Source organism: Struthio camelus, chromosome 13 (assembly GCF_040807025.1).
Source record: "Struthio camelus isolate bStrCam1 chromosome 13, bStrCam1.hap1, whole genome shotgun sequence".
Taxonomy (NCBI): domain Eukaryota; kingdom Metazoa; phylum Chordata; class Aves; order Struthioniformes; family Struthionidae; genus Struthio; species Struthio camelus.
The window spans coordinates 25,507,107-25,575,339 of NC_090954.1; positions in this window are offsets into that span (position 1 = coordinate 25,507,107).

A 68,233-nucleotide genomic window follows, 5' to 3' on the forward strand; every position below is an offset into this window, starting at 1 on the left:
CACTCGGAGGCAGCCCGACCGCCCTGAAAGGCACTCGGAGCCTCCCTGGCCGCCCCGAAAGGCACTCGGAGCCTCCCCGGACGCCCACAAAGGCACGCGGAGCCTCCCCGGCCGCCCCGAAAGGCACTCGGAGCCTCCCCGGCCGCCCCGAAAGGCACTCGGAGCCTCCCCGGCCGCCCCGAAAGGCACTCGAAGCATCCCCGGCCTCCCCGAAAGGCACTCGAAGCATCCCCGGCCACCCCGAAAGGCACTCGGAGCCTCCCCGGCCGCCCACGAAGGCACTCAGAGGCAGTCCGGCCACCCCAAAAGGCACTCGGAGACGGCCCGGCCATCCCGAAAGGCACTCGGAGCCTTCCCAGCCACCCCCGAAAGGCACTCGGAGCCTGCCCGGCCTCCCCGAAAGGCACTCGGAGCCAGACCAGTCAACCCGAAAGGCACTCGGAGCCTGCCCGGCCGCCCTGAAAGGCACTCGGAGGCGGCCCGGCCTCCCCGAAAGGCACTCGGAGGCTCACCGGCCGCCCACAAAGGCACTCGGAGCCTGCCCGGCCACCCTGAAAGGCATTCGGAGCTTCCCGGACGCCCCAAAAGGCACTCGGAGCCTTCCAGGCCGCACACAAAGGCACTCGGAGGTGGCCCGGCTGCCCCGAAAGGCACTCGGAGCCTGCCCGGTGGCCCTGAAAGGCACTCGGAGCCTCGCCGGCAGCCCCCAAAGGCACTCGGAGCCTCGCCAGCTGCCCACAAAGGCACTCGGAGGCGGCCCGGCCACCCTGAAAGGCATTCGGAGCCACCCCGGACGCCCCAACAGGCAACTCGGAGCCTCGCCGGCCGCCCCGAAAGGCACTCGGAGCCTCCCCGGCCGCCCAGAAAGGCACTCGGAGGTGGCCAGGCTGCCCCGAAAGGCACTCGGAGCCTCCCCGGCTGCCCCGAAAGGCACTCGGAGGCAGCCCGGCCGCCCTGAAAGGCACTCGGAGCCTCCCTGGCCGCCCACAAAGGCACTCGGAGCCTCGCCGGCCGCCCACAAAGGCACGCGGAGCCTCGCCGGCCGCCCCGAAAGCCACTCGGAGCCTCCACGGCCGCACCGAAAGGCACTCGAAGCATCCCCGGCCGCCCCGAAAGGCACTCGAAGCATCCCCGGCCACCCCGAAAGGCACTCGGAGCCTCCCCGGCCGCCCACAAAGGCAGTCAGAGGCGGTCCGGCCGCCCCGAAAGGCACTCGGAGCCTCCCCGGCCGCTCCGAAAGGCACTCGGAGCCTTCCCAGCCACCCCCGAAAGGCACTCGGAGCCTCCCCGGCCTCCCCGAAAGGCACTCGGAGGCAGCCCGGCCTCCCCGAAAGGCACTCGGAGCCGGACCAGTCAACCCGAAAGGCACTCGGAGCCTGCCCGGCCACCCTGAAAGGCACTCGGAGGCGGCCCGTCCTCCCCGAAAGGCACTCGGAGGCTCACCGGCCGCCCACAAAGGCACTCGGAGCCTGCCTGGCTGCCCCGAAAGACACTCAGAGGCGGCGCGGCCGCCCACAAAGGCACTCGGAGCCTCCCCGGCCGCCACAAAGGCACTCGGAGGCGGCCCGGCCACACCAAAAGGCACTCGGAGGCGGCCCGGCCACCCCGAAAGGCACTCGGAGCCGGCCTGGCTGCCCCGAAAGACACTCAGAGGCGGCGCGGCCGCCCCGAAAGGCACTCGGAGCCTCCCCGGCTGCACACAAAGCCACTCGGAGCCTCCCCAGATGCCCCGAAAGACACTCAGAGGCGGCCCGGCCGCCCCGAAAGGCACTCGGAGGCGGCCCAGCCGCCCCGAAAGGCACTCGGAGCCTCCCCGGCCGCCCCGAAAGGAACTCGGAGCCTCCCCGGCCGCCCCGAAAGGCACTCGGAGGTGGCCCGGACGCCCCGAAAGGCACTCGGAGCCTCCCTGGCCGCCCACAAAGGCACTCGGAGCCTCCCCGGCCGCCCCGAAAGGCACTCGGAGGCGGCCCCGACTCCCCGAAAGGCACTCGGAGCCTCCCAGTCCACCCCGAAAGGCACTCGGAGGTGGCCAGGCTGCCCCGAAAGGCACTCGGAGCCTCCCCGGCTGCCCCGAAAGGCACTCGGAGGCTCACCGGCCACCCCAAAAGGCACTCGGAGCCTCGCCAGCCGCCCACAAAGGCACTCGGAGGCAGCCCGGCCGCCCCGAAAGGCACTCGGAGCCTTCCCGGCCGCCACAAAGGCACTCGGAGCCTCCCCGGCCACCCCGAAAGGCACTCGAAGGTGTCCCAGCCTCCCCGAAAGGCACTCGGAGCCAGCCTGGTTGCCCCGAAAGACACTCAGAGGCGGCCCGGCCGCCCCGAAAGGCACTCGGAGGTGGCCCGGCCACCCCGAAAGGCACTCGGAGCCTCCCCGGCCACCCCGAAAGGCACTCGGAGCCTCGCCTCGCCGGCCGCCCCGAAAGGCACTCGGAGCCTCCCCGGCCGCCCCAAAGGTACTCGGAGCCGGACCAGTCAACCCGAAAGGCACTCGGAGCCTGCCCGGCCGCCCTGAAAGGCACTCGGAGGCGGCCCGTCCTCCCCGAAAGGCACTCGGAGGCTCACCGGCCGCCCACAAAGGCACTCAGAGCCTGCCCGGCCACCCTGAAAGGCATTCGGAGCTTCCCGGACGCCCCGACAGGCAACTCGGAGCCTCCCCGGCCGCCCCAAAAGGCACTCGAAGCCTACCCGGCCGCCCCGAAAGGCACTCGGAGCCTGCCCGGCCGCCCACAAAGGCACTCGGAGCCTGCCCGGCCGTCCCGAAAGGCACTCGGAGGCAGCCCAGACGCCCCGAAAGGCACTCAGAGCCTTCCAGGCAGCCCAGAAAGGCACTCGGAGCCTCCCCGGCTGCTCCGAAAGGCACTCGGAGCCTCCCCGGCCTCCCCAAATGGCATTTGGAGGGGGAAGGGCCGCCCCGAAAGGCACTCGGAGCCCGCCTGGCTGCCCCGAAAGACACTCAGAGGCAGCGCGGCCGCCCCGAAAGGCACTCGGAGGCAGCCCAGCCACCCCGAAAGGCACTCGGAGCCTCCCCAGATGCCCCGAAAGGCACTCGGAGGCGGCCCCGACTCCCCGAAAGGCACTCGGAGGTGGCCCGGACTCCCCGAAAGGCACTCGGAGGCTCCCCGGCCGCCCCGAAAGGCACTCGGAGCCTCCCCGCCGCCCACAAAGGCACTCGGAGGCAGCCCAGACGCCCCGAAAGGCACTCAGAGCCTTCCAGGCAGCCCAGAAAGGCACTCGGAGCCTCCCCAGATGCCCCGAAAGGCACTCGGAGGGGGCCCGGACGCCCCGAAAGGCACTCGGAGGTGGCCCGGACTCCCCGAAAGGCACTCGGAGCCTCCCCGGCCGTCCCGAAAGGCACTCGGAGCCTCCCCAGATGCCCCGAAAGGCACTCGGAGGCGGCCCGGCCGCCCCGAAAGCCACTCGGAGCCAGCCCGGCCACGCCGAAAGGCACTCAGATCCTCCCCGGCCTCCCCGAAAGGCACTCGGAGCCTGCCCGGCCGCCCAAAAAGGCACTCGGAGGCGGTCCGGCCGCCCCGAAAGGCACTCGGAGCCTCCTCGGCCGCCCCGAAAGGCACTCGGAGACGGCCCGGCCACCCCAAAAGGCACTAGGAGACGGCCCGGCCATCCCGAAAGGCACTCGGAGGGGGCCCGGCCGCCCACAAAGGCACTCGGAGTCGGCCCGGCCGCCCCGAAAGGCACTCGGAGGCGGCCCGTCCTCCCCGAAAGGCACTCGGAGGCAGCCCGGCCGCCCTGAAAGGCACTCGGAGCCTCCCTGGCCGCCCACAAAGGCACTCGGAGCCTCGCCGGCTGCCCACAAAGGCACTCGGAGCCTCACCGGCCGCCCCGAAAGGCACTCGGAGCCTCGCCGGCCGCCCCCAAAGGCACTCGGAGCCTCCCCGGCCGCCCCGAAAGGCACTCGAAGCATCCCCGGCCGCCCCGAAAGGCACTCGGAGCCTTCCCGGCCACCCCGAAAGGCACTCGGAGCCTCCCCGGCCGCCCACAAAGGCAGTCAGAGGCGGTCCGGCCGCCCCGAAAGGCACTCGGAGCCTCCCCGGCCGCCCCGAAAGGCACTCGGAGCCTTCCCAGCCACCCCCGAAAGGCACTCGGAGCCTCCCCGGCCTCCCCGAAAGGCACTCGGAGCCGGACCAGTCAACCCGAAAGGCACTCGGAGCCTGCCCGGCCGCCCTGAAAGGCACTCGGAGGCGGCCCGTCCTCCCCGAAAGGCACTCGGAGGCTCACCGGCCGCCCACAAAGGCACTCAGAGCCTGCCCGGCCACCCTGAAAGGCACTCGCAGGCGGCCTGGCCGCCCCGAAAGGCACTCGGAGCCGGACCAGTCAACCCGAAAGGCACTCGGAGCCTGCCCGGACACCCCCAAAGGCACTCGGAGGCGGCCCGTCCTCCCCGAAAGGCACTCGGAGGCTCACCGGCCGCCCCGAAAGGCACTCGGAGGCAGCCCGGCCGCCCTGAAAGACACTAGGAGCCTGCCCGGCCACCGCAAAAGGCACTTGGAGGGAGAACGGCCGCCCCAAAAGGCACTCGGAGCCTCCCCGGTCTCCCCGAAAGGCACTCGGAGCCTCCCCGGCCTCCCCGAAAGGCACTCGGAGGCGGCCCGGCCTCCCCGAAAGGCACTCGGAGCTGGACCAGTCAACCCGAAAGGCACTCGGAGCCTGCCCGGCCGCCCTGAAAGGCACTCGGAGGCGGCCCGTCCTCCCCGAAAGGCACTCGGAGGCTCACCGGCCGCCCACAAAGGCACTCAGAGCCTGCCCGGCCACCCTGAAAGGCACTCGCAGGCGGCCTGGCCGCCCCGAAAGGCACTCGGAGCCGGACCAGTCAACCCGAAAGGCACTCGGAGCCTGCCCGGACACCCCCAAAGGCACTCGGAGGCGGCCCGTCCTCCCCGAAAGGCACTCGGAGGCTCACCGGCCGCCCCGAAAGGCACTCGGAGCCTCCCCGGCCGCCCTGAAAGACACTAGGAGCCTGCCCGGCCACCGCAAAAGGCACTTGGAGGGAGAACGGCCGCCCCAAAAGGCACTCGGAGCCTCCCCGGTCTCCCCGAAAGGCACTCGGAGCCTCCCCGGCCGCCACAAAGGCACTCGGAGCCTCCCCGGCCACCCCGAAAGGCACTCGAAGGCGTCCCAGCCTTCCCGAAAGGCACTCGGAGCCAGCCTGGCTGCCCCGAAAGGCACTCAGAGGCGGCCCGGCCGCCCCGAAAGGCACTCGGAGCCTCCCCGGCCACCCCGAAAGGCACTCGGAGCCTTCCAGGCCGCACACAAAGGCACTCGGAGGTGGCCCGGCTGCCCCGAAAGGCACTCGGAGCCTGCCCGGTGGCCCTGAAAGGCACTCGGAGCCTCGCCGGCAGCCCCCAAAGGCACTCGGAGCCTCGCCAGCTGCCCACAAAGGCACTCGGAGGCGGCCCGGCCACCCTGAAAGGCATTCGGAGCCACCCCGGACGCCCCAACAGGCAACTCGGAGCCTCCCCGGCCGTCCCGAAAGGCACTCGGAGCCAGCCCGGCCACCCCAAAAGGTACTGAGATCCTCCCCGGCCTCCCCAAAAGGCACTCGGAGCCTCCCCGGCCGCCCCGAAAGGCACTCGGAGCCTGCCCGGCCGCCCCGAAAGGCACTCGGAGCCTCCCCGGCCGCCCACAAAGGCACTCGGAGCCTGCCCGGCCGCCCCCAAAGGCACTCGGAGGCGGCCCGTCCTCCCCGAAAGGCACTCGGAGGCTCACCGGCCGCCCCGAAAGGCACTCGGAGGCAGCCCGGCCGCCCTGAAAGACACTAGGAGCCTGCCCGGCCACCGCAAAAGGCACTTGGAGGGAGAACGGCCGCCCCAAAAGGCCCTCGGAGCCTCCCCGGTCTCCTCGAAAGGCACTTGGAGCCTCCCCGGCCGCCACAAAGGCCCTCGGAGCCTCCCCGGCCACCCCGAAAGGCACTCGAAGGCGTCCCAGCCTTCCCCAAAGGCACTCGGAGCTGGCCTGGCTGCCCTGAAAGGCACTCAGAGGCGGCCCGGCCGCCCCGAAAGGCACTCGGAGCCTGCCCGGCCGCCCCAAAAGGCACTCAGAGGTGGCCCGGCCGCCCCGAAAGGCACTCGGAGGTGGCCCGGACTCCCCGAAAGGCACTCGGAGCCTCCCCGGCCGCCCACAATAGCACTCGGAGCCTCCCCGGCCGCCCCGAAAGGCACTTGGAGCCTCCCGGGCCACCCCGAAAGGCACTTGAGGCCTTCCAGGCTGCCCACAAAGGCACTCGGAGGTGGCCCGGCTGCCCCAAAAGGCACTCGGAGCCTCCCCGGCCGCACCGAAAGGCACTCGGAGCCTCCCCGGTGGCCCTGAAAGGCACTCGGAGCCTCCCTGGCCGCCCCGAAAGGCACTCGAAGCATCCCCGGCCGCCCCGAAAAGCACTCGAAGCATCCCCGGCCACCCCGAAAGGCACTCGGAGCCTCCCCGGCCGCCCACAAAGGCAGTCAGAGGCGGTCCGGCCGCCCCGAAAGGCACTCGGAGCCTCCCCGGCCTCCCCGAAAGGCACTCGGAGGCGGCCCGGACGCCCCGAAAGGCACTCGGAGCCGGACCAGTCAACCCGAAAGGCACTCGGAGCCTGCCCGGCCGCCCTGAAAGGCACTCGGAGGCGGCCCGTCCTCCCCGAAAGGCACTCGGAGGCTCACCGGCCGCCCCGAAAGGCACTCGGAGCCTGCCCGGCCACCCTGAAAGGCATTCGGAGCCACCCCGGACGTCCCGAAAGGCAACTCGGAGCCTCCCCGGCCGTCCCGAAAGGCACTCGGAGCCTCCCTGGCCACCCCGAAAGGCACTCGGAGCCTCCCTGACCGCCCCAAATGACATTTGGAGGGGGAACGAACGCCCCGAAAGGCACTCGGAGCCTCCCCAGATGCCCCGAAAGGCACTCGGAGCCTCCCCAGTTGCCCCGAAAGGCACTCGGAGGCGGCCCGTCCTCCCCGAAAGGCACTCGGAGCCTCGCCAGCCGCCCCGAAAGGCACTCGGAGCCTCCCCGGCCGCCCCGAAAGGCACTCGGAGGCATCCTGGTCGCCCCGAAAGGCACTCGGAGCCTCCCCGGCCGCCCACAAAGGCACTTGGAGCCTCCCCGGCCGCCCCCAAAGGCACTCGGAGGCGGCCCGTCCTCCCCGAAAGGCACTCGGAGGCTCACCGGCCGCCCCGAAAGGCACTCGGAGGCAGCCCGGCCGCCCTGAAAGACACTAGGAGCCTGCCCGGCCACCGCGAAAGGCACTTGGAGGGAGAACGGCAGCCCCAAAAGGCACTCGGAGCCTCCCCGGTCTCCTCGAAAGGCACTTGGAGCCTCCCCGGCCGCCACAAAGGCCCTCGGAGCCTCCCCGGCCACCCCGAAAGGCACTCGAAGGCGTCCCAGCCTCCCCGAAAGGCACTCGGAGCCGGCCTGGCTGCCCTGAAAGGCACTCGGAGCCGGCCTGGCTGCCCCGAAAGGCACTCGGAGCCTCCCCGGACGCCCCAAAAGGCACTCAGAGGTGGCCCGGCCGCCCCAAAAGGCACTCGGAGGTGGCCCGGACTCCCCGAAAGGCACTCGGAGCCTCCCCGGCCGCCCACAAAAGCACTCGGAGCCTCCCCGGCCACCCCGAAAGGCACTCGGAGTCTCCCGGGCCACCCCGAAAGGCACTTGGAGCCTTCCAGGCCACTCACAAAGGCACTCGGAGGTGGCCCGGCTGCCCCGAAAGGCACTCGGAGCCTCCCCGGCCGCCCCGAAAGGCACTCGGAGCCTCCCCGGTGGCCCTGAAACGCATTCGGAGCCTCGCCGGCCGCCCACAAAGGCACTCGGAGCCTCCACGGCCGCCCCGAAAGGCACTCGAAGCATCCCCGGCCGCCCCGAAAGGCACTCAAAGCATCCCCGGCCACCCCGAAAGGCACTCGGAGCCTCCCCGGCCGCCCACAAAGGCACTCAGAGGCGGTCCGGCCTCCCCGAAAGGCACTCGGAGCCTGCCCGGCCGCCCTGAAAGGCACTCGGAGGCGGCCCGTCCTCCCCGAAAGGCACTCGGAGGCTCACCGGCCGCCCCGAAAGGCACTCGGAGCCTGCCGGGCCACCCTGAAAGGCATTCGGAGCCACCCCGGACGCCCCAACAGGCAACTCGGAGCCTCCCCGGCCGTCCCGAAAGGCACTCGGAGGCGGCCCGGCCACCCCGAAAGGCACTCGGAGCCTCCCCGGCTGCCCACAAAGCCACTCGGAGCCTCCCCAGATGCCCCGAAAGACACTCAGAGGCGGCCCGGCCGCCCAGAAAGGCACTCAGAGGCGGCCCAAACGCCCCGAAAGGCACTCGGAGCCTCCCCAGATGCCCCGAAAGGCACTCGGAGCCTCCCCGGACGCCCCGAAAGGCACTCGGAGATGGCCCAAATTCCCCGAAAGGCACTCGGAGCCTCCCCGGCCGCCCCGAAAGGCACTCGGAGGTGGCCAGGCTGCCCCGAAAGGCACTCGGAGCCTCCCCGGCTGCCCCGAAAGGCACTCGGAGCCTCCCTGGCCGCCCACAAAGGAAATCGGAGCCTCCCCGGCCACCCCGAAAGGCACTCGGAGCCTCGCCAGCCGCCCACAAAGGCACTCGGAGCCTGCCCGGCCACCCCGAAAGGCACTCGGAGGCGGCCTGGCCGCCCCGAAAGGCACTCGGAGCCGGACCAGTCAACCCGAAAAGCACTCGGAGCCTGCCCGGACACCCACAAAGGCACTCGGAGGCGGCCCGTCCTCCCCGAAAGGCACTCGGAGGCTCACCGGCCGCCCCGAAAGGCACTCGGAGGCAGCCCGGCCGCCCTGAAAGACACTAGGAGCCTGCCCGGCCACCGCGAAAGGCACTTGGAGGGAGAACGGCCGCCCCAAAAGGCACTCGGAGCCTCCCCGGTCTCCCCGAAAGGCACTCGGAGCCTCCCCAGCCGCCACAAAGGCCCTCGGAGCCTCCCCGGCCACCCCGAAAGGCACTCGAAGGCGTCCCAGCCTCCCCGAAAGGCACTCGGAGCCTGCCCGGCCACCCCGAAAGGCACTCGGAAGTGGCCCGGACTCCCCGAAAGGCACTAGGAGCCTCGCCTCGCCGGCCGCCCCGAAAGGCACTCGGAGGCGGCCCGGCTGCCCCGAAAGGCACTCAGAGGCGGCCCGGCCGCCCTGAAAGGCACTCTGAGCCTCGCCGGCCGGCCCAAAAGGTACTCAGATCCTCCACGGCCTCCCCAAAAGGCACTCGGAGCCTCGCCGGCCACCCACAAAGGCACTCGGAGGGGGCCCGGCCGCCCACAAAGGCAATCGGAACCTCCCCGACCGCTCCGAAAGGCACTCGGAGGCGGCCCATCCTCCCCGAAAGGCACTCAGAGGCTCACCGGCCGCCCACAAAGGCACTCGGAGGCAGCCCGACCGCCCTGAAAGGCACTCGGAGCCTCCCTGGCCGCCCACAAAGGCACTCAGAGCCTCCCCGGACGCCCACAAAGGCACGCGGAGCCTCGCCGGCCGCCCCGAAAGGCACTCGGAGCCTCCCCGGCCGCCCCGAAAGGCACTCGGAGCCTCCCCGGCCGCCCCGAAAGGCACTCGAAGCATCCCCGGCCTCCCCGAAAGGCACTCGAAGCATCCCCGGCCACCCCGAAAGGCACTCGGAGCCTCCCCGGCCGCCCACGAAGGCACTCAGAGGCAGTCCGGCCACCCCAAAAGGCACTCGGAGACGGCCCGGCCATCCCGAAAGGCACTCGGAGCCTTCCCAGCCACCCCCGAAAGGCACTCGGAGCCTGCCCGGCCTCCCCGAAAGGCACTCGGAGCCGGACCAGTCAACCCGAAAGGCACTCGGAGCCTGCCCGGCCGCCCTGAAAGGCACTCGGAGGCGGCCCGGCCTCCCCGAAAGGCACTCGGAGGCTCACCGGCCGCCCACAAAGGCACTCGGAGCCTGACCGGCCACCCTGAAAGGCATTCGGAGCTTCCCGGACGCCCCAAAAGGCACTCGGAGCCTTCCAGGCCGCACACAAAGGCACTCGGAGGTGGCCCGGCTGCCCCGAAAGGCACTCGGAGCCTGCCCGGTGGCCCTGAAAGGCACTCGGAGCCTCGCCGGCCGCCCCCAAAGGCACTCGGAGCCTCGCCAGCTGCCCACAAAGGCACTCGGAGGCGGCCCGGCCACCCTGAAAGGCATTCGGAGCCACCCCGGACGCCCCAACAGGCAACTCGGAGCCTCGCCGGCCGCCCCGAAAGGCACTCGGAGCCTCCCCGGCCACCCAGAAAGGCACTCGGAGGTGGCCAGGCTGCCCCGAAAGGCACTCGGAGCCTCCCCGGCTGCCCCGAAAGGCACTCGGAGCCTCACCGGCCGCCCCAAAAGGCACTCGGAGCCTCCCCGGCCACCCCAAAAGGCACTCGGAGCCTCGCCGGCCGCCCCAAAAGGCACTCGTAGGCGGCCTGGCCGCCCCGAAAGGCACTCGGAGCCGGACCAGTCAACCCGAAAGGCACTCGGAGCCTGCCCGGACGCCCACAAAGGCACTCGGAGGCGGCCCGTCCTCCCCGAAAGGCACTCGGAGGCTCACCGGCCGCCCCGAAAGGCACTCGGAGGCAGCCCGGCCGCCCTGAAAGACACTAGGAGCCTGCCCGGCCACCGCGAAAGGCACTTGGAGGGAGAACGGCCGCCCCAAAAGGCACTCGGAGCCTCCCCGGTCTCCCCGAAAGGCACTCGGAGCCTCCCCGGCCGCCACAAAGGCACTCGGAGCCTCCCCGGCCACCCCGAAAGGCACTCGAAGGCGTCCCAGCCTTCCCGAAAGGCACTCGGAGCCAGCCTGGCTGCCCCGAAAGACACTCAGAGGCGGCCCGGCCGCCCCCAAAGGCACTCGGAGGCTCACCGGCCACCCCGAAAGGCACTCGGAGGTGGCCCCGACTCCCCGAAAGGCACTCGAAGCCTCGCCTCGCCGGCCGCCCCGAAAGGCACTCGGAGCCTCCCCGGCCGCCCACAAAGGCACTCGGAGGTGGCCCGGCTGCCCCGAAAGGCACTCGGAGGCGGCCCGGCCGCCCACAAAGGCACTCGGAGCCTCGCCGGCCGCCCCCAAAGGCACTCGGAGCCTCGCCAGCCGCCCACAAAGGCACTCGGAGGCGGCCCGGCCGCCCCGAAAGGCACTCGAAGCATCCCCGGCCGCCCCGAAAGGCACTCAGAGCCAGCCCGGCCACCCCAAAAGGTACTCAGATCCTCCCCGGCCTCCCCGAAAGGCACTCGGAGCCTCGCCGGCCAACCACAAAGGCACTCGGAGGCGGTCCGGCCACGCCGAAAGGCACTCGGAGCCTGCCCGGCCGCCCCGAAAGGCACTCGGAGACGGCCCGGCCACCCCAAAAGGCACTCGGAGACGGCCCGGCCATCCCGAAAGGCACTCGGAGGGGGCCCAGCCGCTCACAAAGGCACTCGGAGGCTCCCCGACCGCTCCGAAAGGCACTCGGAGGCGGCCCATCCTCCCCGAAAGGCACTCGGAGGCTCACCGGCCGCCCCGAAAGGCACTCGGAGCCTGCCCGGCCGCCCTGAAAGGCACTCGGAGCCTCCCTGGCCGCCCACAAAGGCACTCGGAGCCTCGCCGGCCGCCCACAAAGGCACGCGGAGCCTCGCCGGCCGCCCCGAAAGCCACTCGGAGCATCCCCGGCCACCCCGAAAGGCACTCGGAGCCTCCCCGGCCGCCCCGAAAGGCACTCGGAGGCGGTCCGGCCGCCCCGAAAGGCACTCGGAGCCTCCCCGGCCGCTCCGAAAGGCACTCGGAGCCTTCCCAGCCACCCCCGAAAGGCACTCGGAGCCTCCCCGGCCTCCCCGAAAGGCACTCGGAGGCGGCCCGGCCTCCCCGAAAGGCACTCGGAGCCGGACCAGTCAACCCGAAAGGCACTCGGAGCCTGCCCGGCCGCCCTGAAAGGCACTCGGAGGCGGCCCGTCCTCCCCGAAAGGCACTCGGAGGCTCACCGGCCGCCCACAAAGGCACTCGGAGCCTGCCTGGCTGCCCCGAAAGACACTCAGAGGCGGCGCGGCCGCCCACAAAGGCACTCGGAGCCTCCCCGGCCGCCACAAAGGCACTCGGAGGCGGCCCGGCCACACCAAAAGGCACTCGGAGGCGGCCCGGCCACCCCGAAAGGCACTCGGAGCCGGCCTGGCTGCCCCGAAATACACTCAGAGGCGGCGCGGCCGCCCCGAAAGGCACTCGGAGCCTCCCCGGCTGCACACAAAGCCACTCGGAGCCTCCCCAGATGCCCCGAAAGACACTCAGAGGCGGCCCGGCCGCCCCGAAAGGCACTCGGAGGCGGCCCAGCCGCCCCGAAAGGCACTCGGAGCCTCCCCGGCCGCCCCGAAAGGCACTCGGAGCCTCCCCGGCCGCCCCGAAAGGCACTCGGAGGTGGCCCGGACGCCCCGAAAGGCACTCGGAGCCTCCCTGGCCGCCCACAAAGGCACTCGGAGCCTCCCCGGCCGCCCCGAAAGGCACTCGGAGGCGGCCCCGACTCCCCGAAAGGCACTCGGAGCCTCCCAGTCCACCCCGAAAGGCACTCGGAGGTGGCCAGGCTGCCCCGAAAGGCACTCGGAGCCTCCCCGGCTGCCCCGAAAGGCACTCGGAGGCTCACCGGCCACCCCAAAAGGCACTCGGAGCCTCGCCAGCCGCCCACAAAGGCACTCGGAGGCAGCCCGGCCGCCCCGAAAGGCACTCGGAGCCTTCCCGGCCGCCACAAAGGCACTCGGAGCCTCCCCGGCCACCCCGAAAGGCACTCGAAGGTGTCCCAGCCTCCCCGAAAGGCACTCGGAGCCAGCCTGGTTGCCCCGAAAGACACTCAGAGGCGGCCCGGCCGCCCCGAAAGGCACTCGGAGGTGGCCCGGCCACCCCGAAAGGCACTCGGAGCCTGCCCGGCCACCCCGAAAGGCACTCGGAGCCTCGCCTCGCCGGCCGCCCCGAAAGGCACTCGGAGCCTCCCCGGCCGCCCCAAAAGGCACTCGGAGCCGGACCAGTCAACCCGAAAGGCACTCGGAGCCTGCCCGGCCGCCCTGAAAGGCACTCGGAGGCGGCCCGTCCTCCCCGAAAGGCACTCGGAGGCTCACCGGCCGCCCACAAAGGCACTCAGAGCCTGCCCGGCCACCCTGAAAGGCATTCGGAGCTTCCCGGACGCCCCGACAGGCAACTCGGAGCCTCCCCGGCCGCCCCAAAAGGCACTCGAAGCCTACCCGGCCGCCCCGAAAGGCACTCGGAGCCTGCCCGGCCGCCCACAAAGGCACTCGGAGCCTGCCCGGCCGTCCCGAAAGGCACTCGGAGGCAGCCCAGACGCCCCGAAAGGCACTCAGAGCCTTCCAGGCAGCCCAGAAAGGCACTCGGAGCCTCCCCGGTCTCCCCGAAAGGCACTCGGAGCCTCCCCGGCCGCCACAAATGGCATTTGGAGGGGGAAGGGCCGCCCCGAAAGGCACTCGGAGCCCGCCTGGCTGCCCCGAAAGACACTCAGAGGCAGCGCGGCCGCCCCGAAAGGCACTCGGAGGCAGCCCAGCCACCCCGAAAGGCACTCGGAGCCTCCCCAGATGCCCCGAAAGGCACTCGGAGGCGGCCCCGACTCCCCGAAAGGCACTCGGAGGTGGCCCGGACTCCCCGAAAGGCACTCGGAGGCTCCCCGGCCGCCCCGAAAGGCACTCGGAGCCTCCCCGCCGCCCACAAAGGCACTCGGAGGCAGCCCAGACGCCCCGAAAGGCACTCAGAGCCTTCCAGGCAGCCCAGAAAGGCACTCGGAGCCTCCCCAGATGCCCCGAAAGGCACTCGGAGGGGGCCCGGACGCCCCGAAAGGCACTCGGAGGTGGCCCGGACTCCCCGAAAGGCACTCGGAGCCTCCCCGGCCGTCCCGAAAGGCACTCGGAGCCTCCCCAGATGCCCCAAAAGGCACTCGGAGGCGGCCCGGCCGCCCCGAAAGGCACTCGGAGCCAGCCCGGCCACGCCGAAAGGCACTCAGATCCTCCCCGGCCTCCCCGAAAGGCACTCGGAGCCTGCCCGGCCGCCCAAAAAGGCACTCGGAGGCGGTCCGGCCGCCCCGAAAGGCACTCGGAGCCTCCTCGGCCGCCCCGAAAGGCACTCGGAGACGGCCCGGCCACCCCAAAAGGCACTAGGAGACGGCCCGGCCATCCCGAAAGGCACTCGGAGGGGGCCCGGCCGCCCACAAAGGCACTCGGAGTCGGCCCGGCCGCCCCGAAAGGCACTCGGAGGCGGCCCGTCCTCCCCGAAAGGCACTCGGAGGCAGCCCGGCCGCCCTGAAAGGCACTCGGAGCCTCCCTGGCCGCCCACAAAGGCACTCGGAGCCTCGCCGGCTGCCCACAAAGGCACTCGGAGCCTCACCGGCCGCCCCGAAAGGCACTCGGAGCCTCGCCGGCCGCCCCCAAAGGCACTCGGAGCCTCCCCGGCCGCCCCGAAAGGCACTCGAAGCATCCCCGGCCGCCCCGAAAGGCACTCGGAGCCTTCCCAGCCACCCCGAAAGGCACTCGGAGCCTCCCCGGCCGCCCACAAAGGCAGTCAGAGGCGGTCCGGCCGCCCCGAAAGGCACTCGGAGCCTCCCCGGCCGCTCCGAAAGGCACTCGGAGCCTTCCCAGCCACCCCCGAAAGGCACTCGGAGCCTCCCCGGCCTCCCCGAAAGGCACTCGGAGGCGGCCCGGCCTCCCCGAAAGGCACTCGGAGCCGGACCAGTCAACCCGAAAGGCACTCGGAGCCTGCCCGGCCGCCCTGAAAGGCACTCGGAGGCGGCCCGTCCTCCCCGAAAGGCACTCGGAGGCTCACCGGCCGCCCACAAAGGCACTCAGAGCCTGCCCGGCCACCCTGAAAGGCACTCGCAGGCGGCCTGGCCGCCCCGAAAGGCACTCGGAGCCGGACCAGTCAACCCGAAAGGCACTCGGAGCCTGCCCGGACACCCCCAAAGGCACTCGGAGGCGGCCCGTCCTCCCCGAAAGGCACTCGGAGGCTCACCGGCCGCCCCGAAAGGCACTCGGAGGCAGCCCGGCCGCCCTGAAAGACACTAGGAGCCTGCCCGGCCACCGCAAAAGGCACTTGGAGGGAGAACGGCCGCCCCAAAAGGCACTCGGAGCCTCCCCGGTCTCCCCGAAAGGCACTCGGAGCCTCCCCGGCCTCCCCGAAAGGCACTCGGAGGCGGCCCGGCCTCCCCGAAAGGCACTCGGAGCCGGACCAGTCAACCCGAAAGGCACTCGGAGCCTGCCCGGCCGCCCTGAAAGGCACTCGGAGGCGGCCCGTCCTCCCCGAAAGGCACTCGGAGGCTCACCGGCCGCCCACAAAGGCACTCAGAGCCTGCCCGGCCACCCTGAAAGGCACTCGCAGGCGGCCTGGCCGCCCCGAAAGGCACTCGGAGCCGGACCAGTCAACCCGAAAGGCACTCGGAGCCTGCCCGGACACCCCCAAAGGCACTCGGAGGCGGCCCGTCCTCCCCGAAAGGCACTCGGAGGCTCACCGGCCGCCCCGAAAGGCACTCGGAGGCAGCCCGGCCGCCCTGAAAGACACTAGGAGCCTGCCCGGCCACCGCAAAAGGCACTTGGAGGGAGAACGGCCGCCCCAAAAGGCACTCGGAGCCTCCCCGGTCTCCCCGAAAGGCACTCGGAGCCTCCCCGGCCGCCACAAAGGCACTCGGAGCCTCCCCGGCCACCCCGAAAGGCACTCGAAGGCGTCCCAGCCTTCCCGAAAGGCACTCGGAGCCAGCCTGGCTGCCCCGAAAGACACTCAGAGGCGGCCCGGCCGCCCCGAAAGGCACTCGGAGCCTCCCCAGCCACCCCGAAAGGCACTCGGAGCCTTCCAGGCCGCACACAAAGGCACTCGGAGGTGGCCCGGCTGCCCCGAAAGGCACTCGGAGCCTGCCCGGTGGCCCTGAAAGGCACTCGGAGCCTCGCCGGCAGCCCCCAAAGGCACTCGGAGCCTCGCCAGCTGCCCACAAAGGCACTCGGAGGCGGCCCGGCCACCCTGAAAGGCATTCGGAGCCACCCCGGACGCCCCAACAGGCAACTCGGAGCCTCCCCGGCCGTCCCGAAAGGCACTCGGAGCCAGCCCGGCCACCCCAAAAGGTACTGAGATCCTCCCCGGCCTCCCCAAAAGGCACTCGGAGCCTCCCCGGCCGCCCCGAAAGGCACTCGGAGCCTGCCCGGCCGCCCCGAAAGGCACTCGGAGCCTCCCCGGCCGCCCACAAAGGCACTCGGAGCCTGCCCGGCCGCCCCCAAAGGCACTCGGAGGCGGCCCGTCCTCCCCGAAAGGCACTCGGAGGCTCACCGGCCGCCCCGAAAGGCACTCGGAGGCAGCCCGGCCGCCCTGAAAGACACTAGGAGCCTGCCCGGCCACCGCGAAAGGCACTTGGAGGGAGAACGGCCGCCCCAAAAGGCCCTCGGAGCCTCCCCGGTCTCCTCGAAAGGCACTTGGAGCCTCCCCGGCCGCCACAAAGGCCCTCGGAGCCTCCCCGGCCACCCCGAAAGGCACTCGAAGGCGTCCCAGCCTTCCCCAAAGGCACTCGGAGCTGGCCTGGCTGCCCTGAAAGGCACTCAGAGGCGGCCCGGCCGCCCCGAAAGGCACTCGGAGCCTGCCCGGCCGCCCCAAAAGGCACTCAGAGGTGGCCCGGCCGCCCCGAAAGGCACTCGGAGGTGGCCCGGACTCCCCGAAAGGCACTCGGAGCCTCCCCGGCCGCCCACAATAGCACTCGGAGCCTCCCCGGCCGCCCCGAAAGGCACTTGGAGCCTCCCGGGCCACCCCGAAAGGCACTTGAGGCCTTCCAGGCTGCCCACAAAGGCACTCGGAGGTGGCCCGTCCTCCCCAAAAGGCACTCGGAGCCTCCCCGGCCGCACCGAAAGGCACTCGGAGCCTCCCCGGTGGCCCTGAAAGGCACTCGGAGCCTCCCTGGCCGCCCCGAAAGGCACTCGAAGCATCCCCGGCCGCCCCGAAAAGCACTCGAAGCATCCCCGGCCACCCCGAAAGGCACTCGGAGCCTCCCCGGCCGCCCACAAAGGCAGTCAGAGGCGGTCCGGCCGCCCCGAAAGGCACTCGGAGCCTCCCCGGCCTCCCCGAAAGGCACTCGGAGGCGGCCCGGACGCCCCGAAAGGCACTCGGAGGCTCACCGGCCGCCCCGAAAGGCACTCGGAGCCTGCCCGGCCACCCTGAAAGGCATTCGGAGCCACCCCGGACGTCCCGAAAGGCAACTCGGAGCCTCCCCGGCCGTCCCGAAAGGCACTCGGAGCCTCCCTGGCCACCCCGAAAGGCACTCGGAGCCTCCCTGACCGCCCCAAATGACATTTGGAGGGGGAACGAACGCCCCGAAAGGCACTCGGAGCCTCCCCAGATGCCCCGAAAGGCACTCGGAGCCTCCCCAGTTGCCCCGAAAGGCACTCGGAGGCGGCCCGTCCTCCCCGAAAGGCACTCGGAGCCTCGCCAGCCGCCCCGAAAGGCACTCGGAGCCTCCCCGGCCGCCCCGAAAGGCACTCGGAGGCATCCTGGTCGCCCCGAAAGGCACTCGGAGCCTCCCCGGCCGCCCACAAAGGCACTTGGAGCCTCCCCGGCCGCCCCCAAAGGCACTCGGAGGCGGCCCGTCCTCCCCGAAAGGCACTCGGAGGCTCACCGGCCGCCCCGAAAGGCACTCGGAGGCAGCCCGGCCGCCCTGAAAGACACTAGGAGCCTGCCCGGCCACCGCGAAAGGCACTTGGAGGGAGAACGGCCGCCCCAAAAGGCACTCGGAGCCTCCCCGGTCTCCTCGAAAGGCACTTGGAGCCTCGCCGGCCGCCCCAAAAGGCACTCGTAGGCGGCCCGGCCGCCCCGAAAGGCACTCGTAGGCGGCCTGGCCGCCCCGAAAGGCACTCGGAGCCGGACCAGTCAACCCGAAAGGCACTCGGAGCCTGCCCGGACGCCCACAAAGGCACTCGGAGGCGGCCCGTCCTCCCCGAAAGGCACTCGGAGGCTCACCGGCCGCCCCGAAAGGCACTCGGAGGCAGCCCGGCCGCCCTGAAAGACACTAGGAGCCTGCCCGGCCACCGCGAAAGGCACTTGGAGGGAGAACGGCCGCCCCAAAAGGCACTCGGAGCCTCCCCGGTCTCCCCGAAAGGCACTCGGAGCCTCCCCGGCCGCCACAAAGGCACTCGGAGCCTCCCCGGCCACCCCGAAAGGCACTCGAAGGCGTCCCAGCCTTCCCGAAAGGCACTCGGAGCCAGCCTGGCTGCCCCGAAAGACACTCAGAGGCGGCCCGGCCGCCCCGAAAGGCACTCGGAGCCTCCCCGGCCACCCCGAAAGGCACTCGGAGGTGGCCCGGACTCCCCGAAAGGCACTCGGAGCCTCGCCTCGCCGGCCGCCCCGAAAGGCACTCGGAGCCTCCCCAGATGCCCCGAAAGGCACTCGGAGCCTTCCAGGCCGCACACAAAGGCACTCGGAGGTGGCCCGGCTGCCCCGAAAGGCACTCGGAGCCTGCCCGGTGGCCCTGAAAGGCACTCGGAGCCTCGCCGGCAGCCCCCAAAGGCACTCGGAGCCTCGCCAGCTGCCCACAAAGGCACTCGGAGGCGGCCCGGCCACCCTGAAAGGCATTCGAGGCCACCCCGGACGCCCCAACAGGCAACTCGGAGCCTCCCCGGCCGCCCCGAAAGGCACTCGGAGCCAGCCCGGCCACCCCAAAAGGTACTGAGATCCTCCCCGGCCACCCCAAAAGGCACTCGGAGCCTCCCCGGCCGCCCCGAAAGGCACTCGGAGCCTGCCCGGCCGCCCCGAAAGGCACTCGGAGCCTCCCCGGCCGCCCACAAAGGCACTCGGAGCCTGCCCGGCCGCCCACAAAGGCACTCGGAGGCGGCCCGTCCTCCCCGAAAGGCACTCGGAGGCTCACCGGCCGCCCCGAAAGGCACTCGGAGGCAGCCCGGCCGCCCTGAAAGACACTAGGAGCCTGCCCGGCCACCGCGAAAGGCACTTGGAGGGAGAACGGCCGCCCCAAAAGGCACTCGGAGCCTCCCCGGTCTCCCCGAAAGGCACTCGGAGCCTCCCCGGCCGCCACAAAGGCACTCGGAGCCTCCCCGGCCACCCCGAAAGGCACTCGAAGGCGTCCCAGCCTTCCCGAAAGGCACTCGGAGCCAGCCTGGCTGCCCCGAAAGACACTCAGAGGCGGCCCGGCCGCCCCGAAAGGCACTCGGAGCCTCCCCGGCCACCCCGAAAGGCACTCGGAGGTGGCCCGGACTCCCCGAAAGGCACTCGGAGCCTCGCCTCGCCGGCCGCCCCGAAAGGCACTCGGAGCCTCCCCAGATGCCCCGAAAGGCACTCGGAGCCTTCCAGGCCGCACACAAAGGCACTCGGAGGTGGCCCGGCTGCCCCGAAAGGCACTCGGAGCCTGCCCGGTGGCCCTGAAAGGCACTCGGAGCCTCGCCGGCCGCCCCCAAAGGCACTCGGAGCCTCGCCAGCTGCCCACAAAGGCACTCGGAGGCGGCCCGGCCACCCTGAAAGGCATTCGGAGCCTCCCCGGACGCCCCAACAGGCAACTCGGAGCCTCGCCGGCCGCCCCGAAAGGCACTCGGAGCCTCCCCGGCCGCCCAGAAAGGCACTCGGAGGTGGCCAGGCTGCCCCGAAAGGCACTCGGAGCCTCGCCGGCTGCCCCGAAAGGCACTCGGAGCCTCACCGGCCGCCCCAAAAGGCACTCGGAGCCTCCCCGGCCACCCCAAAAGGCACTCGGAGCCTCGCCGGCCGCCCCAAAAGGCACTCGTAGGCGGCCCGGCCGCCCCGAAAGGCACTCGTAGGCGGCCTGGCCGCCCCGAAAGGCACTCGGAGCCAGACCAGTCAACCCGAAAGGCACTCGGAGCCTGCCCGGACGCCCACAAAGGCACTCGGAGGCGGCCCGTCCTCCTCGAAAGGCACTCGGAGGCTCACCGGCCGCCCCGAAAGGCACTCGGAGGCAGCCCGGCCGCCCTGAAAGACACTAGGAGCCTGCCCGGCCACCGCGAAAGGCACTTGGAGGGAGAACGGCCGCCCCAAAAGGCACTCGGAGCCTCCCCGGTCTCCCCGAAAGGCACTCGGAGCCTCCCCGGCCGCCACAAAGGCACTCGGAGCCTCCCCGGCCACCCCGAAAGGCACTCGAAGGCGTCCCAGCCTCCCCGAAAGGCACTCGGAGCCAGCCTGGCTGCCCCGAAAGACACTCAGAGGCGGCCCGGCTGCCCCGAAAGGCACTCGGAGCCTGCCCGGCCACCCCGAAAGGCACTCGGAGGTGGCCCCGACTCCCCGAAAGGCACTCGAAGCCTCGCCTCGCCGGCCGCCCCGAAAGGCACTCGGAGCCTCCCCGGCCGCCCACAAAGGCACTCGGAGCCTTCCAGGCCGCCCAGAAAGGCACTCGGAGGTGGCCCGGCTGCCCCGAAAGGCACTCGGAGGCGGCCCGGCCGCCCACAAAGGCACTCGGAGCCTCGCCGGCCGCCCCCAAAGGCACTCGGAGCCTCGCCAGCTGCCCACAAAGGCACTCGGAGGCGGCCCGGCCGCCCCGAAAGGCACTCGAAGCATCCCCGGCCGCCCCGAAAGGCACTCAGAGCCAGCCCGGCCACCCCAAAAGGTACTCAGATCCTCCCCGGCCTCCCCGAAAGGCACTCGGAGCCTCGCCGGCCGCCCCAAAAGGCACTCGGAGGCAACCTGGCCACCCCAAAAGGTACTGAGATCCTCCCCGGCCACCCCAAAAGGCACTCGGAGCCTCCCCGGCCGCCCCGAAAGGCACTCGGAGCCTGCCCGGCCGCCCCGAAAGGCACTCGGAGCCTCCCCGGCCGCCCACAAAGGCACTCGGAGCCTGCCCGGCCGCCCCCAAAGGCACTCGGAGGCGGCCCGTCCTCCCCGAAAGGCACTCGGAGGCTCACCGGCCGCCCCGAAAGGCACTCGGAGGCAGCCCGGCCGCCCTGAAAGACACTAGGAGCCTGCCCGGCCACCGCGAAAGGCACTTGGAGGGAGAACGGCCGCCCCAAAAGGCACTCGGAGCCTCCCCGGTCTCCCCGAAAGGCACTCGGAGCCTCCCCGGCCGCCACAAAGGCACTCGGAGCCTCCCCGGCCACCCCGAAAGGCACTCGAAGGCGTCCCAGCCTTCCCGAAAGGCACTCGGAGCCAGCCTGGCTGCCCCGAAAGACACTCAGAGGCGGCCCGGCCGCCCCGAAAGGCACTCGGAGCCTCCCCGGCCACCCCGAAAGGCACTCGGAGGTGGCCCGGACTCCCCGAAAGGCACTCGGAGCCTCCCCAGATGCCCCGAAAGGCACTCGGAGCCTTCCAGGCCGCACACAAAGGCACTCGGAGGTGGCCCGGCTGCCCCGAAAGGCACTCGGAGCCTGCCCGGTGGCCCTGAAAGGCACTCGGAGCCTCGCCGGCCGCCCCCAAAGGCACTCGGAGCCTCGCCAGCTGCCCACAAAGGCACTCGGAGGCGGCCCGGCCACCCTGAAAGGCATTCGGAGCCACCCCGGACGCCCCAACAGGCAACTCGGAGCCTCCCCGGCCGCCCCAAAGGCACTCGGAGCCTCCCCGGCCACCCCAAAAGGTACTGAGATCCTCCCCGGCCACCCCAAAAGGCACTCGGAGCCTCCCCGGCCGCCCCGAAAGGCACTCGGAGCCTCCCCGGCCGCCCCGAAAGGCACTCGGAGCCTCCCCGGCCGCCCACAAAGGCACTCGGAGCCTGCCCGGCCGCCCCCAAAGGCACTCGGAGGCGGCCCGTCCTCCCCGAAAGGCACTCGGAGGCTCACCGGCCGCCCCGAAAGGCACTCGGAGGCAGCCCGGCCGCCCTGAAAGACACTAGGAGCCTGCCCGGCCACCGCGAAAGGCACTTGGAGGGAGAACGGCCGCCCCAAAAGGCACTCGGAGCCTCCCCGGTCTCCCCGAAAGGCACTCGGAGCCTCCCCGGCCGCCACAAAGGCACTCGGAGCCTCCCCGGCCACCCCGAAAGGCACTCGGAGGTGGCCCGGACTCCCCGAAAGGCACTCGGAGCCTCGCCTCGCCGGCCGCCCCGAAAGGCACTCGGAGCCTCCCCAGATGCCCCGAAAGGCACTCGGAGCCTTCCAGGCCGCACACAAAGGCACTCGGAGGTGGCCCGGCTGCCCCGAAAGGCACTCGGAGCCTGCCCGGTGGCCCTGAAAGGCACTCGGAGCCTCGCCGGCCGCCCCCAAAGGCACTCGGAGCCTCGCCAGCTGCCCACAAAGGCACTCGGAGGCGGCCCGGCCACCCTGAAAGGCATTCGGAGCCTGCCCGGAAGCCCCAACAGGCAACTCGGAGCCTCCCCGGCCGCCCCGAAAGGCACTCGGAGCCTCCCCGGCCGCCCAGAAAGGCACTCGGAGGTGGCCAGGCTGCCCCGAAAGGCACTCGGAGCCTCCCCGGCCACCCCAAAAGGCACTCGGAGCCTCCCCGGCCACCCCAAAAGGCACTCGGAGCCTCCCCGGCCACCCCAAAAGGCACTCGGAGCCTCGCCGGCCGCCCCAAAAGGCACTCGTAGGCGGCCCGGCCGCCCCGAAAGGCACTCGTAGGCGGCCTGGCCGCCCCGAAAGGCACTCGGAGCCGGACCAGTCAACCCGAAAGGCACTCGGAGCCTGCCCGGACGCCCACAAAGGCACTCGGAGGCGGCCCGTCCTCCCCGAAAGGCACTCGGAGGCTCACCGGCCGCCCCGAAAGGCACTCGGAGGCAGCCCGGCCGCCCTGAAAGACACTAGGAGCCTGCCCGGCCACCGCGAAAGGCACTTGGAGGGAGAACGGCCGCCCCAAAAGGCACTCGGAGCCTCCCCGGTCTCCCCGAAAGGCACTCGGAGCCTCCCCAGCCGCCACAAAGGCACTCGGAGCCTCCCTGGCCACCCCGAAAGGCACTCGAAGGCGTCCCAGCCTCCCCGAAAGGCACTCGGAGCCAGCCTGGCTGCCCCGAAAGACACTCAGAGGCGGCCCGGCCGCCCCGAAAGGCACTCGGAGGCTCCCCGGCCACCCCGAAAGGCACTCGGAGGTGGCCCCGACTCCCCGAAAGGCACTCGAAGCCTCGCCTCGCCGCCGCCCCGAAAGGCACTCGGAGCCTCCCCGGCCGCCCACAAAGGCACTCGGAGCCTCCCCGGCCGCCCAGAAAGGCACTCGGAGGTGGCCCGGCTGCCCCGAAAGGCACTCGGAGGCGGCCCGGCCGCCCCGAAAGGCACTCGGAGCCTCGCCGGCCGCCCCCAAAGGCACTCGGAGCCTCGCCAGCCGCCCACAAAGGCACTCGGAGGCGGCCCGGCCGCCCCGAAAGGCACTCGAAGCATCCCCGGCCGCCCCGAAAGGCACTCAGAGCCAGCCCGGCCACCCCAAAAGGTACTCAGATCCTCCCCGGCCTCCCCGAAAGGCACTCGGAGCCTCGCCGGCCGCCCACAAAGGCACTCGGAGGCGGTCCGGCCGCCCCCAAAGGCACTCGGAGCCTCCTCGGCCGCCCCGAAAGGCACTCGGAGACGGCCCGGCCACCCCAAAAGGCACTCGGAGACGGCCCGGCCATCCCGAAAGGCACTCGGAGGGGGCCCAGCCGCTCACAAAGGCAATCGGAACCTCCCCGACCGCTCCGAAAGGCACTCGGAGGCGGCCCATCCTCCCCGAAAGGCACTCGGAGGCTCACCGGCCGCCCCGAAAGGCACTCGGAGGCAGCCCGGCCGCCCTGAAAGGCACTCGGAGCCTCCCTGGCCGCCCACAAAGGCACTCGGAGCCTCGCCGGCCGCCCACAAAGGCACGCGGAGCCTCGCCGGCCGCCCCGAAAGCCACTCGGAGCCTCCACGGCCGCACCGAAAGGCACTCGAAGCATCCCCGGCCGCCCCCAAAGGCACTCGAAGCATCCCCGGCCACCCCGAAAGGCACTCGGAGCCTCCCCGGCCGCCCACAAAGGCAGTCAGAGGCGGTCCGGCCGCCCCGAAAGGCACTCGGAGCCTCCCCCGCCGCTCCGAAAGGCACTCGGAGCCTTCCCAGCCACCCCCGAAAGGCACTCGGAGCCTCCCCGGCCTCCCCGAAAGGCACTCGGAGGCGGCCCGGCCTCCCCGAAAGGCACTCGGAGCCGGACCAGTCAACCCGAAAGGCACTCGGAGCCTGCCCGGCCGCCCTGAAAGGCACTCGGAGGCGGCCCGTCCTCCCCGAAAGGCACTCGGAGGCTCACCGGCCGCCCACAAAGGCACTCGGAGCCTGCCTGGCTGCCCCGAAAGACACTCAGAGGCGGCGCGGCCGCCCCGAAAGGCACTCGGAGCCTCCCCGGCCGCCACAAAGGCACTCGGAGGCGGCCCGGCCACACCAAAAGGCACTCGGAGGCGGCCCGGCCACCCCGAAAGGCACTCGGAGCCGGCCTGGCTGCCCCGAAATACACTCAGAGGCGGCGCGGCCGCCCCGAAAGGCACTCGGAGCCTCCCCGGCTGCACACAAAGCCACTCGGAGCCTCCCCAGATGCCCCGAAAGACACTCAGAGGCGGCCCGGCCGCCCCGAAAGGCACTCGGAGGCGGCCCAGCCGCCCCGAAAGGCACTCGGAGCCTCCCCGGCCGCCCCGAAAGGAACTCGGAGCCTCCCCGGCCGCCCCGAAAGGCACTCGGAGGTGGCCCGGACGCCCCGAAAGGCACTCGGAGCCTCCCTGGCCGCCCACAAAGGCACTCGGAGCCTCCCCGGCCGCCCCGAAAGGCACTCGGAGGCGGCCCCGACTCCCCGAAAGGCACTCGGAGCCTCCCAGTCCACCCCGAAAGGCACTCGGAGGTGGCCAGGCTGCCCCGAAAGGCACTCGGAGCCTCCCCGGCCGCCACAAAGGCACTCGGAGCCTCCCCGGCCACCCCGAAAGGCACTCGAAGGCGTCCCAGCCTTCCCGAAAGGCACTCGGAGCCTCGCCAGCCGCCCACAAAGGCACTCGGAGCCTGCCCGGCCGCCCCGAAAGGCACTCGGAGCCTTCCCGGCCGCCACAAAGGCACTCGGAGCCTCCCCGGCCACCCCGAAAGGCACTCGAAGGCGTCCCAGCCTCCCCGAAAGGCACTCGGAGCCAGCCTGGTTGCCCCGAAAGACACTCAGAGGCGGCCCGGCCGCCCCGAAAGGCACTCGGAGCCTCCCCGGCCACCCCGAAAGGCACTCGGAGCCTTCCAGGCCGCACACAAAGGCACTCGGAGGTGGCCCGGCTGCCCCGAAAGGCACTCGGAGCCTGCCCGGTGGCCCTGAAAGGCACTCGGAGCCTCGCCGACAGCCCCCAAAGGCACTCGGAGCCTCGCCAGCTGCCCACAAAGGCACTCGGAGGCGGCCCGGCCACCCTGAAAGGCATTCGGAGCCACCCCGGACGCCCCAACAGGCAACTCGGAGCCTCCCCGGCCGTCCCGAAAGGCACTCGGAGCCAGCCCGGCCACCCCAAAAGGTACTGAGATCCTCCCCGGCCTCCCCAAAAGGCACTCGGAGCCTCCCCGGCCGCCCCGAAAGGCACTCGGAGCCTGCCCGGCCGCCCCGAAAGGCACTCGGAGTCTCCCCGGCCGCCCACAAAGGCACTCGGAGCCTGCCCGGCCGCCCACAAAGGCACTCGGAGGCGGCCCGTCCTCCCCGAAAGGCACTCGGAGGCTCACCGGCCGCCCCGAAAGGCACTCGGAGGCAGCCCAGCCGCCCTGAAAGACACTAGGAGCCTGCCCGGCCACCGCGAAAGGCACTTGGAGGGAGAACGGCCGCCCCAAAAGGCCCTCGGAGCCTCCCCGGTCTCCTCGAAAGGCACTTGGAGCCTCCCCGGCCGCCACAAAGGCCCTCGGAGCCTCCCCGGCCACCCCGAAAGGCACTCGAAGGCGTCCCAGCCTTCCCCAAAGGCACTCGGAGCTGGCCTGGCTGCCCTGAAAGGCACTCAGAGGCGGCCCGGCCGCCCCGAAAGGCACTCGGAGCCTGCCCGGCCGCCCTGAAAGGCACTCAGAGGTGGCCCGGCCGCCCCGAAAGGCACTCGGAGGTGGCCCGGCTGCCCCAAAAGGCACTCGGAGCCTCCCCGGCCGCACCGAAAGGCACTCGGAGCCTCCCCGGTGGCCCTGAAAGGCACTCGGAGCCTCCCTGGCCGCCCCGAAAGGCACTCGAAGCATCCCCGGCCGCCCCGAAAGGCACTCGAAGCATCCCCGGCCACCCCGAAAGGCACTCGGAGCCTCCCCGGCCGCCCACAAAGGCAGTCAGAGGCGGTCCGGCCGCCCCGAAAGGCACTCGGAGCCTCCCCGGCCTCCCCGAAAGGCACTCGGAGGCGGCCCGGACGCCCCGAAAGGCACTCGGAGCCGGACCAGTCAACCCGAAAGGCACTCGGAGCCTGCCCGGCCGCCCTGAAAGGCACTCGGAGGCGGCCCGTCCTCCCCGAAAGGCACTCGGAGGCTCACCGGCCGCCCCGAAAGGCACTCGGAGCCTGCCCGGCCACCCTGAAAGGCATTCGGAGCCACCCCGGACGTCCCGAAAGGCAACTCGGAGCCTCCCCGGCCGTCCCGAAAGGCACTCGGAGCCTCCCTGGCCACCCCGAAAGGCACTCGGAGCCTCCCCGACCGCCCCAAATGACATTTGGAGGGGGAACGAACGCCCCGAAAGGCACTCGGAGCCTCCCCAGATGCCCCGAAAGGCACTCGGAGCCTCGCCAGATGCCCCGAAAGGCACTCGGAGGCGGCCCGTCCTCCCCGAAAGGCACTCGGAGCCTCGCCAGCCGCCCCGAAAGGCACTCGGAGCCTGCCCGGCCGCCCCGAAAGGCACTCGGAGGCATCCTGGTCGCCCCGAAAGGCACTCGGAGCCTCCCCGGCCGCCCACAAAGGCACTTGGAGCCTCCCCGGCCGCCCCCAAAGGCACTCGGAGGCGGCCCGTCCTCCCCGAAAGGCACTCGGAGGCTCACCGGCCGCCCCGAAAGGCACTCGGAGGCAGCCCGGCCGCCCTGAAAGACACTAGGAGCCTGCCCGGCCACCGCGAAAGGCACTTGGAGGGAGAACGGCCGCCCCAAAAGGCCCTCGGAGCCTCCCCGGTCTCCTCGAAAGGCACTTGGAGCCTCCCCGGCCGCCACAAAGGCCCTCGGAGCCTCCCCGGCCACCCCGAAAGGCACTCGAAGGCGTCCCAGCCTCCCCGAAAGGCACTCAGAGCCGGCCTGGCTGCCCTGAAAGGCACTCGGAGCCGGCCTGGCTGCCCCGAAAGGCACTCGGAGCCTCCCCGGACGCCCCAAAAGGCACTCAGAGGTGGCCCGGCCGCCCCAAAAGGCACTCGGAGGTGGCCCGGACTCCCCGAAAGGCACTCGGAGCCTCCCCGGCCGCCCACAAAAGCACTCGGAGCCTCCCCGGCCACCCCGAAAGGCACTCGGAGTCTCCCGGGCCACCCCGAAAGGCACTTGGAGCCTTTCAGGCCACTCACAAAGGCACTCGGAGGTGGCCCGGCTGCCCCGAAAGGCACTCGGAGCATCCCCGGCCGCCCCGAAAGGCACTCGGAGCCTCCCCGTTGGCCCTGAAAGGCATTCGGAGCCTCGCCGGCCGCCCACAAAGGCACTCGGAGCCTCCCCGGCCGCCCCGAAAGGCACTCGAAGCATCCCCGGCCGCCCCGAAAGGCACTTAAAGCATCCCCGGCCACCCCGAAAGGCACTCGGAGCCTCCCCGGCCGCCCACAAAGGCACTCAGAGGCAGTCCGGCCACCCCAAAAGGCACTCGGAGACGGCCCGGCCATCCCGAAAGGCACTCGGAGCCTTCCCAGCCACCCCCGAAAGGCACTCGGAGCCTGCCCGGCCTCCCCAAAAGGCACTCGGAGCCAGACCAGTCAACCCGAAAGGCACTCGGAGCCTGCCCGGCCGCCCTGAAAGGCACTCGGAGGCGGCCCGTCCTCCCCGAAAGGCACTCGGAGGCTCACCGGCCGCCCACAAAGGCACTCGGAGCCTGCCCGGCCACCCTGAAAGGCAATCGGAGCTTCCCGGACGCCCCAACAGGCAACTCGGAGCCTCCCCGGCCGCCACAAAGGCACTCGGAGCCTCCCCGGCCGTCCCGAAACGCACTCGGAGGCGGCCCGGCCACCCCGAAAGGCACTCGGAGCCGGCCTGGCTGCCCCGAAAGACACTCAGAGGCGGCGCGGCCGCCCCGAAAGGCACTCGGAGCCGGCCTGGCTGCCCCGAAATACACTCAGAGGCGGCGCGGCCGCCCCGAAAGGCACTCGGAGCCTCCCCGGCTGCCCACAAAGCCACTCGGAGCCTCCCCAGATGCCCCGAAAGGCACTCGGAGCCTGCCCGGCCTCCCCGAAAGGCACTCGGAGCCGGACCAGTCAACCCGAAAGGCACTCGGAGCCTGCCCGGCCGCCCTGAAAGGCACTCGGAGGCGACCCGTCCTCCCCGAAAGGCACTCGGAGGCTCACCGGCCGCCCACAAAGGCACTCGGAGCCTGCCTGGCCACCCTGAAAGGCATTCGGAGCTTCCCGGACGCCCCGACAGGCAACTCGGAGCCTCCCCGGCCGCCACAAAGGCACTCAGAGCCTCCCCGGCCGTCCCGAAAGGCACTCGGAGGGGGCCCAGCCACCCCGAAAGGCACTCGGAGCCGGCCTGGCTGCCCCGAAAGACACTCAGAGGCAGCGCGGCCGCCCCGAAAGGCACTCGGAGCCGGCCTGGCTGCCCCGAAAGACACTCAGAGGCGGCGCGGCCGCCCCGAAAGGCACTCGGAGCCTCCCCAGCTGCACACAAAGCCACTCGGAGCCTCCCCAGATGCCCCGAAAGACACTCAGAGGCGGCCCAGCCGCCCCGAAAGGCACTCGGAGGTGGCCCGGCCACCCCGAAAGGCACTCGGAGCCTGCCCGGCCGCCCACAAAGGCACTCGGAGCCTCGCCTCGCCAGCCGCCCCGAAAGGCACTCGGAGCCTCCCCGGCCGCCCCGAAAGGCACTCGGAGGCTCCCCGGCCACCCCGAAAGGAACTCGGAGCCTTCCAGGCCGCCCAGAAAGGCACTCGGAGGTGGCCCGGCTGCCCCGAAAGGCACTCGGAGGCGGCCCGGCCGCCCACAAAGGCACTCGGAGCCTCGCCGGCCGCCCACAAAGGCACTCGGAGCCTCGCCAGCCGCCCACAAAGGCACTCGGAGCCTCCACGGCCGCCCCGAAAGGCACTCGAAGCATCCCCGGCCGCCCCGAAAGGCACTCGGAGACTCCCCGGCCACCCCGAAAGGCACTCGGAGCCTCCCCGGCCGCCCACAAAGGCAGTCAGAGGCGGTCCGGCCGCCCCGAAAGGCACTCGGAGCCTCCCCGGCCGCTCCGAAAGGCACTCGGAGCCTTCCCAGCCACCCCCGAAAGGCACTCGGAGCCTCCCCGGCCGCCCCGAAAGGCACTCGGAGCCAGACCAGTCAACCCGAAAGGCACTCGGAGCCTGCCCGGCCGCCCTGAAAGGCACTCGGAGGCGGCCCGTCCTCCCCGAAAGGCACTCGGAGGCTCACCGGCCGCCCACAAAGGCACTCGGAGCCTGCCTGGCCACCCTGAAAGGCATTCGGAGCTTCCCGGACGCCCCGACAGGCAATTCGGAGCCTCCCCGGCCGCCACAAAGGCACTCGGAGCCTCCCCGGCCGTCCCGAAACGCACTCGGAGGCGGCCCGGCCACCCCGAAAGGCACTCGGAGCCGGCCTGGTTGCCCCGAAAGACACTCAGAGGCGGCGCGGCCGCCCCGAAAGGCACTCGGAGGAGGCCTGGCTGCCCCGAAAGAAACTCAGAGGCAGCGCGGCCGCCCCGAAAGGCACTCGGAGCCTCCCCGGCTGCACACAAAGCCACTCGGAGCCTCCCCAGATGCCCCGAAAGACACTCGGAGCCTCGCCTCGCCGGCCGCCCCGAAAGGCACTCGGAGCCGGACCAGTCAACCCGAAAGGCACTCGGAGCCTGCCCGGCCGCCCTGAAAGGCACTCGGAGGCGGCCCGTCCTCCCCGAAAGGCACTCGGAGGCTCACCGGCCGCCCACAAAGGCACTCAGAGCCTGCCTGGCCACCCTGAAAGGCATTCGGAGCTTCCCGGACGCCCCAACAGGCAACTCGGAGCCTCCCCGGCCGCCACAAAGGCACTCGGAGCCTCCCCGGCCGTCCCGAAACGCACTCGGAGGCGGCCCGGCCACCCCGAAAGGCACTCGGAGCCGGCCTGGCTGCCCCGAAAGACACTCAGAGGCGGCGCGGCCGCCCCGAAAGGCACTCGGAGCCGGCCTGGCTGCCCCGAAATACACTCAGAGGCGGCGCGGCCGCCCCGAAAGGCACTCGGAGCCTCCCCGGCTGCCCACAAAGCCACTCGGAGCCTCCCCAGATGCCCCGAAAGGCACTCGGAGCCTGCCCGGCCTCCCCGAAAGGCACTCGGAGCCGGACCAGTCAACCCGAAAGGCACTCGGAGCCTGCCCGGCCGCCCTGAAAGGCACTCGGAGGCGACCCGTCCTCCCCGAAAGGCACTCGGAGGCTCACCGGCCGCCCACAAAGGCACTCGGAGCCTGCCTGGCCACCCTGAAAGGCATTCGGAGCTTCCCGGACGCCCCGACAGGCAACTCGGAGCCTCCCCGGCCGCCACAAAGGCACTCAGAGCCTCCCCGGCCGTCCCGAAAGGCACTCGGAGGGGGCCCAGCCACCCCGAAAGGCACTCGGAGCCGGCCTGGCTGCCCCGAAAGACACTCAGAGGCAGCGCGGCCGCCCCGAAAGGCACTCGGAGCCGGCCTGGCTGCCCCGAAAGACACTCAGAGGCGGCGCGGCCGCCCCGAAAGGCACTCGGAGCCTCCCCAGCTGCACACAAAGCCACTCGGAGCCTCCCCAGATGCCCCGAAAGACACTCAGAGGCGGCCCAGCCGCCCCGAAAGGCACTCGGAGGTGGCCCGGCCACCCCGAAAGGCACTCGGAGCCTGCCCGGCCGCCCACAAAGGCACTCGGAGCCTCGCCTCGCCAGCCGCCCCGAAAGGCACTCGGAGCCTCCCCGGCCGCCCCGAAAGGCACTCGGAGGCTCCCCGGCCACCCCGAAAGGAACTCGGAGCCTTCCAGGCCGCCCAGAAAGGCACTCGGAGGTGGCCCGGCTGCCCCGAAAGGCACTCGGAGGCGGCCCGGCCGCCCACAAAGGCACTCGGAGCCTCGCCGGCCGCCCACAAAGGCACTCGGAGCCTCGCCAGCCGCCCACAAAGGCACTCGGAGCCTCCACGGCCGCCCCGAAAGGCACTCGAAGCATCCCCGGCCGCCCCGAAAGGCACTCGGAGACTCCCCGGCCACCCCGAAAGGCACTCGGAGCCTCCCCGGCCGCCCACAAAGGCAGTCAGAGGCGGTCCGGCCGCCCCGAAAGGCACTCGGAGCCTCGCCGGCCGCTCCGAAAGGCACTCGGAGCCTTCCCAGCCACCCCCGAAAGGCACTCGGAGCCTCCCCGGCCGCCCCGAAAGGCACTCGGAGCCAGACCAGTCAACCCGAAAGGCACTCGGAGCCTGCCCGGCCGCCCTGAAAGGCACTCGGAGGCGGCCCGTCCTCCCCGAAAGGCACTCGGAGGCTCACCGGCCGCCCACAAAGGCACTCGGAGCCTGCCTGGCCACCCTGAAAGGCATTCGGAGCTTCCCGGACGCCCCGACAGGCAATTCGGAGCCTCCCCGGCCGCCACAAAGGCACTCGGAGCCTCCCCGGCCGTCCCGAAACGCACTCGGAGGCGGCCCGGCCACCCCGAAAGGCACTCGGAGCCGGCCTGGTTGCCCCGAAAGACACTCAGAGGCGGCGCGGCCGCCCCGAAAGGCACTCGGAGGAGGCCTGGCTGCCCCGAAAGAAACTCAGAGGCAGCGCGGCCGCCCCGAAAGGCACTCGGAGCCTCCCCGGCTGCACACAAAGCCACTCGGAGCCTCCCCAGATGCCCCGAAAGACACTCGGAGCCTCGCCTCGCCGGCCGCCCCGAAAGGCACTCGGAGCCGGACCAGTCAACCCGAAAGGCACTCGGAGCCTGCCCGGCCGCCCTGAAAGGCACTCGGAGGCGGCCCGTCCTCCCCGAAAGGCACTCGGAGGCTCACCGGCCGCCCACAAAGGCACTCAGAGCCTGCCTGGCCACCCTGAAAGGCATTCGGAGCTTCCCTGACGCCCCGACAGGCAACTCGGAGCCTCCCCGGCTGCCACAAAGGCACTCGGAGCCTCCCCGGCCGTCCCGAAAGGCACTCGGAGGCGGCCCAGCCACCCCGAAAGGCACTCGGAGCCGGCCTGGCTGCCCTGAAAGACACTCAGAGGCGGCGCGGCCGCCCCGAAAGGCACTCGGAGCCGGCCTGGCTGCCCCGAAAGACACTCAGAGGCGGCGCGGCCGCCCCGAAAGGCACTCGGAGCCTCCCCGGCTGCCCACAAAGCCACTCGGAGCCTCCCCAGATGCCCCGAAAGACACTCAGAGGCGGCCCGGCCGCCCCGAAAGGCACTCGGAGGCGGCCCAGCCGCCCCGAAAGGCACTCGGAGCCTCCCCAGATGCCCCGAAAGGCACTCGGAGCCTCCCCGGCCGCCCCGAAAGGCACTCGGAGGTGGCCCGGCCGCCCCGAAAGGCACTCGGAGCCTCCCCAGATGCCCCGAAAGGCACTCGGAGCCTCCCCGGCCGCCCCAAAAGGCACTCGGAGACTCCCCGGCCGCCCCGAAAGGCACTCGGAGGCGGCCCCGACTCCCCGAAAGGCACTCGGAGCCTCCCAGTCCACCCCGAAAGGCACTCAGAGGTGGCCCGGCTGCCCCGAAAGGCACTCGGAGCCTCCCCGGCTGCCCCGAAAAGCACTCGGAGCCTCCCCGGCCTCCCCGAAAGGCACTCGGAGCCTCCCCGGCCACCCCAAAAGGCACTCGGAGCCTCCCCGGCCACCCCGAAAGGCACTCGGAGCCTCGCCAGCCGCCCACAAAGGCACTCGGAGCCTGCCCGGCCGCCCTGAAAGGCACTCGGAGCCTCCCCGGCCGCCACAAAGGCACTCGGAGCCTCCCCGGCCACCCCAGAAGGCACTCGAAGGCGTCCCAGCCTCCCCGAAAGGCACTCGGAGCCAGCCTGGTTGCCCCGAAAGACACTCAGAGGCGGCCCGGCCGCCCCGAAAGGCACTCGGAGGTGGCCCGGCTGCCCCGAAAGGCACTCGGAGCCTCCCCGGCCTCCCCGAAAGGCACTCGGAGCCTCCCCGGCCACCCCGAAAGGCACTCGGAGCCTTCCAGGCCGCCCACAAAGGCACTCGCAGGTGGCCCGGCTGCCCCGAAAGGCACTCGGAGGCGGCCCGGCCGCCCACAAAGGCACTCGGAGCCTCGCCGGCCGCCCCCAAAGGCACTCGGAGCCTCTCCAGCCGCCCACAAAGGCACTCGGAGGCGGCCCGGCCGCCCCGAAAGGCACTCGGAGGCGGCCCGGACTCCCCGAAAGGCACTCGGAGCCTGCCCGGCCGCCCCGAAAGGCACTCGGAGCCTCCCCGGCCGCCCCGAAAGGGACTCGGAGGCAGCCCGGCCGCCCTGAAAGGCACTCGGAGGTGGCCCGGCCACCCCGAAAGGCACTCGGAGCCTGCCCGGCCGCCCACAAAGGCGCTCGGAGCCTCGCCTCGCCAGCCGCCCCGAAAGGCACTCGGAGCCTCCCCGGCCGCCCCGAAAGGCACTCGGAGGCTCCCCAGCCACCCCGAAAGGAACTCGGAGCCTTCCAGGCCGCCCAGAAAGGCACTCGGAGGTGGCCCGGCTGCCCCGAAAGGCACTCGGAGGCGGCCCGGCCGCCCACAAAGGCACTCGGAGCCTCGCCGGCCGCCCCCAAAGGCACTCGGAGCCTCGCCAGCCGCCCACAAAGGCACTCGGAGCCTCCACGGCCGCCCCGAAAGGCACTCGAAGCATCCCCGGCCGCCCCGAAAGGCACTCAAAGCATCCCCGGCCACCCCGAAAGGCACTCGGAGCCTCCCCGGCCTCCCCGAAAGGCACTCGGAGCCTCCTCGGCCGCCCCGAAAGGCACTCGGAGGCAGCCCGGCCGCCCTGAAAGGCACTCGGAGCCTCCCTGGCCGCCCACAAAGGCACTCGGAGCCTCGCCGGCCGCCCACAAAGGCACTCGGAGCCTGTCCGGCCGCCCCGAAAGGCACTCGGAGCCTCCCCGGCCGCCCCGAAAGGCACTCGGAGCCTCACCGGCCGCCCCGAAAGGCACTCGAAGCATCCCCGGCCACTCCGAAAGGCACTCGGAGCCTCCCCGGCCGCCCACAAAGGCAGTCAGAGGCGACCCGGCCGCCCCGAAAGGCACTCGGAGCCTCCCCGGCCTCCCCGAAAGGCACTCAGAGCCTGCCCGGCCGCCCTGAAAGGCACTCGGAGGCTCACTGGCCGCCCACAAAGGCACTCGGAGCCTGCCTGGCCACCCTGAAAGGCATTTGGAGCTTCCCGGACGCCCCGACAGGCAACTCGGAGCATCCCCGGCCGCCACAAAGGCACTCGGAGCCTCCCCGGCCGTCCCGAAAGGCACTCGGAGGCGGCCCGGCCACCTCGAATGGCACTCGGAGCCTCCCCGGCTGCACACAAAGCCACTCGGAGCCTCCCCAGATGCCCCGAAAGACACTCAGAGGCGGCCCGGCCGCCCCGAAAGGCACTCGGAGGCGGCCCAGCCGCCCCGAAAGGCACTCGGAGCCTCCCCAGATGCCCCGAAAGGCACTCGGAGGCGGCCCGGCCGCCCCGAAAGGCACTCGGAGGTGGGCCGGACGCCCCGAAAGGCACTCGGAGCCTCCCCGGCCGCCCACAAAGGCACTCGGAGCCTCCCCGGCCGCCCCGAAAGGCACTCGGAGGCGGCCCCGACTCCCCGAAAGGCACTCGGAGCCTCCCAGTCCACCCCGAAAGGCACTCGGAGCCTCCCCGGCCTCCCCGAAAGGCACTCGGAGCCTCGCCAGCCGCCACAAAGGCACTCGGAGCCTCCCCGGCCACCCCGAAAGGCACTCGGAGCCTCGCCAGCCGCCCACAAAGGCACTCGGAGCCTGCCCGGCCGCCCCCAAAGGCACTCGGAGCCTCCCCGGCCGCCCCGAAAGGCACTCGGAGGCGGCCCGGACTCCCCGAAAGGCACTCGGAGCCTGCCCGGCCGCCCCGAAAGGCACTCGGAGCCTCCCCGGCGGCCCACAAAGGCACTCGGAGGCGGCCCGGACGCCCCGAAAGGCACTCGGAGCCTTCCAGGCCGCCCAGAAAGGCACTCGGAGGTGGCCAGGCTGCCGCGAAAGGCACTCGGAGCCTCCCCGGCTGCCCCGAAAGGCACTGGGAGCTTCCCCGGCCGACCCGAAAGGCACTCGGAGCCTCGCCAGCCGCCCACGAAGGCACTCAGAGCCTGCCCGGCCGCCCCGAAAGGCACTCGGAGCCTCCCCGGCCGCCCAGAAAGGCACTCGGAGGTGGCCAGGCTGCCCCGAAAGGCACTCGGAGGCTCCCCGGCCACCCCGAAAGGCACTCGGAGCCTCACCGGCCGCCCCGAAAGGCACTCGGAGCCTCCCCGGCCACCCCGAAAGGCACTCGGAGCCTCGCCGGCCGCCCACAAAGGCAGTCAGAGGCAGCCCGGCCGCCCCGAAAGGCACTCGTAGGCGGCCTGGCCGCCCCAAAAGGCACTCGGAGCCGGACCAGTCAACCCGAAAGGCACTCGGAGCCTGCCCGGCCGCCCCCAAAGGCACTCGGAGGCGGCCCGTCCTCCTCGAAAGGCACTCGGAGGCTCACCGGCCGCCCCGAAAGGCACTCGGAGGCAGCCCGGCCGCCCTGAAAGACACTAGGAGCCTGCCCGGCCACCGCGAAAGGCACTTGGAGGGAGAACGGCCGCCCCAAAAGGCACTCGGAGCCTTCCCGGTCTCCCTGAAAGGCACTCGGAGCCTCCCTGGCCGCCACAAAGGCACTCGGAGCCTGCCCGGCCACCCCAAAAGGCACTCGGAGCCTCCCCGGCCACCCCAAAAGGCACTCGGAGCCTCGCCAGCCGCCCACGAAGGCACTCGGAGCCTGCCCGGCCGCCCCGAAAGGCACTCGAAGCATCCCCGGCCGCCCCGAAAGGCACTCGAAGCATCCCCGGCCACCCCGAAAGGCACTCGGAGCCTCCCCGGCCGCCCACAAAGGCAGTCAGAGGCGGTCCGGCCGCCCCGAAAGGCACTCGGAGCCTCCCCGGCCGCTCCGAAAGGCACTCGGAGCCTTCCCAGCCACCCCCGAAAGGCACTCGGAGCCTCCCCGGCCGCCCCGAAAGGCACTCGGAGCCAGACCAGTCAACCCGAAAGGCACTCGGAGCCTGCCCGGCCGCCCTGAAAGGCACTCGGAGGCGGCCCGTCCTCCCCGAAAGGCACTCGGAGGCTCACCGGCCGCCCACAAAGGCACTCGGAGCCTGCCTGGCCACCCTGAAAGGCATTCGGAGCTTCCCGGACGCCCCGACAGGCAATTCGGAGCCTCCCCGGCCGCCACAAAGGCACTCGGAGCCTCCCCGGCCGTCCCGAAACGCACTCGGAGGCGGCCCGGCCACCCCGAAAGGCACTCGGAGCCGGCCTGGTTGCCCCGAAAGACACTCAGAGGCGGCGCGGCCGCCCCGAAAGGCACTCGGAGCCTCCCCGGCTGCACACAAAGCCACTCGGAGCCTCCCCAGATGCCCCGAAAGACACTCGGAGCCTGCCCGGCCTCCCCGAAAGGCACTCGGAGCCGGACCAGTCAACCCGAAAGGCACTCGGAGCCTGCCCGGCCGCCCTGAAAGGCACTCGGAGGCGGCCCGTCCTCCCCGAAAGGCACTCGGAGCCTCCCCAGATGCCCCGAAAGGCACTCGGAGGCGGCCCGGCCGCCCCGAAAGGCACTCGGAGGTGGGCCGGACGCCCCGAAAGGCACTCGGAGCCTCCCCGGCCGCCCACAAAGGCACTCGGAGCCTCCCCGGCCGCCCCGAAAGGCACTCGGAGGCGGCCCCGACTCCCCGAAAGGCACTCGGAGCCTCCCAGTCCACCCCGAAAGGCACTCGGAGGCGGCCCGGCTGCCCCGAAAGGCACTCGGAGCCTCCCCGGCTGCCCCGAAAAGCACTCGGAGCCTCCCCGGCCTCCCCGAAAGGCACTCGGAGCCTCCCCGGCCACCCCGAAAGGCACTCGGAGCCTCGCCAGCCGCCACAAAGGCACTCGGAGCCTCCCCGGCCACCCCGAAAGGCACTCGGAGCCTCGCCAGCCGCCCACAAAGGCACTCGGAGCCTGCCCGGCCGCCCCCAAAGGCACTCGGAGCCTCCCCGGCCGCCACAAAAGCACTCGGAGCCTCCCCGGCCACCCCGAAAGGCACTCGAAGGCGTCCCAGCCTCCCCGAAAGGCACTCGGAGCCAGCCTGGTTGCCCCGAAAGACACTCAGAGGCGGCCCGGCCGCTCCGAAAGCCACTCGGAGGTGGCCCGGCTGCCCTGAAAGGCACTCGGAGCCTCCCCGGCCGCCCCGAAAGGAACTCGGAGCCTCCCCGGCCACCCCGAAAGGCACTCGGAGCCTTCCAGGCCGCCCACAAAGGCACTCGGAGGTGGCCCAGCTGCCCCGAAAGGCACTCGGAGGCGGCCCGGCCGCCCACAAAGGCACTCGGAGCCTCGCCAGCCGCCCACAAAGGCACTCGGAGGCGGCCCGGACGCCCCGAAAGGCACTCGGAGGCGGCCCGGACTCCCCGAAAGGCACTCGGAGCCTGCCCGGCCGCCCCGAAAGGCACTCGGAGCCTCCCCGGCGGCCCACAAAGGCACTCGGAGGCGGCCCGGACGCCCCGAAAGGCACTCGGAGCCTTCCAGGCCGCCCAGAAAGGCACTCGGAGGTGGCCAGGCTGCCGCGAAAGGCACTCGGAGCCTCCCCGGCTGCCCCGAAAGGCACTGGGAGCTTCCCCGGCCGACCCGAAAGGCACTCGGAGCCTCGCCAGCCGCCCACGAAGGCACTCAGAGCCTGCCCGGCCGCCCCGAAAGGCACTCGGAGCCTCCCCGGCCGCCCAGAAAGGCACTCGGAGGTGGCCAGGCTGCCCCGAAAGGCACTCGGAGGCTCCCCGGCCACCCCGAAAGGCACTCGGAGCCTCACCGGCCGCCCCGAAAGGCACTCGGAGCCTCCCCGGCCACCCCGAAAGGCACTCGGAGCCTCGCCGGCCGCCCACAAAGGCAGTCAGAGGCAGCCCGGCCGCCCCGAAAGGCACTCGTAGGCGGCCTGGCCGCCCCAAAAGGCACTCGGAGCCGGACCAGTCAACCCGAAAGGCACTCGGAGCCTGCCCGGCCGCCCACAAAGGCACTCGGAGGCGGCCCGTCCTCCTCGAAAGGCACTCGGAGGCTCACCGGCCGCCCCGAAAGGCACTCGGAGGCAGCCCGGCCACCCTGAAAGACACTAGGAGCCTGCCCGGCCACCGCGAAAGGCACTTGGAGGGAGAACGGCCGCCCCAAAAGGCACTCGGAGCCTTCCCGGTCTCCCTGAAAGGCACTCGGAGCCTCCCTGGCCGCCACAAAGGCACTCGGAGCCTGCCCGGCCACCCCAAAAGGCACTCGGAGCCTCCCCGGCCACCCCAAAAGGCACTCGGAGCCTCGCCAGCCGCCCACGAAGGCACTCGGAGCCTGCCCGGCCGCCCCGAAAGGCACTCGAAGCATCCCCGGCCGCCCCGAAAGGCACTCGAAGCATCCCCGGCCACCCCGAAAGGCACTCGGAGCCTCGCCGGCCGCCCACAAAGGCAGTCAGAGGCGGTCCGGCCGCCCCGAAAGGCACTCGGAGCCTCCCCGGCCGCTCCGAAAGGCACTCGGAGCCTTCCCAGCCACCCCCGAAAGGCACTCGGAGCCTCCCCGGCCGCCCCGAAAGGCACTCGGAGCCAGACCAGTCAACCCGAAAGGCACTCGGAGCCTGCCCGGCCGCCCTGAAAGGCACTCGGAGGCGGCCCGTCCTCCCCGAAAGGCACTCGGAGGCTCACCGGCCGCCCACAAAGGCACTCGGAGCCTGCCTGGCCACCCTGAAAGGCATTCGGAGCTTCCCGGACGCCCCGACAGGCAATTCGGAGCCTCCCCGGCCGCCACAAAGGCACTCGGAGCCTCCCCGGCCGTCCCGAAACGCACTCGGAGGCGGCCCGGCCACCCCGAAAGGCACTCGGAGCCGGCCTGGTTGCCCCGAAAGACACTCAGAGGCGGCGCGGCCGCCCCGAAAGGCACTCGGAGCCGGCCTGGCTGCCCCGAAAGAAACTCAGAGGCAGCGCGGCCGCCCCGAAAGGCACTCGGAGCCTCCCCGGCTGCACACAAAGCCACTCGGAGCCTCCCCAGATGCCCCGAAAGACACTCGGAGCCTGCCCGGCCTCCCCGAAAGGCACTCGGAGCCGGACCAGTCAACCCGAAAGGCACTCGGAGCCTGCCCGGCCGCCCTGAAAGGCACTCGGAGGCGGCCCGTCCTCCCCGAAAGGCACTCGGAGGCTCACCGGCCGCCCACAAAGGCACTCAGAGCCTGCCTGGCCACCCTGAAAGGCATTCGGAGCTTCCCGGACGCCCCGACAGGCAACTCGGAGCCTCCCCGGCTGCCACAAAGGCACTCGGAGCCTCCCCGGCCGTCCCGAAAGGCACTCGGAGGCGGCCCAGCCACCCCGAAAGGCACTCGGAGCCGGCCTGGCTGCCCTGAAAGACACTCAGAGGCGGCGCGGCCGCCCCGAAAGGCACTCGGAGCCGGCCTGGCTGCCCCGAAAGACACTCAGAGGCGGCGCGGCCGCCCCGAAAGGCACTCGGAGCCTCCCCGGCTGCCCACAAAGCCACTCGGAGCCTCCCCAGATGCCCCGAAAGACACTCAGAGGCGGCCCGGCCGCCCCGAAAGGCACTCGGAGGCGGCCCAGCTGCCCCGAAAGGCACTCGGAGCCTCCCCAGATGCCCCGAAAGGCACTCGGAGCCTCCCCGGCCGCCTCGAAAGGCACTCGGAGGTGGGCCGGACGCCCCGAAAGGCACTCGGAGCCTCCCCGGCCGCCCCGAAAGGCACTCGGAGACTCCCCGGCCGCCCCGAAAGGCACTCGGAGGCGGCCCCGACTCCCCGAAAGGCACTCGGAGCCTCCCAGTCCACCCCGAAAGGCACTCAGAGGTGGCCCGGCTGCCCCGAAAGGCACTCGGAGCCTCCCCGGCTGCCCCGAAAAGCACTCGGAGCCTCCCCGGCCTCCCCGAAAGGCACTCGGAGCCTCCCCGGCCACTCCAAAAGGCACTCGGAGCCTCCCCGGCCACCCCGAAAGGCACTCGGAGCCTCGCCAGCCGCCCACAAAGGCACTCGGAGCCTGCCCGGCCGCCCCGAAAGGCACTCGGAGCCTCCCCGGCCGCCACAAAGGCACTCGGAGCCTCCCCGGCCACCCCAGAAGGCACTCGAAGGCGTCCCAGCCTCCCCGAAAGGCACTCAGAGCCAGCCTGGTTGCCCCGAAAGACACTCAGAGGCGGCCCGGCCGCCCCGAAAGGCACTCGGAGGTGGCCCGGCTGCCCCGAAAGGCACTCGGAGCCTCCCCGGCCTCCCCGAAAGGCACTCGGAGCCTCCCCGGCCACCCCGAAAGGCACTCGGAGCCTTCCAGGCCGCCCACAAAGGCACTCGCAGGTGGCCCGGCTGCCCCGAAAGGCACTCGGAGGCGGCCCGGCCGCCCACAAAGGCACTCGGAGCCTCGCCGGCCGCCCCGAAAGGCACTCGGAGCCTCTCCAGCCGCCCACAAAGGCACTCGGAGGCGGCCCGGCCGCCCCGAAAGGCACTCGGAGCCGGACCAGTCAACCCGAAAGGCACTCGGAGCCTGCCCGGCCGCCCCGAAAGGCACTCGGAGCCTCCCCGGCCGCCCCGAAAGGGACTCGGAGGCAGCCCGGCCGCCCTGAAAGACACTAGGAGCCTGCCTGGCCACCGCGAAAGGCACTTGGAGGGAGAACGGCCGCCCCGAAAGGCACTCGGAGCATCCCCGGTCACCCCAAAAGGCACTCGGAGCCTCCCCAGCCGCCACAAAGGCACTCGGAGCCTCCCCGGCCACCCCAAAAGGCACTCGGAGCCTCCCCGGCCACCCCAAAAGGCACTCGGAGCCTCGCCAGCCGCCCACGAAGGCACTCGGAGCCTGCCCGGCCACCCCAAAAGGCACTCGGAGCCTCCCCGACCGCCCAGAAAGGCACTCGGAGGTGGCCAGGCTGCCCCGAAAGGCACTCGGAGCCTCCCCGGCTGCCCCGAAAGGCACTCGGAGCCTCCCCGGCCGCCCTGAAAGGCACTCGGAGCCTCCCCGGCCACCCCAAAAGGCACTCGGAGCCTCGCCGGCCGCCCACAAAGGCACTCGTAGGCGGCCCGGCCGCCCCGAAAGGCACTCGTAGGCGGCCTGGCCGCCCCGAAAGGCACTCGGAGCCGGACCAGTCAACCCGAAAGGCACTCGGAGCCTGCCCGGACGCCCACAAAGGCACTCGGAGGCGGCCCGTCCTCCTCGAAAGGCACTCGGAGGCTCACCGGCCGCCCCGAAAGGCACTCGGAGGCAGCCCGGCCGCCCTGAAAGACACTAGGAGCCTGCCCGGCCCCCGTGAAAGGCACTTGGAGGGAGAACGGCCGCCCCAAAAGGCACTCGGAGCCTCCCCGGTCTCCCCGAAAGGCACTCGGAGCCTCGCCGGCCGCCACAAAGGCACTCGGAGCCTCCCCGGCCACCCCGAAAGGCACTCGAAGGCGTCCCAGCCTCCCCGAAAGGCACTCGGAGCCAGCCTGGCTGCCCCGAAAGACACTCAGAGGCGGCCCGGCTGCCCCGAAAGGCACTCGGAGCCTGCCCGGCCACCCCGAAAGGCACTCGGAGGTGGCCCCGACTCCCCGAAAGGCACTCGAAGCCTCGCCTCGCCGGCCGCCCCGAAAGGCACTCGGAGCCTCCCCGGCCGCCCACAAAGGCACTCGGAGCCTTCCAGGCCGCCCAGAAAGGCACTCGGAGGTGGCCCGGCTGCCCCGAAAGGCACTCGGAGGCGGCCCGGCCGCCCACAAAGGCACTCGGAGCCTCGCCGGCCGCCCCCAAAGGCACTCGGAGCCTCGCCAGCCGCCCCGAAAGGCACTCGGAGGCGGCCCGGCCGCCCACAAAGGCACTCGAAGCATCCCCGGCCGCCCCGAAAGGCACTCAGAGCCAGCCCGGCCACCCCAAAAGGTACTCAGATCCTCCCCGGCCTCCCCGAAAGGCACTCGGAGGCGGTCCGGCCGCCCTGAAAGGCACTCGGAGCCTCCTCGGCCGCCCCAAAAGGCACTCGGAGACGGCCCGGCCACCCCAAAAGGCACTCGGAGACGGCCCGGCCATCCCGAAAGGCACTCGGAGGGGGCCCGGCCGCTCACAAAGGCAATCGGAACCTCCCCGACCGCTCCGAAAGGCACTCGGAGGCGGCCGATCCTCCCCGAAAGGCACTCGGAGGCTCACCGGCCGCCCCGAAAGGCACTCGGAGGCAGCCCGGCCGCCCTGAAAGGCACTCGGAGCCTCCCTGGCCGCCCACAAAGGCACTCGGAGACTCGCCGGCCGCCCCGAAAGCCACTCGGAGCCTCCACGGCCGCACCGAAAGGCACTCGAAGCATCCCCGGCCGCCCCAAAAGGCACTCGAAGCATCCCCGGCCACCCCGAAAGGCACTCGGAGCCTCCCCAGCCGCCCACAAAGGCAGTCAGAGGCGGTCCGGCCGCCCACAAAGGCACTCGGAGCCTCCCCGGCCGCTCCGAAAGGCACTCGGAGCCTTCCCAGCCACCCCCGAAAGGCACTCGGAGCCTCCCCGGCCGCCCCGAAAGGCACTCGGAGCCTGCCCGGCCTCCCCGAAAGGCACTCGGAGCCGGACCAGTCAACCCGAAAGGCACTCGGAGCCTGCCCGGCCGCCCCGAAAGGCACTCGGAGGCGGCCCGTCCTACCCGAAAGGCACTCGGAGGCTCACCGGCCGCCCCGAAAGGCACTCAGAGCCTGCCTGGCCACCCTGAAAGGCATTCGGAGCTTCCCGGACGCCCCGACAGGCAACTCGGAGCCTCCCCGGCTGCCACAAAGGCACTCGGAGCCTCCCCGGCCGTCCCGAAAGGCACTCGGAGGCGGCCCAGCCACCCCGAAAGGCACTCGGAGCCGGCCTGGCTGCCCTGAAAGACACTCAGAGGCGGCGCGGCCGCCCCGAAAGGCACTCGGAGCCGGCCTGGCTGCCCCGAAAGACACTCAGAGGCGGCGCGGCCGCCCCGAAAGGCACTCGGAGCCTCCCCGGCTGCCCACAAAGCCACTCGGAGCCTCCCCAGATGCCCCGAAAGACACTCAGAGGCGGCCCGGCCGCCCCGAAAGGCACTCGGAGGCGGCCCAGCTGCCCCGAAAGGCACTCGGAGCCTCCCCAGATGCCCCGAAAGGCACTCGGAGCCTCCCCGGCCGCCTCGAAAGGCACTCGGAGGTGGGCCGGACGCCCCGAAAGGCACTCGGAGCCTCCCCGGCCGCCCCGAAAGGCACTCGGAGCCTCCCCGGCCGCCCCGAAAGGCACTCGGAGGCGGCCCCGACTCCCCGAAAGGCACTCGGAGCCTCCCAGTCCACCCCGAAAGGCACTCAGAGGTGGCCCGGCTGCCCCGAAAGGCACTCGGAGCCTCCCCGGCTGCCCCGAAAAGCACTCGGAGCCTCCCCGGCCTCCCCGAAAGGCACTCGGAGCCTCCCCGGCCACTCCAAAAGGCACTCGGAGCCTCCCCGGCCACCCCAAAAGGCACTCGGAGCCTCGCCAGCCGCCCACAAAGGCACTCGGAGCCTGCCCGGCCGCCCCCAAAGGCACTCGGAGCCTCCCCGGCCGCCACAAAGGCACTCGGAGCCTCCCCGGCCACCCCAGAAGGCACTCGAAGGCGTCCCAGCCTCCCCGAAAGGCACTCAGAGCCAGCCTGGTTGCCCCGAAAGACACTCAGAGGCGGCCCGGCCGCCCCGAAAGGCACTCGGAGGTGGCCCGGCTGCCCCGAAAGGCACTCGGAGCCTCCCCGGCCTCCCCGAAAGGCACTCGGAGCCTCCCCGGCCACCCCGAAAGGCACTCGGAGCCTTCCAGGCCGCCCACAAAGGCACTCGCAGGTGGCCCGGCTGCCCCGAAAGGCACTCGGAGGCGGCCCGGCCGCCCACAAAGGCACTCGGAGCCTCGCCGGCCGCCCCGAAAGGCACTCGGAGCCTCTCCAGCCGCCCACAAAGGCACTCGGAGGCGGCCCGGCCGCCCCGAAAGGCACTCGGAGCCGGACCAGTCAACCCGAAAGGCACTCGGAGCCTGCCCGGCCGCCCCGAAAGGCACTCGGAGCCTCCCCGGCCGCCCCGAAAGGGACTCGGAGGCAGCCCGGCCGCCCTGAAAGACACTAGGAGCCTGCCTGGCCACCGCGAAAGGCACTTGGAGGGAGAACGGCCGCCCCGAAAGGCACTCGGAGCATCCCCGGTCACCCCAAAAGGCACTCGGAGCCTCCCCAGCCGCCACAAAGGCACTCGGAGCCTCCCCGGCCACCCCAAAAGGCACTCGGAGCCTCCCCGGCCACCCCAAAAGGCACTCGGAGCCTCGCCAGCCGCCCACGAAGGCACTCGGAGCCTGCCCGGCCGCCCCGAAAGGCACTCGGAGCCTCCCCGACCGCCCAGAAAGGCACTCGGAGGTGGCCAGGCTGCCCCGAAAGGCACTCGGAGCCTCCCCGGCTGCCCCGAAAGGCACTCGGAGCCTCCCCGGCCGCCCTGAAAGGCACTCGGAGCCTCCCCGGCCACCCCAAAAGGCACTCGGAGCCTCGCCGGCCGCCCACAAAGGCACTCGTAGGCGGCCCGGCCGCCCCGAAAGGCACTCGTAGGCGGCCTGGCCGCCCCGAAAGGCACTCGGAGCCGGACCAGTCAACCCGAAAGGCACTCGGAGCCTGCCCGGACGCCCACAAAGGCACTCGGAGGCGGCCCGTCCTCCTCGAAAGGCACTCGGAGGCTCACCGGCCGCCCCGAAAGGCACTCGGAGGCAGCCCGGCCGCCCTGAAAGACACTAGGAGCCTGCCCGGCCCCCGTGAAAGGCACTTGGAGGGAGAACGGCCGCCCCAAAAGGCACTCGGAGCCTCCCCGGTCTCCCCGAAAGGCACTCGGAGCCTCGCCGGCCGCCACAAAGGCACTCGGAGCCTCCCCGGCCACCCCGAAAGGCACTCGAAGGCGTCCCAGCCTCCCCGAAAGGCACTCGGAGCCAGCCTGGCTGCCCCGAAAGACACTCAGAGGCGGCCCGGCTGCCCCGAAAGGCACTCGGAGCCTGCCCGGCCACCCCGAAAGGCACTCGGAGGTGGCCCCGACTCCCCGAAAGGCACTCGAAGCCTCGCCTCGCCGGCCGCCCCGAAAGGCACTCGGAGCCTCCCCGGCCGCCCACAAAGGCACTCGGAGCCTTCCAGGCCGCCCAGAAAGGCACTCGGAGGTGGCCCGGCTGCCCCGAAAGGCACTCGGAGGCGGCCCGGCCGCCCACAAAGGCACTCGGAGCCTCGCCGGCCGCCCCCAAAGGCACTCGGAGCCTCGCCAGCCGCCCCGAAAGGCACTCGGAGGCGGCCCGGCCGCCCACAAAGGCACTCGAAGCATCCCCGGCCGCCCCGAAAGGCACTCAGAGCCAGCCCGGCCACCCCAAAAGGTACTCAGATCCTCCCCGGCCTCCCCGAAAGGCACTCGGAGGCGGTCCGGCCGCCCTGAAAGGCACTCGGAGCCTCCTCGGCCGCCCCAAAAGGCACTCGGAGACGGCCCGGCCACCCCAAAAGGCACTCGGAGACGGCCCGGCCATCCCGAAAGGCACTCGGAGGGGGCCCGGCCGCTCACAAAGGCAATCGGAACCTCCCCGACCGCTCCGAAAGGCACTCGGAGGCGGCCGATCCTCCCCGAAAGGCACTCGGAGGCTCACCGGCCGCCCCGAAAGGCACTCGGAGGCAGCCCGGCCGCCCTGAAAGGCACTCGGAGCCTCCCTGGCCGCCCACAAAGGCACTCGGAGACTCGCCGGCCGCCCCGAAAGCCACTCGGAGCCTCCACGGCCGCACCGAAAGGCACTCGAAGCATCCCCGGCCGCCCCAAAAGGCACTCGAAGCATCCCCGGCCACCCCGAAAGGCACTCGGAGCCTCCCCAGCCGCCCACAAAGGCAGTCAGAGGCGGTCCGGCCGCCCACAAAGGCACTCGGAGCCTCCCCGGCCGCTCCGAAAGGCACTCGGAGCCTTCCCAGCCACCCCCGAAAGGCACTCGGAGCCTCCCCGGCCGCCCCGAAAGGCACTCGGAGCCTGCCCGGCCTCCCCGAAAGGCACTCGGAGCCGGACCAGTCAACCCGAAAGGCACTCGGAGCCTGCCCGGCCGCCCCGAAAGGCACTCGGAGGCGGCCCGTCCTACCCGAAAGGCACTCGGAGGCTCACCGGCCGCCCCGAAAGGCACTCAGAGCCAGCCCGGCCACCCCAAAAGGTACTCAGATCCTCCCCGGCCTCCCCGAAAGGCACTCGGAGGCGGTCCGGCCGCCCTGAAAGGCACTCGGAGCCTCCTCGGCCGCCCCAAAAGGCACTCGGAGACGGCCCGGCCACCCCAAAAGGCACTCGGAGACGGCCCGGCCATCCCGAAAGGCACTCGGAGGGGGCCCGGCCGCTCACAAAGGCAATCGGAACCTCCCCGACCGCTCCGAAAGGCACTCGGAGGCGGCCGATCCTCCCCGAAAGGCACTCGGAGGCTCACCGGCCGCCCCGAAAGGCACTCGGAGGCAGCCCGGCCGCCCTGAAAGGCACTCGGAGCCTCCCTGGCCGCCCACAAAGGCACTCGGAGACTCGCCGGCCGCCCCGAAAGCCACTCGGAGCCTCCACGGCCGCACCGAAAGGCACTCGAAGCATCCCCGGCCGCCCCGAAAGGCACTCGAAGCATCCCCGGCCACCCCGAAAGGCACTCGGAGCCTCCCCGGCCGCCCACAAAGGCAGTCAGAGGCGGTCCGGCCGCCCACAAAGGCACTCGGAGCCTCCCCGGCCGCTCCGAAAGGCACTCGGAGCCTTCCCAGCCACCCCCGAAAGGCACTCGGAGCCTCCCCGGCCGCCCCGAAAGGCACTCGGAGCCTGCCCGGCCTCCCCGAAAGGCACTCGGAGCCGGACCAGTCAACCCGAAAGGCACTCGGAGCCTGCCCGGCCGCCCCGAAAGGCACTCGGAGGCGGCCCGTCCTACCCGAAAGGCACTCGGAGGCTCACCGGCCGCCCCGAAAGGCACTCGGAGCCTGCCTGGCCACCCTGAAAGGCATTCGGAGCTTCCCAGACGCCCCGACAGGCAACTCGGAGCCTCCCCGGCCGCCACAAAGGCACTCGGAGCCTCCCCGGCCACACCAAAAGGCACTCGGAGACGGCCTGGCTGCCCCGAGAGACACTCAGAGGCGGCGCGGCCGCCCCGAAAGGCACTCGGAGCCTCCCCGGCTGCCCACAAAGCCACTCAGAGCCTCCCCAGATGCCCCGAAAGACACTCAGAGGTGGCCCGGCCGCCCCGAAAGGCACTCGGAGGCGGCCCAGCCGCCCCGAAAGGCACTCGGAGCCTCCCCGGCCGCCCCGAAAGGCACTCGGAGCCTCCCCGAACGCCCCGAAAGGCACTCGGAGGTGGCCCGGACGCCCCGAAAGCCACTCGGAGCCTCCCTGGCCGCCCACAAAGGCACTCGGAGGCGGCCCGGCCGCCCCGAAAGGCACTCGGAGCCTCCCCGGCCGCCCCGAAAGGCACTCGGAGCCTCCCCGGCCTCCCCGAAAGGCACTCGGAGGCGGCCCGGCCGCCCCGAAAGGCACTCGGAGCCGGACCAGTCAACCCGAAAGGCACTCGGAGCCTGCCCGGCCGCCCTGAAAGGCACTCGGAGGCGGCCCGTCCTCCCCGAAAGGCACTCGGAGGCTCACCGGCCGCCCACAAAGGCACTCAGAGCCTGCCCGGCCACCCTGAAAGGCACTCGCAGGCGGCCTGGCCGCCCCGAAAGGCACTCGGAGCCGGACCAGTCAACCCGAAAGGCACTCGGAGCCTGCCCGGACGCCCACAAAGGCACTCGGAGGCGGCCCGTCCTCCTCGAAAGGCACTCGGAGCCTCACCGGCCGCCCCGAAAGGCACTCGGAGGCAGCCCGGCCACCCTGAAAGACACTAGGAGCCTGCCCGGCCACCGCGAAAGGCACTTGGAGGGAGAACGGCCACCCCAAAAGGCACTCGGAGCCTCCCCGGTCTCCCCGAAAGGCACTCGGAGCCGGACCAGTCAACCCGAAAGGCACTCGGAGCCTGCCCGGCCGCCCCGAAAGGCACTCGGAGGCGGCCCGTCCTCCCCGAAAGGCACTCGGAGGCTCACCGGCCGCCCCGAAAGGCACTCGGAGCCTGCCTGGCCACCCTGAAAGGCATTCGGAGCTTCCCGGACGCCCCGACAGGCAACTCGGAGCCTCCCCGGCCGCCACAAAGGCACTCGGAGCCTCCCCGGCCACCCCGAAAGGCACTCGGAGCCGGCCTGGCTGCCCCGAGAGACACTCAGAGGCGGCGCGGCCGCCCCGAAAGGCACTCGGAGCCTCCCCGGCTGCCCACAAAGCCACTCGGAGCCTCCCCAGATGCCCCGAAAGACACTCAGAGGTGGCCCGGCCGCCCCGAAAGGCACTCGGAGGCGGCCCAGCCGCCCCGAAAGGCACTCGGAGCCTCCCCGGCCGCCCACAAAGGCACTCGGAGCCTCCCCGAACGCCCCGAAAGGCACTCGGAGGTGGCCCGGACGCCCCGAAAGCCACTCGGAGCCTCCCTGGCCGCCCACAAAGGCACTCGGAGGCGGCCCGGCCGCCCCGAAAGGCACTCGGAGCCTCCCCGGCTGCCCCGAAAGGCACTCGGAGCCTCCCCGGCCTCCCCAAAAGGCACTCGGAGGCGGCCCGGCCGCCCCGAAAGGCACTCGGAGCCGGACCAGTCAACCCGAAAGGCACTCGGAGCCTGCCCGGCCGCCCTGAAAGGCACTCGGAGGCGGCCCGGCCACCCCAAAAGGTACTCAGATCCTCCCCGGCCTCCCCGAAAGGCACTCGGAGGCGGTCCGGCCGCCCTGAAAGGCACTCGGAGCCTCCTCGGCCGCCCCAAAAGGCACTCGGAGACGGCCCGGCCACCCCAAAAGGCACTCGGAGACGGCCCGGCCATCCCGAAAGGCACTCGGAGGGGGCCCGGCCGCTCACAAAGGCAATCGGAACCTCCCCGACCGCTCCGAAAGGCACTCGGAGGCGGCCGATCCTCCCCGAAAGGCACTCGGAGGCTCACCGGCCGCCCCGAAAGGCACTCGGAGGCAGCCCGGCCGCCCTGAAAGGCACTCGGAGCCTCCCTGGCCGCCCACAAAGGCACTCGGAGACTCGCCGGCCGCCCCGAAAGCCACTCGGAGCCTCCACGGCCGCACCGAAAGGCACTCGAAGCATCCCCGGCCGCCCCAAAAGGCACTCGAAGCATCCCCGGCCACCCCGAAAGGCACTCGGAGCCTCCCCGGCCGCCCACAAAGGCAGTCAGAGGCGGTCCGGCCGCCCACAAAGGCACTCGGAGCCTCCCCGGCCGCTCCGAAAGGCACTCGGAGCCTTCCCAGCCACCCCCGAAAGGCACTCGGAGCCTCCCCGGCCGCCCCGAAAGGCACTCGGAGCCTGCCCGGCCTCCCCGAAAGGCACTCGGAGCCGGACCAGTCAACCCGAAAGGCACTCGGAGCCTGCCCGGCCGCCCCGAAAGGCACTCGGAGGCGGCCCGTCCTACCCGAAAGGCACTCGGAGGCTCACCGGCCGCCCCGAAAGGCACTCAGAGCCAGCCCGGCCACCCCAAAAGGTACTCAGATCCTCCCCGGCCTCCCCGAAAGGCACTCGGAGGCGGTCCGGCCGCCCTGAAAGGCACTCGGAGCCTCCTCGGCCGCCCCAAAAGGCACTCGGAGGCGGCCCGGCCACCCCAAAAGGCACTCGGAGACGGCCCGGCCATCCCGAAAGGCACTCGGAGGGGGCCCGGCCGCTCACAAAGGCAATCGGAACCTCCCCGACCGCTCCGAAAGGCACTCGGAGGCGGCCGATCCTCCCCGAAAGGCACTCGGAGGCTCACCGGCCGCCCCGAAAGGCACTCGGAGGCAGCCCGGCCGCCCTGAAAGGCACTCGGAGCCTCCCTGGCCGCCCACAAAGGCACTCGGAGACTCGCCGGCCGCCCCGAAAGCCACTCGGAGCCTCCACGGCCGCACCGAAAGGCACTCGAAGCATCCCCGGCCGCCCCAAAAGGCACTCGAAGCATCCCCGGCCACCCCGAAAGGCACTCGGAGCCTCCCCGGCCGCCCACAAAGGCAGTCAGAGGCGGTCCGGCCGCCCACAAAGGCACTCGGAGCCTCCCCGGCCGCTCCGAAAGGCACTCGGAGCCTTCCCAGCCACCCCCGAAAGGCACTCGGAGCCTCCCCGGCCGCCCCGAAAGGCACTCGGAGCCTGCCCGGCCTCCCCGAAAGGCACTCGGAGCCGGACCAGTCAACCCGAAAGGCACTCGGAGCCTGCCCGGCCGCCCCGAAAGGCACTCGGAGGCGGCCCGTCCTACCCGAAAGGCACTCGGAGGCTCACCGGCCGCCCCGAAAGGCACTCGGAGCCTGCCTGGCCACCCTGAAAGGCATTCGGAGCTTCCCGGACGCCCCGACAGGCAACTCGGAGCCTCCCCGGCCGCCACAAAGGCACTCGGAGCCTCCCCGGCCACACCAAAAGGCACTCGGAGACGGCCTGGCTGCCCCGAGAGACACTCAGAGGCGGCGCGGCCGCCCCGAAAGGCACTCGGAGCCTCCCCGGCTGCCCACAAAGCCACTCGGAGCCTCCCCAGATGCCCCGAAAGACACTCAGAGGTGGCCCGGCCGCCCCGAAAGGCACTCGGAGGCGGCCCAGCCGCCCCGAAAGGCACTCGGAGCCTCCCCGGCCGCCCACAAAGGCACTCGGAGCCTCCCCGAACGCCCCGAAAGGCACTCGGAGGTGGCCCGGACGCCCCGAAAGCCACTCGGAGCCTCCCTGGCCGCCCACAAAGGCACTCGGAGGCGGCCCGGCCGCCCCGAAAGGCACTCGGAGCCTCCCCGGCTGCCCCGAAAGGCACTCGGAGCCTCCCCGGCCTCCCCAAAAGGCACTCGGAGGCGGCCCGGCCGCCCCGAAAGGCACTCGGAGCCGGACCAGTCAACCCGAAAGGCACTCGGAGCCTGCCCGGCCGCCCTGAAAGGCACTCGGAGGCGGCCCGTCCTCCCCGAAAGGCACTCGGAGGCTCACCGGCCGCCCACAAAGGCACTCAGAGCCTGCCCGGCCACCCTGAAAGGCACTCGCAGGCGGCCTGGCCGCCCCGAAAGGCACTCGGAGCCGGACCAGTCAACCCGAAAGGCACTCGGAGCCTGCCCGGACGCCCACAAAGGCACTCGGAGGCGGCCCGTCCTCCTCGAAAGGCACTCGGAGCCTCACCGGCCGCCCCGAAAGGCACTCGGAGGCAGCCCGGCCACCCTGAAAGACACTAGGAGCCTGCCCGGCCACCGCGAAAGGCACTTGGAGGGAGAACGGCCGCCCCAAAAGGCACTCGGAGCCTGCCCGGTCTCCCCGAAAGGCACTCGGAGCCGGACCAGTCAACCCGAAAGGCACTCGGAGCCTGCCCGGCCGCCCCGAAAGGCACTCGGAGGCGGCCCGTCCTACCCGAAAGGCACTCGGAGGCTCACCGGCCGCCCCGAAAGGCACTCGGAGCCTGCCTGGCCACCCTGAAAGGCATTCGGAGCTTCCCGGACGCCCCGACAGGCAACTCGGAGCCTCCCCGGCCGCCACAAAGGCACTCGGAGCCTCCCCGGCCACCCCGAAAGGCACTCGGAGCCGGCCTGGCTGCCCCGAGAGACACTCAGAGGCGGCGCGGCCGCCCCGAAAGGCACTCGGAGCCTCCCCGGCTGCCCACAAAGCCACTCGGAGCCTCCCCAGATGCCCCGAAAGACACTCAGAGGTGGCCCGGCCGCCCCGAAAGGCACTCGGAGGCGGCCCAGCCGCCCCGAAAGGCACTCGGAGCCTCCCCGGCCGCCCACAAAGGCACTCGGAGCCTCCCCGAACGCCCCGAAAGGCACTCGGAGGTGGCCCGGACGCCCCGAAAGCCACTCGGAGCCTCCCTGGCCGCCCACAAAGGCACTCGGAGGCGGCCCGGCCGCCCCGAAAGGCACTCGGAGCCTCCCCGGCCGCCCCGAAAGGCACTCGGAGCCTCCCCGGCCTCCCCAAAAGGCACTCGGAGGCGGCCCGGCCGCCCCGAAAGGCACTCGGAGCCGGACCAGTCAACCCGAAAGGCACTCGGAGCCTGCCCGGCCGCCCTGAAAGGCACTCGGAGGCGGCCCGTCCTCCTCGAAAGGCACTCGGAGCCTCACCGGCCGCCCCGAAAGGCACTCGGAGGCAGCCCGGCCACCCTGAAAGACACTCGCAGGCGGCCTGGCCGCCCCGAAAGGCACTCGGAGCCGGACCAGTCAACCCGAAAGGCACTCGGAGCCTGCCCGGACGCCCACAAAGGCACTCGGAGGCAGCCCGTCCTCCTCGAAAGGCACTCGGAGCCTCACCGGCCGCCCCGAAAGGCACTCGGAGGCAGCCCGGCCACCCTGAAAGACACTAGGAGCCTGCCCGGCCACCGCGAAAGGCACTTGGAGGGAGAACGGCCGCCCCAAAAGGCACTCGGAGCCTCCCCGGTCTCCCCGAAAGGCACTCGGAGCCTCGCCGGCCGCCACAAAGGCACTCGGAGCCTCCCCGGCCACCCCGAAAGGCACTCGAAGGCGTCCCAGCCTCCCCGAAAGGCACTCGGAGCCAGCCTGGCTGCCCCGAAAGACACTCAGAGGCGGCCCGGCTGCCCCGAAAGGCACTCGGAGCCTGCCCGGCCACCCCGAAAGGCACTCGGAGGTGGCCCCGACTCCCCGAAAGGCACTCGGAGCCTCGCCTCGCCGGCCGCCCCGAAAGGCACTCGGAGCCTCCCCGGCCGCCCAAAAAGGAACTCGGAGCCTTCCAGGCCACCCAGAAAGGCACTCGGAGGTGGCCCGGCTGCCCCGAAAGGCACTCGGAGGCGGCCCGGCCGCCCACAAAGGCACTCGGAGCCTCGCCGGCCGCCCCCAAAGGCACTCGGAGCCTCGCCAGCCGCCCACAAAGGCACTCGGAGGCGGCCTGGCCGCCCCGAAAGGCACTCGGAGCCTCCCCGGCCTCCCCGAAAGGCACTCGGAGCCTCGCTGGCCGCCCACAAAGGCACTCGGAGCCTGCCCGGCCGCCCCCAAAGGCACTCGGAGCCTCCTCGGCCGCCCCGAAAGGCACTCGGAGACGGCCCGGCCACCCCAAAAGGCACTCGGAGACGGCCCGGCCATCCCGAAAGGCACTCGGAGGGGGCCCGGCCGCTCACAAAGGCAATCGGAACCTCCCCGACCGCCCACAAAGGCACTCGGAGGCGGCCCATCCTCCCCGAAAGGCACTCGGAGGCTCACCGGCCGCCCCGAAAGGCACTCGGAGGCTCACCGGCCGCCCTGAAAGGCACTCGGAGCCTCCCTGGCCGCCCACAAAGGCACTCGGAGACTCGCTGGCCGCCCACAAAGGCACGCGGAGCCTCGCCGGCCACCCCGAAAGCCACTCGGAGCCTCCACGGCCGCACCGAAAGGCACTCGAAGCATCCCCGGCCGCCCCAAAAGGCACTCGAAGCATCCCCGGCCACCCCGAAAGGCACTCGGAGCCTCCCCGGCCGCCCACAAAGGCAGTCAGAGGCGGTCCGGCCGCCCCGAAAGGCACTCGGAGCCTCCCCGGCCGCTCCGAAAGGCACTCGGAGCCTTCCCAGCCACCCCCGAAAGGCACTCGGAGCCTCCCCGGCCTCCCCGAAAGGCACTCGGAGGCGGCCCGGCCTCCCCGAAAGGCACTCGGAGCCGGACCAGTCAACCCGAAAGGCACTCGGAGCCTGCCCGGCCGCCCCGAAAGGCACTCGGAGGCGGCCCGTCCTCCCCGAAAGGCACTCGGAGGCTCACCGGCCGCCCACAAAGGCACTCGGAGCCTGCCTGGCTGCCCCGAAAGACACTCAGAGGCGGCGCGGCCCCCCACAAAGGCACTCGGAGCCTCCCCGGCCGCCACAAAGGCACTCGGAGCCTCCCCGGCCACACCAAAAGGCACTCGGAGGCGGCCCGGCCACCCCGAAAGGCACTCGGAGCTGGCCTGGCTGCCCCGAAATACACTCAGAGGTGGCGCGGCCGCCCCGAAAGGCACTCGGAGCCTCCCCGGCTGCCCACAAAGCCACTCGGAGCCTCCCCAGATGCCCCGAAAGACACTCAGAGGCGGCCCGGCTGCCGCGAAAGGCACTCGGAGGCGGCCCAGCCGCCCCGAAAGGCACTCGGAGCCTCCCCGGCCGCCCCGAAAGGAACTCGGAGCCTCCCCGGCCGCACCGAAAGGCACTCGGAGGTGGCCCGACAGCCCCGAAAGGCACTCGGAGCCTCCCTGAACGCCCACAAAGGCACTCGGAGCCTCCCCGTCCTCCCCGAAAGGCACTCGGAGGTGGCCCGACAGCCCCGAAAGGCACTCGGAGCCTCCCTGAACGCCCACAAAGGCACTCGGAGCCTCCCAGTCCACCCCGAAAGGCACTCGCAGGTGGCCAGGCTGCCCCGAAAGGCACTCGGAGCCTCCCCGGCTGCCCCGAAAGGCACTCGGAGCCACCCCGGCCTCCCCGAAAGGCACTCGGAGCCTCCCCGGCCACCCCAAAAGGCACTCGGAGCCCCCCGGCCACCCCAAAAGGCTCTCGGAGCCTCGCCAGCTGCCCAGAAAGGCACTCGGAGCCTCCCCGGCCGCCACAAAGGCACTCGGAGCCTCCCCGGCCACCCCGAAAGGCACTCGAAGGCGTCCCAGCCTCCCCGAAAGGCACTCGGAGCCAGCCTGGTTGCCCCGAAAGACACTCAGAGGCGGCCCGGCCGCCCACAAAGGCACTCGGAGGTGGCCCGGCCACCCCGAAAGGCACTCGGAGCCTGCCCGGCCACCCCGAAAGGCACTCGGAGCCTCGCCTCGCCGGCCGCCCCGAAAGGCACTCGGAGCCTCCCCGGCCGCCCCGAAAGGCACTCGGAGCCGGACCAGTCAACCCGAAAGGCACTCGGAGCCTGCCCGGCCGCCCTGAAAGGCACTCGGAGGCGGCCCGTCCTCCCCGAAAGGCACTCGGAGGCTCACCGGCCGCCCACAAAGGCACTCAGAGCCTGCCCGGCCACCCTGAAAGGCATTCGGAGCTTCCCGGACGCCCCGACAGGCAACTCGGAGCCTCCCCGGCCGCCCCAAAAGGCACTCGAAGCCTACCCGGCCGCCCACAAAGGCACTCGGAGCCTGCCCGGCCGCCCACAAAGGCACTCGGAGCCTGCCCGGCCACCCCGAAAGGCACTCGGAGCCTCCCCGGCCGCTCCGAAAGGCACTCGGAGCCTCCCCGGCCGTCCCGAAAGGCACTCGGAGGCGGCCCGGCCACCCCAAAAGGCACTCGGAGCCCGCCTGGCTACCCCGAAAGGCACTCGGAGGCGGTGCGGCCGCACCGAAAGGCACTCGGAGCCTCCCCGGCTGCCCACAAAGCCACTCAGAGCCTCCCCAGATGCCCCGAAAGACACTCAGAGGCGGCCCGGCCGCCCCGAAAGGCACTCGGAGCCTCCCCGGCCGCCCCGAAAGGCACTCGGAGCCTCCCCAGATGCCCCGAAAGGCACTCGGAGGCGGCCCGGCCGCCCCCAAAGGCACTCGGAGGTGGCCCGGACTCCCCGAAAGGCACTCGGAGGCTCCCCGGCAACCCCGAAAGGCACTCGGAGCCTCCCCGCCGCCCACAAAGGCACTCGGAGGCAGCCCGGACGCCCCGAAAGGCACTCAGAGCCTTCCAGGCATCCCAGAAAGGCACTCGGAGCCTCCCCGGCCGCCCCAAAAGGCACTCGGAGGTGGGCCGGACGCCCCGAAAGGCACTCGGAGCCTCCCCGGCCGCCCACAAAGGCACTCGGAGGCGGCCCCGACTCCCCGAAAGGCACTCGGAGCCTCCCAGTCCACCCCGAAAGGCACTCAGAGGTGGCCCGGCTGCCCCGAAAGGCACTCGGAGCCTCCCCGGCTGCCCCGAAAAGCACTCGGAGCCTCCCCGGCCTCCCCGAAAGGCACTCGGAGCCTCCCCGGCCACCCCAAAAGGCACTCGGAGCCTCGCCAGCCGCCCACAAAGGCACTCGGAGCCTCGCCAGCCGCCCACAAAGGCACTCGGAGCCTCCCCGGCCGCCCCGAAAGGCACTCGGAGCCTCCCCGGCCGCCACAAAGGCACTCGGAGGCTCCCCGGCCACCCCGAAAGGCACTCGAAGGCGTCCCAGCCTCCCCGAAAGGCACTCGGAGCTGGCCTGGTTGCCCCGAAAGACACTCAGAGGCGGCCCGGCCGCCCCGAAAGGCACTCGGAGGTGGCCCGGCTGCCCCGAAAGGCACTCGGAGCCTCCCCGGCCTCCCCGAAAGGCACTCGGAGCCTCCCCGGCCGCCCCGAAAGGCACTCGGAGCCTTCCAGGCCGCCCACAAAGGCACTCGCAGGTGGCCCGGCTGCCCCGAAAGGCACTCGGAGGCGGCCCGGCCGCCCACAAAGGCACTCGGAGCCTCGCCGGCCGCCCCCAAAGGCACTCGGAACCTCGCCAGCCGCCCACAAAGGCACTCGGAGGCGGCCCGGACTCCCCGAAAGGCACTCGGAGCCTGCCCGGCCGCCCCGAAAGGCACTCGGAGCCTCCCCGGCCGCCCCGAAAGGGACTCGGAGGCAGCCCGGCCGCCCTGAAAGACACTAGGAGCCTGCCTGGCCACCGCGAAAGGCACTTGGAGGGAGAACGGCCGCCCCAAAAGGCACTCGGAGCCTCCCCGGCCACCCCAAAAGGCACTCGGAGCCTCCCCAGCCGCCACAAAGGCACTCGGAGCCTCCCCGGCCACCCCAAAAGGCACTCGGAGCCTCGCCAGCCGCCCACGAAGGCACTCGGAGCCTGCCCGGCCGCCCCGAAAGGCACTCGGAGCCTCCCCGACCGCCCAGAAAGGCACTCGGAGGTGGCCAGGCTGCCCCGAAAGGCACTCGGAGCCTCCCCGGCTGCCCCGAAAGGCACTCGGAGCCTCACCGGCCGCCCCGAAAGGCACTCGGAGTCTCCCCGGCCACCCCAAAAGGCACTCGGAGCCTCGCCGGCCGCCCACAAAGGCACTCGTAGGCGGCCCGGCCGCCCCGAAAGGCACTCGTAGGCGGCCTGGCCGCCCCGAAAGGCACTCGGAGCCGGACCAGTCAACCCGAAAGGCACTCGGAGCCTGCCCGGACGCCCACAAAGGCACTCGGAGGCGGCCCGTCCTCCTCGAAAGGCACTCGGAGGCTCACCGGCCGCCCCGAAAGGCACTCGGAGGCAGCCCGGCCACCCTGAAAGACACTAGGAGCCTGCCCGGCCACCGCGAAAGGCACTTGGAGGGAGAACGGCCGCCCCGAAAGGCACTCGGAGCCTCCCCGGTCTCCCCGAAAGGCACTCGGAGCCTCCCCAGCCGCCACAAAGGCACTCGGAGCCTCCCCGGCCACCCCGAAAGGCACTCGAAGGCGTCCCAGCCTCCCCGAAAGGCACTCGGAGCCAGCCTGGCTGCCCCGAAAGACACTCAGAGGCGGCCCGGCTGCCCCGAAAGGCACTCGGAGCCTGCCCGGCCACCCCGAAAGGCACTCGGAGGTGGCCCCGACTCCCCGAAAGGCACTCGAAGCCTCGCCTCGCCGGCCGCCCCGAAAGGCACTCGGAGCCTCCCCGGCCGCCCACAAAGGCACTCGGAGCCTTCCAGGCCGCCCAGAAAGGCACTCGGAGGTGGCCCGGCTGCCCCGAAAGGCACTCGGAGGCGGCCCGGCCGCCCACAAAGGCACTCGGAGCCTCGCCGGCCGCCCCCAAAGGCACTCGGAGCCTCGCCAGCCGCCCACAAAGGCACTCGGAGGCGGTCCGGCCACCCTGAAAGGCACTCGGAGACGGCCCGGCCACCCCAAAAGGCACTCGGAGACGGCCCGGCCATCCCGAAAGGCACTCGGAGGGGGCCCGGCCGCTCACAAAGGCAATCGGAACCTCCCCGACCGCTCCGAAAGGCACTCGGAGGCGGCCCATCCTCCCCGAAAGGCACTCGGAGGCTCACCGGCCGCCCTGAAAGGCACTCGGAGCCTCCCTGGCCGCCCACAAAGGCACTCGGAGCCTCGCCGGCCGCCCACGAAGGCACTCAGAGCCTGCCCGGACGCCCCGAAAGGCACTCGGAGCCTCCCCGGCCGCCCAGAAAGGCACTCGGAGGTGGCCAGGCTGCCCCGAAAGGCACTCGGAGGCTCCCCGGCCACCCCGAAAGGCACTCGGAGCCTCACCGGCCGCCCCGAAAGGCACTCGGAGCCTCCCCGGCCACCCCGAAAGGCACTCGGAGCCTCGCCGGCCGCCCACAAAGGCAGTCAGAGGCAGCCCGGCCGCCCCGAAAGGCACTCGTAGGCGGCCTGGCCGCCCCAAAAGGCACTCGGAGCCGGACCAGTCAACCCGAAAGGCACTCGGAGCCTGCCCGGCCGCCCCCAAAGGCACTCGGAGGCGGCCCGTCCTCCTCGAAAGGCACTCGGAGGCTCACCGGCCGCCCCGAAAGGCACTCGGAGGCAGCCCGGCCGCCCTGAAAGACACTAGGAGCCTGCCCGGCCACCGCGAAAGGCACTTGGAGGGAGAACGGCCGCCCCAAAAGGCACTCGGAGCCTTCCCGGTCTCCCTGAAAGGCACTCGGAGCCTCCCTGGCCGCCACAAAGGCACTCGGAGCCTGCCCGGCCACCCCAAAAGGCACTCGGAGCCTCCCCGGCCACCCCAAAAGGCACTCGGAGCCTCGCCAGCCGCCCACGAAGGCACTCGGAGCCTGCCCGGCCGCCCCGAAAGGCACTCGAAGCATCCCCGGCCGCCCCGAAAGGCACTCGAAGCATCCCCGGCCACCCCGAAAGGCACTCGGAGCCTCCCCGGCCGCCCACAAAGGCAGTCAGAGGCGGTCCGGCCGCCCCGAAAGGCACTCGGAGCCTCCCCGGCCGCTCCGAAAGGCACTCGGAGCCTTCCCAGTCACCCCCGAAAGGCACTCGGAGCCTCCCCGGCCGCCCCGAAAGGCACTCGGAGCCAGACCAGTCAACCCGAAAGGCACTCGGAGCCTGCCCGGCCGCCCTGAAAGGCACTCGGAGGCGGCCCGTCCTCCCCGAAAGGCACTCGGAGGCTCACCGGCCGCCCACAAAGGCACTCGGAGCCTGCCTGGCCACCCTGAAAGGCATTCGGAGCTTCCCGGACGCCCCGACAGGCAATTCGGAGCCTCCCCGGCCGCCACAAAGGCACTCGGAGCCTCCCCGGCCGTCCCGAAACGCACTCGGAGGCGGCCCGGCCACCCCGAAAGGCACTCGGAGCCGGCCTGGTTGCCCCGAAAGACACTCAGAGGCGGCGCGGCCGCCCCGAAAGGCACTCGGAGCCGGCCTGGCTGCCCCGAAAGAAACTCAGAGGCAGCGCGGCCGCCCCGAAAGGCACTCGGAGCCTCCCCGGCTGCACACAAAGCCACTCGGAGCCTCCCCAGATGCCCCGAAAGACACTCGGAGCCTGCCCGGCCTCCCCGAAAGGCACTCGGAGCCGGACCAGTCAACCCGAAAGGCACTCGGAGCCTGCCCGGCCGCCCTGAAAGGCACTCGGAGGCGGCCCGTCCTCCCCGAAAGGCACTCGGAGGCTCACCGGCCGCCCACAAAGGCACTCAGAGCCTGCCTGGCCACCCTGAAAGGCATTCGGAGCTTCCCTGACGCCCCGACAGGCAACTCGGAGCCTCCCCGGCTGCCACAAAGGCACTCGGAGCCTCCCCGGCCGTCCCGAAAGGCACTCGGAGGCGGCCCAGCCACCCCGAAAGGCACTCGGAGCCGGCCTGGCTGCCCTGAAAGACACTCAGAGGCGGCGCGGCCGCCCCGAAAGGCACTCGGAGCCGGCCTGGCTGCCCCGAAAGACACTCAGAGGCGGCGCGGCCGCCCCGAAAGGCACTCGGAGCCTCCCCGGCTGCCCACAAAGCCACTCGGAGCCTCCCCAGATGCCCCGAAAGACACTCAGAGGCGGCCCGGCCGCCCCGAAAGGCACTCGGAGGCGGCCCAGCCGCCCCGAAAGGCACTCGGAGCCTCCCCAGATGCCCCGAAAGGCACTCGGAGCCTCCCCGGCCGCCCCGAAAGGCACTCGGAGGTGGCCCGGCCGCCCCGAAAGGCACTCGGAGCCTCCCCGGCCGCCCCAAAAGGCACTCGGAGACTCCCCGGCCGCCCCGAAAGGCACTCGGAGGCGGCCCCGACTCCCCGAAAGGCACTCGGAGCCTCCCAGTCCACCCCGAAAGGCACTCAGAGGTGGCCCGGCTGCCCCGAAAGGCACTCGGAGCCTCCCCGGCTGCCCCGAAAAGCACTCGGAGCCTCCCCGGCCTCCCCGAAAGGCACTCGGAGCCTCCCCGGCCACTCCAAAAGGCACTCGGAGCCTCCCCGGCCGCCCCGAAAGGCACTCGGAGACTCCCCGGCCGCCCCGAAAGGCACTCGGAGGCGGCCCCGACTCCCCGAAAGGCACTCGGAGCCTCCCAGTCCACCCCGAAAGGCACTCAGAGGTGGCCCGGGTGCCCCGAAAGGCACTCGGAGCCTCCCCGGCTGCCCCGAAAAGCACTCGGAGCCTCCCCGGCCTCCCCGAAAGGCACTCGGAGCCTCCCCGGCCACTCCAAAAGGCACTCGGAGCCTCCCCGGCCACCCCGAAAGGCACTCGGAGCCTCGCCAGCCGCCCACAAAGGCACTCGGAGCCTGCCCGGCCGCCCCGAAAGGCACTCGGAGCCTCCCCGGCCGCCACAAAGGCACTCGGAGCCTCCCCGGCCACCCCAGAAGGCACTCGAAGGCGTCCCAGCCTCCCCGAAAGGCACTCGGAGCCAGCCTGGTTGCCCCGAAAGACACTCAGAGGCGGCCCGGCCGCCCCGAAAGGCACTCGGAGGTGGCCCGGCTGCCCCGAAAGGCACTCGGAGCCTCCCCGGCCTCCCCGAAAGGCACTCGGAGCCTCCCCGGCCACCCCGAAAGGCACTCGGAGCCTTCCAGGCCGCCCACAAAGGCACTCGCAGGTGGCCCGGCTGCCCCGAAAGGCACTCGGAGGCGGCCCGGCCGCCCACAAAGGCACTCGGAGCCTCGCCGGCCGCCCCCAAAGGCACTCGGAGCCTCTCCAGCCGCCCACAAAGGCACTCGGAGGCGGCCCGGCCGCCCCGAAAGGCACTCGGAGGCGGCCCGGACTCCCCGAAAGGCACTCGGAGCCTGCCCGGCCGCCCCGAAAGGCACTCGGAGCCTCCCCGGCCGCCCCGAAAGGGACTCGGAGGCAGCCCGGCCGCCCTGAAAGGCACTCGGAGGTGGCCCGGCCACCCCGAAAGGCACTCGGAGCCTGCCCGGCCGCCCACAAAGGCGCTCGGAGCCTCGCCTCGCCAGCCGCCCCGAAAGGCACTCGGAGCCTCCCCGGCCGCCCCGAAAGGCACTCGGAGGCTCCCCGGCCATCCCGAAAGGAACTCGGAGCCTTCCAGGCCGCCCAGAAAGGCACTCGGAGGTGGCCCGGCTGCCCCGAAAGGCACTCGGAGGCGGCCCGGCCGCCCACAAAGGCACTCGGAGCCTCGCCGGCCGCCCCCAAAGGCACTCGGAGCCTCGCCAGCCGCCCACAAAGGCACTCGGAGCCTCCACGGCCGCCCCGAAAGGCACTCGAAGCATCCCCGGCCGCCCCGAAAGGCACTCAAAGCATCCCCGGCCACCCCGAAAGGCACTCGGAGCCTCCCCGGCCTCCCCGAAAGGCACTCGGAGCCTCCTCGGCCGCCCCGAAAGGCACTCGGAGGCTCACCGGCCGCCCTGAAAGGCACTCGGAGCCTCCCTGGCCGCCCACAAAGGCACTCGGAGCCTCGCCGGCCGCCCACAAAGGCACTCGGAGCCTGTCCGGCCGCCCCGAAAGGCACTCGGAGCCTCCCCGGCCGCCCCGAAAGGCACTCGGAGCCTCACCGGCCGCCCCGAAAGGCACTCGAAGCATCCCCGGCCACTCCGAAAGGCACTCGGAGCCTCCCCGGCCGCCCACAAAGGCAGTCAGAGGCGACCCGGCCGCCCCGAAAGGCACTCGGAGCCTCCCCGGCCGCTCCGAAAGGCAACTCGGAGCCTGCCCGGCCGCCCTGAAAGGCACTCGGAGGCTCACTGGCCGCCCACAAAGGCACTCGGAGCCTGCCTGGCCACCCTGAAAGGCATTTGGAGCTTCCCGGACGCCCCGACAGGCAACTCGGAGCATCCCCGGCCGCCACAAAGGCACTCGGAGCCTCCCCGGCCGTCCCGAAAGGCACTCGGAGGCGGCCCGGCCACCTCGAATGGCACTCGGAGCCTCCCCGGCTGCACACAAAGCCACTCGGAGCCTCCCCAGATGCCCCGAAAGACACTCAGAGGCGGCCCGGCCGCCCCGAAAGGCACTCGGAGGCGGCCCAGCCGCCCCGAAAGGCACTCGGAGCCTCCCCAGATGCCCCGAAAGGCACTCGGAGGCGGCCCGGCCGCCCCGAAAGGCACTCGGAGGTGGGCCGGACGCCCCGAAAGGCACTCGGAGCCTCCCCGGCCGCCCACAAAGGCACTCGGAGCCTCCCCGGCCGCCCCGAAAGGCACTCGGAGGCGGCCCCGACTCCCCGAAAGGCACTCGGAGCCTCCCAGTCCACCCCGAAAGGCACTCGGAGGCCTGCCCGGCTGCCCCGAAAGGCACTCGGAGCCTCCCCGGCTGCCCCGAAAAGCACTCGGAGCCTCCCCGGCCTCCCCGAAAGGCACTCGGAGCCTCCCCGGCCACCCCGAAAGGCACTCGGAGCCTCCCCGGCCACCCCAAAAGGCACTCGGAGCCTCGCCAGCCGCCCACAAAGGCACTCGGAGCCTCCCCGGCCACCCCGAAAGGCACTCGGAGCCTCGCCAGCCGCCCACAAAGGCACTCGGAGCCTGCCCGGCCGCCCCCAAAGGCACTCGGAGCCTCCCCGGCCGCCACAAAAGCACTCGGAGCCTCCCCGGCCACCCCGAAAGGCACTCGAAGGCGTCCCAGCCTCCCCGAAAGGCACTCGGAGCCAGCCTGGTTGCCCCGAAAGACACTCAGAGGCGGCCCGGCCGCTCCGAAAGGCACTCGGAGGTGGCCCGGCTGCCCTGAAAGGCACTCGGAGCCTCCCCGGCCGCCCCGAAAGGAACTCGGAGCCTCCCCGGCCACCCCGAAAGGCACTCGGAGCCTTCCAGGCCGCCCACAAAGGCACTCGGAGGTGGCCCAGCTGCCCCGAAAGGCACTCGGAGGCGGCCCGGCCGCCCACAAAGGCACTCGGAGCCTCGCCAGCCGCCCACAAAGGCACTCGGAGGCGGCCTGGCCGCCCCGAAAGGCACTCGGAGGCGGCCCGGACTCCCCGAAAGGCACTCGGAGCCTGCCCGGCCGCCCCGAAAGGCACTCGGAGCCTCCCCGGCGGCCCACAAAGGCACTCGGAGGCGGCCCGGACGCCCCGAAAGGCACTCGGAGCCTTCCAGGCCGCCCAGAAAGGCACTCGGAGGTGGACAGGCTGCCGCGAAAGGCACTCGGAGCCTCCCCGGCTGCCCCGAAAGGCACTGGGAGCTTCCCCGGCCGACCCGAAAGGCACTCGGAGCCTCGCCAGCCGCCCACGAAGGCACTCAGAGCCTGCCCGGCCGCCCCGAAAGGCACTCGGAGCCTCCCCGGCCGCCCAGAAAGGCACTCGGAGGTGGCCAGGCTGCCCCGAAAGGCACTCGGAGGCTCCCCGGCCACCCCGAAAGGCACTCGGAGCCTCACCGGCCGCCCCGAAAGGCACTCGGAGCCTCCCCGGCCACCCCGAAAGGCACTCGGAGCCTCGCCGGCCGCCCACAAAGGCAGTCAGAGGCAGCCCGGCCACCCCGAAAGGCACTCGTAGGCGGCCTGGCCGCCCCAAAAGGCACTCGGAGCCGGACCAGTCAACCCGAAAGGCACTCGGAGCCTGCCCGGCCGCCCCCAAAGGCACTCGGAGGCGGCCCGTCCTCCTCGAAAGGCACTCGGAGGCTCACCGGCCGCCCCGAAAGGCACTCGGAGGCAGCCCGGCCGCCCTGAAAGACACTAGGAGCCTGCCCGGCCACCGCGAAAGGCACTTGGAGGGAGAACGGCCGCCCCAAAAGGCACTCGGAGCCTTCCCGGTCTCCCTGAAAGGCACTCGGAGCCTCCCTGGCCGCCACAAAGGCACTCGGAGCCTCCCCGGCCACCCCAAAAGGCACTCGGAGCCTCCCCGGCCACCCCAAAAGGCACTCGGAGCCTCGCCAGCCGCCCACGAAGGCACTCGGAGCCTGCCCGGCCGCCCCGAAAGGCACTCGAAGCATCCCCGGCCGCCCCGAAAGGCACTCGAAGCATCCCCGGCCACCCCGAAAGGCACTCGGAGCCTCCCCGGCCGCCCACAAAGGCAGTCAGAGGCGGTCCGGCCGCCCCGAAAGGCACTCGGAGCCTCCCCGGCCGCTCCGAAAGGCACTCGGAGCCTTCCCAGCCACCCCCGAAAGGCACTCGGAGCCTCCCCGGCCGCCCCGAAAGGCACTCGGAGCCAGACCAGTCAACCCGAAAGGCACTCGGAGCCTGCCCGGCCGCCCTGAAAGGCACTCGGAGGCGGCCCGTCCTCCCCGAAAGGCACTCGGAGGCTCACCGGCCGCCCACAAAGGCACTCGGAGCCTGCCTGGCCACCCTGAAAGGCATTCGGAGCTTCCCGGACGCCCCGACAGGCAATTCGGAGCCTCCCCGGCCGCCACAAAGGCATTCGGAGCCTCCCCGGCCGTCCCGAAACGCACTCGGAGGCGGCCCGGCCACCCCGAAAGGCACTCGGAGCCGGCCTGGTTGCCCCGAAAGACACTCAGAGGCGGCGCGGCCGCCCCGAAAGGCACTCGGAGCCGGCCTGGCTGCCCCGAAAGAAACTCAGAGGCAGCGCGGCCGCCCCGAAAGGCACTCGGAGCCTCCCCGGCTGCACACAAAGCCACTCGGAGCCTCCCCAGATGCCCCGAAAGACACTCGGAGCCTGCCCGGCCTCCCCGAAAGGCACTCGGAGCCGGACCAGTCAACCCGAAAGGCACTCGGAGCCTGCCCGGCCGCCCTGAAAGGCACTCGGAGGCGGCCCGTCCTCCCCGAAAGGCACTCGGAGGCTCACCGGCCGCCCACAAAGGCACTCAGAGCCTGCCTGGCCACCCTGAAAGGCATTCGGAGCTTCCCTGACGCCCCGACAGGCAACTCGGAGCCTCCCCGGCTGCCACAAAGGCACTCGGAGCCTCCCCGGCCGTCCCGAAAGGCACTCGGAGGCGGCCCAGCCACCCCGAAAGGCACTCGGAGCCGGCCTGGCTGCCCTGAAAGACACTCAGAGGCGGCGCGGCCGCCCCGAAAGGCACTCGGAGCCGGCCTGGCTGCCCCGAAAGACACTCAGAGGCGGCGCGGCCGCCCCGAAAGGCACTCGGAGCCTCCCCGGCTGCCCACAAAGCCACTCGGAGCCTCCCCAGATGCCCCGAAAGACACTCAGAGGCGGCCCGGCCGCCCCGAAAGGCACTCGGAGGCGGCCCAGCCGCCCCGAAAGGCACTCGGAGCCTCCCCAGATGCCCCGAAAGGCACTCGGAGCCTCCCCGGCCGCCCCGAAAGGCACTCGGAGGTGGGCCGGACGCCCCGAAAGGCACTCGTAGGCGGCCCGGCCGCCCCAAAAGGCACTCGGAGACTCCCCGGCCGCCCCGAAAGGCACTCGGAGGCGGCCCCGACTCCCCGAAAGGCACTCGGAGCCTCCCAGTCCACCCCGAAAGGCACTCAGAGGTGGCCCGGCTGCCCCGAAAGGCACTCGGAGCCTCCCCGGCTGCCCCGAAAAGCACTCGGAGCCTCCCCGGCCTCCCCGAAAGGCACTCGGAGCCTCCCCGGCCACCCCAAAAGGCACTCGGAGCCTCCCCGGCCACCCCAAAAGGCACTCGGAGCCTCGCCAGCCGCCCACAAAGGCACTCGGAGCCTGCCCGGCCGCCCCGAAAGGCACTCGGAGCCTCCCCGGCCGCCACAAAGGCACTCGGAGCCTCCCCGGCCACCCCAGAAGGCACTCGAAGGCGTCCCAGCCTCCCCGAAAGGCACTCGGAGCCAGCCTGGTTGCCCCGAAAGACACTCAGAGGCGGCCCGGCCGCCCCGAAAGGCACTCGGAGGTGGCCCGGCTGCCCCGAAAGGCACTCGGAGCCTCCCCGGCCTCCCCGAAAGGCACTCGGAGCCTCCCCGGCCACCCCGAAAGGCACTCGGAGCCTTCCAGGCCGCCCACAAAGGCACCCGCAGGTGGCCCGGCTGCCCCGAAAGGCACTCGGAGGCGGCCCGGCCGCCCACAAAGGCACTCGGAGCCTCGCCGGCCGCCCCCAAAGGCACTCGGAGCCTCTCCAGCCGCCCACAAAGGCACTCGGAGGCGGCCCGGCCGCCCCGAAAGGCACTCGGAGCCGGACCAGTCAACCCGAAAGGCACTCGGAGCCTGCCCGGCCGCCCCGAAAGGCACTCGGAGCCTCCCCGGCCGCCCCGAAAGGGACTCGGAGGCAGCCCGGCCGCCCTGAAAGACACTAGGAGCCTGCCTGGCCACCGCGAAAGGCACTTGGAGGGAGAACGGCCGCCCCGAAAGGCACTCGGAGCATCCCCGGTCACCCCAAAAGGCACTCGGAGCCTCCCCAGCCGCCACAAAGGCACTCGGAGCCTCCCCGGCCACCCCAAAAGGCACTCGGAGCCTCCCCGGCCACCCCAAAAGGCACTCGGAGCCTCGCCAGCCGCCCACGAAGGCACTCGGAGCCTGCCCGGCCGCCCCGAAAGGCACTCGGAGCCTCCCCGACCGCCCAGAAAGGCACTCGGAGGTGGCCAGGCTGCCCCGAAAGGCACTCGGAGCCTCCCCGGCTGCCCCGAAAGGCACTCGGAGCCTCCCCGGCCGCCCTGAAAGGCACTCGGAGCCTCCCCGGCCACCCCGAAAGGCACTCGGAGCCTCGCCGGCCGCCCACAAAGGCACTCGTAGGCGGCCCGGCCGCCCCGAAAGGCACTCGTAGGCGGCCTGGCCGCCCCGAAAGGCACTCGGAGCCGGACCAGTCAACCCAAAAGGCACTCGGAGCCTGCCCGGACGCCCACAAAGGCACTCGGAGGCGGCCCGTCCTCCTCGAAAGGCACTCGGAGGCTCACCGGCCGCCCCGAAAGGCACTCGGAGGCAGCCCGGCCGCCCTGAAAGACACTAGGAGCCTGCCCGGCCACCGTGAAAGGCACTTGGAGGGAGAACGGCCGCCCCAAAAGGCACTCGGAGCCTCCCCGGTCTCCCCGAAAGGCACTCGGAGCCTCGCCGGCCGCCACAAAGGCACTCGGAGCCTCCCCGGCCACCCCGAAAGGCACTCGAAGGCGTCCCAGCCTCCCCGAAAGGCACTCGGAGCCAGCCTGGCTGCCCCGAAAGACACTCAGAGGCGGCCCGGCTGCCCCGAAAGGCACTCGGAGCCTGCCCGGCCACCCCGAAAGGCACTCGGAGGTGGCCCCGACTCCCCGAAAGGCACTCGAAGCCTCGCCTCGCCGGCCGCCCCGAAAGGCACTCGGAGCCTCCCCGGCCGCCCACAAAGGCACTCGGAGCCTTCCAGGCCGCCCAGAAAGGCACTCGGAGGTGGCCCGGCTGCCCCGAAAGGCACTCGGAGGCGGCCCGGCCGCCCACAAAGGCACTCGGAGCCTCGCCGGCCCCCCCAAAAGGCACTCGGAGCCTCGCCAGCCGCCCACAAAGGCACTCGGAGGCGGCCCGGCCGCCCCGAAAGGCACTCGAAGCATCCCCGGCCGCCCCGAAAGGCACTCAGAGCCAGCCCGGCCACCCCAAAAGGTACTCAGATCCTCCCCGGCCTCCCCGAAAGGCACTCGGAGGCGGTCCGGCCGCCCTGAAAGGCACTCGGAGCCTCCTCGGCCGCCCCAAAAGGCACTCGGAGACGGCCCGGCCACCCCAAAAGGCACTCGGAGACGGCCCGGCCATCCCGAAAGGCACTCGGAGGGGGCCCGGCCGCTCACAAAGGCAATCGGAACCTCCCCGACCGCTCCGAAAGGCACTCGGAGGCGGCCGATCCTCCCCGAAAGGCACTCGGAGGCTCACCGGCCGCCCCGAAAGGCACTCGGAGGCAGCCCGGCCGCCCTGAAAGGCACTCGGAGCCTCCCTGGCCGCCCACAAAGGCACTCGGAGACTCGCCGGCCGCCCCGAAAGCCACTCGGAGCCTCCACGGCCGCACCGAAAGGCACTCGAAGCATCCCCGGCCGCCCCAAAAGGCACTCGAAGCATCCCCGGCCACCCCGAAAGGCACTCGGAGCCTCCCCGGCCGCCCACAAAGGCAGTCAGAGGCGGTCCGGCCGCCCACAAAGGCACTCGGAGCCTCCCCGGCCGCTCCGAAAGGCACTCGGAGCCTTCCCAGCCACCCCCGAAAGGCACTCGGAGCCTCCCCGGCCGCCCCGAAAGGCACTCGGAGCCTGCCCGGCCTCCCCGAAAGGCACTCGGAGCCGGACCAGTCAACCCGAAAGGCACTCGGAGCCTGCCCGGCCGCCCCGAAAGGCACTCGGAGGCGGCCCGTCCTACCCGAAAGGCACTCGGAGGCTCACCGGCCGCCCCGAAAGG